The sequence below is a fragment of the Micropterus salmoides genome, unplaced genomic scaffold, assembly GCF_014851395.1.
Source record: "Micropterus salmoides isolate LMB-PRFRI ecotype aquatic unplaced genomic scaffold, ASM1485139v1 Ms_hic_scaffold_11, whole genome shotgun sequence".
Taxonomy (NCBI): domain Eukaryota; kingdom Metazoa; phylum Chordata; class Actinopteri; order Centrarchiformes; family Centrarchidae; genus Micropterus; species Micropterus salmoides.
The window spans coordinates 1425917-1485090 of NW_024040152.1; the positions used below are offsets into that span (position 1 = coordinate 1425917).

The 59174-nt window shown below is 40.4% G+C and overlaps 2 protein-coding genes across 4 annotated transcripts; one reads left to right on the plus strand and one right to left on the minus strand.

Moving 5' to 3' along the window:
• Positions 1-404: 404 nt before the first annotated feature.
• Positions 405-23212, plus strand: aldh5a1 (aldehyde dehydrogenase 5 family, member A1 (succinate-semialdehyde dehydrogenase)). Of its 2 annotated transcripts, XM_038710348.1 has the most exons (11): positions 405-534; positions 613-855; positions 6483-6566; positions 7250-7420; positions 8832-8948; positions 9052-9195; positions 13508-13651; positions 14344-14502; positions 16539-16702; positions 17868-17926; positions 18791-23212. In XM_038710348.1, the coding sequence occupies exons 2-11, from the start codon at positions 637-639 to the stop codon at positions 19000-19002; spliced, it is 1473 nt and encodes a 490-aa protein (XP_038566276.1). In that variant the 5' UTR covers positions 405-534; positions 613-636; the 3' UTR covers positions 19003-23212. The 2 variants fall into 2 exon arrangements, with proteins under 2 accessions (XP_038566276.1, XP_038566275.1); XM_038710347.1 differs by having other exon boundaries at positions 456-855.
• kiaa0319 (KIAA0319 ortholog) lies at positions 21596-53831 on the minus strand. Of its 2 annotated transcripts, XM_038710344.1 has the most exons (16): positions 53665-53831; positions 52285-52361; positions 48499-49169; positions 44099-44246; positions 43787-43879; positions 43315-43470; positions 32214-32361; positions 31952-32100; positions 31610-31761; positions 30853-30991; positions 30607-30766; positions 28485-28621; positions 27159-27281; positions 26163-26253; positions 25966-26057; positions 21596-24385 (listed from the first exon to the last, which is right to left on the minus strand). In XM_038710344.1, the coding sequence occupies exons 2-16, from the start codon at positions 52331-52333 to the stop codon at positions 24228-24230; spliced, it is 2466 nt and encodes an 821-aa protein (XP_038566272.1). In that variant the 5' UTR covers positions 52334-52361; positions 53665-53831; the 3' UTR covers positions 21596-24227. The 2 variants fall into 2 exon arrangements, with proteins under 2 accessions (XP_038566272.1, XP_038566273.1); XM_038710345.1 differs by lacking the exons at positions 48499-49169; positions 52285-52361; positions 53665-53831 and adding an exon at positions 44412-44470.
• Positions 53832-59174: the final 5343 nt, after the last annotated feature.

A 59174-nucleotide genomic window follows, 5' to 3' on the forward strand; every position in this document is an offset into this window, starting at 1 on the left:
AATTATATTGTTATTGGGAAAACAGAGCAAATAAAATGTATTTGTTGGGCCCTTTAGGGCTTCCATACATATCATATATAAACTGTGCGTCTGTTCTTTAAATATCTGGCATCATGTTATGTAGAAAAAATATGAACTTGGTTTGTGGTGAGAGTTTTTTAAAAGACCAATAAATCACAATTATGAGATTACAAATATTTTCTGAGTATCAAAAAATATTTGTAATCAAAATAAAAAAGGTCAAATTTCACAATTACCAGATAAATTATAAATTGCGAAATTATGATTTTACATCTCACAATTGTGACTTTAAGCAATAAATAATAATAGCATTGTTACACAAATTCTGACTATCTGATGTATTTTTGTTTTCCTGGTGGCTTCTCTATTCCACACATTAAACGCCTCAGCGTTTGTGTTTGTGCGGTGTCACGTGGTAAACGCGTCTCTCCTCCGGACCGGTTGAAACCGACAGAAAGCTGCAGCAGGTCAAAGATCTGCAGGGCGACGTAAAAACCCTTCACCCAGCAAACAGTGAGCGTCTTTACACACACATTCACGCCCGGTATGTCCTCTTTTTGTGTGCTGAGGACTCGCTGCTTCCTCATGCAGGTCTTCCCCAGCCTGCCCGCCGTCATGCACAGACGCTACAGCCTGGATGTCGCCGCTCCGCTGCTCCGGACGCAGGGCTACGTTGACGGCCGCTGGGTCTCTGCAGCATCGGTGTTCCCCGTCCTGGACCCGGCCACCGGGGAGGAGATAGCCAAGGTGTCAGACTGTGGCCCGGCTGAGGCCAAGCAGGCTGTGGACGCTGCCTACAAGGCGTTTCATTCCTGGAAGCAGTACACTGCTAAGGTAGGCTAAACCGCCACAGTCGGACTCCATTTGAAAAAAACTCAATTTAATGGAAATGTTGCATATCCGTCAGAAAAGGACACACAACACTGCAACACAGGGTATTTAGGAAAGGATAGGAACTAGAATTTAATTCGGTTTAAGTATAATCCACCAGAAAACCCAATATTTAGATAAAATCCAAAGTTTCATTTAGTTTCGTTTTGCCTCCCGCCCCACGCTTTGGGCATAAGATGCATGAACATGGAGTGCTTAAAGCCTTACCAACAACCACGCACGACTTGCCAAGTGTTAGCCATCCTGGTCCTATAAGTTGAAGTGAAGATAGTCTCTCAACTATTCAAGAAATGTGTTGGGTTCTTTCGTAAAACATGAATATTTGCCATTAAACGCGACAGTGTTAAACTGAAATATTTCAATGGAGGGTCATGTGACGGCATTTGCTCTCTGAACGGTGGTGTATTTTGTATCTGAGGCAATCTGATGTTGGGCCTGTTAATAAAGTGGTTTATGAGAGTATTTGAACCTTTTTATTTGATTTTCTGTAATTCAGCATATTATCAGACATGTATTACTCAACACAGTTGATTTTTTTTTTTTATTGATTTCCAAAGTCTAACAGCAACAGTGGTGGAATAGAAAAAGTCCTGCACCCAGAACCAGTACTGAAGTATTAGTATCAAAACATAAAGTACCCAAAGTACTCCTTGTGCAGAAGGGTCCATTTTAAGATAATATATAATTATATTACTTGATTGTGAAAAGTGATGCATTATATGTAATCTAACAGTAATCTAAAATAATACATCATAATTAATTAGTCAGTTATATTTTCTAGTAATGATCTGACTCTAAGTAACTAAAGTTATCAAATATAGTGCAGTAAGAAGTACAATATACAAAAAGTATAAAGTAGCAGAAAATGTAAGAACACAAACTTTACATGAATACATGAAGTCATACTGCTGCTCTAGCTTGTCAGGTTGACCTGTGAGTTTATGGTCAGTGATTACAGTCAGTTATCACACACAGTTATTAAACCTCTTACAGGGTACCTGAAAGAGACGTCATCTATTTCCATATGTTGCTCTAAAACCTGTATGTATGTATGTATGTATGTATGTGTGTATATATATATATATATATATATATATATATATATATATATATATATATATATATATATATATATATATATATATATATATATATATATATATATATATATATATATATATATATACACTGCTCAAAAAAGGGAACACTAAAATAACACATCCTAGATCTGAATGAATGAAATAATCTCATTAAATACTCCTTTCTTTACATAGTTGAATGTGCTGACAACAAAATCACACAAAAATTATCAATGGAAATCAAATGTATCAACCCATGGAGGTCTGGATTTGGAGTCATACTCAAAATCAAAGTGGAAAACCACACTACAGGCCGATCCAACTGTGATGTAATGTCCTCAAAACAAGTCAAAATGAGGCTCAGTAGTGTGTGTGGCCTCCACGTGCCTGTATGACCTCCCTACAACGCCTGGGCATGCTCCTGATGAGGTGGCGGATGGTCTCCTGAGGGATCTCCTCCCAGACCTGGACTAAAGCATCCGCCAACTGCTGGACAGTCTGTGGTGCAACGTGGCGTTGGTGGATGGAGCGAGACATGATGTCCCAGATGTGCTCAATTGGATTCAGGTCTGGGGAACGGGCGGGCCAGTCCATAGCATCAATGCCTTCCTCTTGCAGGAACTGCTGACACACTCCAGCCACATGAGGTCTAGCATTGTCTCGCATTAGGAGGAACCCAGGGCCAACCGCACCAGCATATGGTCTCACAAGGGGTCTGAGGATCTCATCTCGGTACCTAATGGCAGTCAGGCTACCTCTGGCGAGCACATGGAGGGCTGTGCCCCCCCAAAGAAATGCCACCCCACACCATTACTGACCCACCGCCAAACCGGTCATGCTGGAGGATGTTGCAGGCAGCAGAACGTTCTCCACGGCGTCTCCAGACTCTGTCACGTCTGTCACGTGCTCAGTGTGAACCTGCTTTCATCTGTGAAGAGCACAGGGCGCCAGTGGCGAATTTGCCAATCTTGGTGTTCTCTGGCAAATGCCAAACATCCTGCACGGTGTTGGGCTGTAAGCTCAACCCCCACCTGTGGACGTCGGGCCCTCATACCACCCTCATGGAGTCTGTTTCTGACCGTTTGAGCAGACACATGCACATTTGTGGCCTGCTGGAGGTCATTTTGCAGGGCTCTGGCAGCGCTCCTCCTGCTCCTCCTTGCACAAAGGCGGAGGTAGCGGTCCTGCTGCTGGGTTGTTGCCCTCCTACGGCCTCCTCCACGTCTCCTGATGTACTGGCCTGTCTCCTGATAGCGCCTCCATGCTCTGGACGCTACGCTGACAGACACAGCAAACCTTCTTGCCACAGCTCGCATTGATGTGCCATCCTGGATGAGCTGCACTACCTGAGCCACTTGTGTGGGTTGTAGACTCCGTCTCATGCTACCACTAGAGTGAAAGCACCGCCAGCATTCAAAAGTGACCAAAACATCAGCCAGGAAGCATAGGAACTGAGAAGTGGTCTGTGGTCACCACCTGCAGAACCACTCCTTTATTGGGGGTGTCTTGCTAATTGCCTATAATTTCCACCTGTTGTGTATTCCATTTGCACAACAGCATGTGAAACTGATTGTCAATCAGTGTTGCTTCCTAAGTGGACAGTTTGATTTCACAGGAGTGTGATTGACTTGGAGTTACATTGTGTTTAAGTTTTCCCTTTTATTTTTTTGAGCAGTGTATCTATCACCAAAGAGCTGGACAATATGGCCAAAAATGTTATCACTGTAAAAAAAAAATGTAATATCTGTAATTATCAAGATAAATGTAAAATCATTATTTCTTTCAGGTTTAAAGGCTGATTTGTGCTCCTGAGTGAAAGTTGAAGAAACCAGATGGTTAATTGTGTTTTTTGAGGCAGAACATTAAGAACAGTTATGATAATATATTTTTTAACATATGCACGAGTAAAATTAAGTAAAATCTTCGGCCATTCAGTGTTGCCTTGCGTACAGAGATTTCTTCTGATTCTCTGAATCATTTAATGATGTGATGTTCAGTAGGAAATAGGCAGACATTTTGTGGTCGATAACGATATCAGTAAAATTCCACGATTCTCAATACCAGTTTGATACCACGGTAAAAAACAAAAATAAATCTCATGTTGGGGGGTGCTCGAGAGCAATGACATTAAAACGCACTTTTCCATGAGCTCTGCATGAAAATAACAATTTTGTTACATTTTAGCCCCTAAAACAACCCAACAGCTGAATAAAGTGCATCCCTAACATCTTATGTCACAGTAGCTGCTGTCCCTTTTTCTTTTTTCTCTATTTTTTGAGTAACGCCTGCGCCTATGTCAAGCAAACAAAGGCCTAAAACCTCGGGACTCTCCGGTGGTGTTGTCACCCGCAGACACGCTGGCCGTCGCTACCATAATGGAGGCCATCAAAGAACAAACTGTCATGGCAGAAGACACGGTGATACTGTCGACAGACCTGCAGGCGAAGATAGAGAACCTCTCCAAGGAGCTGCGTGGAGAAATAGCCATGGTTGGCTCCGAAACACAGGAAGCTTTGGAGACTGCTAACCAGGAGCTTAAGCTACAGACTACATCATTACGTAGCCTGGAGGACGGCGTTAACCACTACTCCGACCGCCTCGTTGAACTAGAGTCACAACTCTCTGTGCTGTCTTCTCAAGTCAACCAGCTAACATTCAAGACGGAAGATCTAGAGTCAAGGCAACACAAAGATAATTGCTGTATTATCGGTGTGGACGAAAGCCTCCGGGATATTTGCATGGAAAGATCAGTGGCAAAGCTACTGCAAGATTCACTGGGGCTGGAATACACTCCAACACTTGATCATGCTCACAGAAGCCTGCTGCCTAAACCCAAACAGGGGGACCCCCCACAAGCGATCATTGTGAAGTTTCAAGATCATGTTACCTAAGTGCTCCCTCTAGTCAACTGTCTGACTAGCCCATTGCTATACCGCTGCAGAATTGGATCTGTTTTTGTTTGTTTTTCTTTTGAGAGGGAGAAGATTTTTTTTTTTCTGCATAGTAACCTCAATTTTGTGGGGCTAAACATACTCGAAAACTCACCAAACTCTGCAACATAATTCAGGCGCGGTGAAAAATTTGTTTTTTTATGGGTCTCTCACATGGGCGTGGCAAAATCACTCACAAAAAAGCCTTTTGGAGCGATGCCAGTCACCCAACAGGAAGTCAGCCATTTTGGATTTAATGGTCCTTTTTGGCAATTTACACACTTTGTACTTGAACAAACTTCTCCTAGGGAATTAGTCCATTTGACTTCAAATTATCGCTGTGCAGTCTGAACCTATTGACAATTAAAAGTTGCACAAACGGTAAGTTTTCGTTCACGAGCGTGCCTGTGGCATGGCACCGAAAATTGACGATTCACCAAGAAACAGGAAGTTATAACTTCAATATACATGCTCACATCTGTACCAAATTTGATATGGATAATAAGAGTCCTGCTCTGAACACATCCATATGCCAACATTCACTGACAGTCATAGCGCCACCTGCTGGCAACAGGAAATGTCATGTTTTATGCTACAATGGACTACTCCTAGCAGGTTGGCCATATCAACTTCAAAACTGGCAATAGGAAGTGATCTTCCACGAAGCAGCCCCCGTTACCTCAATGTACAAAATGTCTGGGGCACATGTACCATGTCCAGATATACAAAAAAGCCTCTTGGAGCGATGCCCTAAACCCAATAGGAAGTCGGCCGTTTTTAATTTTATGGTCATTTTTGGATTTTTTTTTATACACTGCGTACTTTAACAAACTCTTCCTAGAGAATTGGTCTGACCGACTTCATATTTTCCCTTCCTAATCTAATTCCATTGACGATTAAAAGTTGTAAAAACGGTGAGTTTTTGTGATATCCAAAATCGATGATTCGCCATGAAAGAGGAAGTTGCTGTAACTTCAGTCTACATGCTCACATGTGCAAAAAACTTGACGTGCTTGATAACTGTCCCGCCCCAAACACATCTGCATGCCAATATTCACTTACAGTCGTAGCACCAAGTGCTATGTAGCAACAAAGTGGACACAGGAAGTGATGATTAACACGTTTGTGCAGCGTCCGAAGCGAGTGGCACAGCCGCCCAACACTGCTTGCAGCTTTAATTCTTAAATTGTGACTTCAGTAAAGATGTCAGTCAGTACTATAGTTACTAACCTGTTCACTTAATAAATTGTGAGATGTTCCACCAGGTGTTTTCTTTTAGCATTTCACAACTTTTTGTTGTTGTCTTTTGTTGCCACTAGTCCCTACTTTTTAAAAACATGTTGCTCACATCAAATTCAACATGAGCACATCATTTTCCGTAAAATATAACATTTTTCAGTTTCAATATTTCAAAATTGTCTTAATCACTGTTCATGTGAAGCCAAGTTCAACTTCAAAACATGAACTGTTTGCAAAGAAAAAAGCAATTAAACCAGCTCCAGTGATGGAAAATGTTTTCAGTGTCCGGACTCCTTATGTGATCTGATTGGTTGTCCTGCAGGAGAGGAGTGTCCTGTTAAGGAAATGGTTTGAGCTGATGACGCTGCACAAAGAAGACCTGGCCAAGCTGATCACGTTTGAGAGCGTGAGTATCAAGCAGAGACAAAACGCAAACTCTTGGTGCAAAGTTGGAGGTTTCATAGATTTTAAAAGCTTAATGTATCACATCTTTATAAACGTGTACGCTTGAGGCTGTGCAACGTTTCCAGATACATTTGTTTTGCTGCATAATATTTATATTAATTTCTTCCAGATTGTTCAATAAGTATCCATATGAATCTATTCAAGAGGTTTAGAGGAGAAAATGCTTAATAATAACAACTATAATAAATCTCATGTGGGATGGGCCAGATGTTTGGCATGAAACATAAAAAGTAAACTTTGTGTTCTTTTTTTTTTTTTACAAATGTATGACCCGTAACCAGCGATGCTACCTATCCATTTCCTATCCTAATATCTTGTGAGAGGCGAGTTGTTGCAGGAAGACACCGGTGGAAACGAGGGATGAGAGGAGATGCTAGCGGGACTTTATTTCCTAATGTTACTCCAACACAACAAACTCCTCTATCTATCTCTGACTCACAACAACAACTCACCTCACAAGATTTCAGAGCAAGAACTGTCGGTAGTTAGACGGTAGTTTCCGTTTAAAAACAAAGGCAGTCAGCAGGAGTCCCTGTCTGAAACTGTTGTCTCTTGAGTCTGAACAGATGCTGCTGTTAGTGTGTGAGTGGCTGTAGTTTCATTGTTTGATGCTGTGTGTTGCAGGGGAAACCCATGCGGGAGTCTCTCGGGGAGATTGCGTACTCTGCCTCTTTCTTGGAGTGGTTTTCGGAGGAGGCTCGGCGGGTCTACGGCGACATCGTCCCGTCACCTGCCAAAGACCGTAAGATTTTCCTCCTCAAACAGCCTGTGGGGGTTGCCTCCATCATCACACCGGTGAGCAGCCAATTAGGAGGTTATTTTTAGCCATGCTGTCAACCTGTCCAAAACATTGTTCAGACTGAAATATCTCAACAACTATTGAATGGATTTCCATGAAATTCTGTTTATTCATGTTCTGCAGAGGACAAATCTGTCTGACTTTGGTGATCTTATTTTTTTAATCTAGCGCCATCATCAGGTCAAAGTGTAAATTTGTACTTTAGTTTATTCTCATTAGCCTCAGCAGCACTTTGTGTTTAATGCAAAGCAGAAAATGTTAGCATGCTAGCAAACTAAGCAACAAGCAAACTAGGATGGACAACAATGACTTTCTTGTTGTTGCAAGCATTTAGCTCAAAGCACCACTGTGATGGCCTCACAGAGCTGCTAGCATGGCTGTACACCAAAATGTCCTTTTTCAACGGCGCTGGTTAAACTTTATTTTGGTTTCTATTGGTTATGTGTGGCTCATCCTGCAACACTTGTCTTTGTAAAGAGACAAACTGACAGAATAAAGTTGCTAACCTGCCTGTCAGCTTGCACTGGGCTGTTTCAGTGGATTTACCATAAAGGCTTGAATACGTGTGCACTCCAAATGTAGGTGCGGCTAGCTTAATTGCCTTCTCACAGAAACACTCAAAGCTGTTCTTTTCTAAGACGTCAGTCACAGATGGAGTGGATGTGCTGGGAGACAATTCAGCAGAACAGTATGCAAACGGCCATTTTTACGTCTTTCTCGGAAACTTTAAAATGCTTCCACACTGCCGACATTTCAACGTAATTGTTCAGTAAAATTTATTCGGCCTTTTGACATATTAGGCCGAACACCGAAAGCATTTTTTTACTATTTTCGGCTGATTAATTTCGGTGGCCCAACATTCTGTGCATCCCTAAAGTGAACATCATGCTGTGTTGAAACCAGTGACTGAGACCATAAACTCATTAGGAAAGTGTTCACTGAGGTACAATCCCACTTCTTTCTGCAGCTAGTGGAGTCGCCCTCTGCTGGCTGCTACAGAGAATGCAGGTTTAAGGTGTCAATGAAATAATTAACCGCAGTTGATTAAACGGAGTAAGCAGAATTTGGGCAATGACTTCTTTTATTTTTCTAATTTGCTTCTTAAGCTTGAGAGACAACGAGGAGTGCTGCTTCGTCACGCAGCAGCAGCAGATGCCATGTGTTTGATGAGTGAGATGACAGTAATCTGTTACCACAGTGTAACAAGAATTGATTCCTCACCTTACATTACCGTTATTGATCAGTAGAGTAATGCACTGTCACTTCGACATAAGAACAACATTACACAGAGTTAATTAGATTAGTTGTTAATATAAAACATATTGATAAGCGGAGATTTTAAGTCTGCAACTTGTCATTTGAAAGCGGGAAATGCATTAATCTGGTAACTGCTGTTTTGTCCCACAGTGGAACTTCCCCAGCGCTATGATCACCAGAAAGGTTGGAGCTGCTCTGGCCGCCGGCTGCACGGTGGTGGTCAAACCGGCAGAGGACACGCCGCTGTCGGCGCTCGCTCTGGCTGAGGTCAGGTTTTAATACTCTCTATTTGAACCTCTGTGCTGTTTAGTTTCCAGGTTTTTCTGTAACTTCACCAAGAGTTTGAACATTGTGATGTGGTGTTGTGCAGCTGGCGGAGCAGGCGGGGATCCCGGCAGGGGTCATAAATGTGGTTCCCTGCTCCAGAGAGAAGACGCCGGCAGTCGGGGAGGTTCTCTGCACTGACCCACTGGTGGCCAAAATCTCCTTCACTGGCTCCACTGCCACTGGCAAGGTAAGCTCCTGAGTCCTACCTGCAGCGCCCTCTGCTAGTTGTCTGCGAGAGAGGGTGACTTCATGTTTGATAAACACTGTTTGGTGAACCATTAACGTCCAGTCGCGGACTGTAGCACCTCTCACTAACGCTATATAATATTAAGATTGCAAATTTGTCACACTGTCATAAATGTCTGGAAACATTACTATCGCCACGCCACCTGAGCTGCAGTCTGCAGCCGGACCCTTCTCGACTGGTCTGCGTCAGTGAATGTGCAATAAAATAAATACATGTCAGTGTCAACGTTTTATTGTTAATGAAAACTATGAAAAAACATTATTGTTAACTGAAACAAAAATGAGGCTTTACAAAAAAAAATTACTAACTGTAAAAGTAAAATTACAGAGTAAATGTCTGTTTTTGTCTTTGTCATTTTATTTCACAGGGCCTATATAAGCCTAGTATTTTTGGTGGATATGTAATCCAGTTTCTTAGCTGCCAGTTTATAGTCCATGTCCTTCGCCAGGCATCATGGCGGTGAAAGTTGTGAGAAAGCCACAGAGTCCCAAAGACTAAAACTAATAAACACTAAACTAAAATGAAGAATTATCCACAAAAAAACCTAAACTAGCAAATATCATTCTGAAATGGTCCATTCTGCACAACGAGTACTTTTACTTGTATTTACTTTCAATGTATTTTATTTCTAATACTTTTACTGAAGTAAACTAGAGCGGATAAAGCGATTTTTGAAAACAATCTAATTGCGATTTAATATACAATAACTTTTTAAGCTCTTCTGTATTATTCAAAACAGACAAGCAATAAATCAGTGTACAGTATGACCAACACAATATTAGATAGTTTAAACATACACGGTTCTTTCTTGTAGGCGAGGCCTGTGTTATGATGAAATTAGGTGATGCATGAATTGCATGAATTATTATTCTGAGCAAAGGTGGAGAAGAAATATCAAATTACAGTGGGTACGGAAAGTATTCAGACCCCTTTAAATTTTTCACTCTTTGTTTCATTGCAGCCATTTTCCAAAAATCAAAAAACTTCATTTTATTTCTCAGTAATGTACACTCAGCACCCCATCTTGACAGAAAAAAACAGAAATGTAGAAATTTTTGCAAATTTATTAAAAAAGAAAAACTGAAATATCACATGGTCATAAGTATTAAGACCCTTTGCTCAGTATTTAGTAGAAGCACCCTTTTGATCTAATACAGCCATGAGTCGTTTTGGGAAAGATGCAACAAGTTTTTCACATCTGGATTTGGGTATCCTCTGCCATTCCTCCTTGCAGATCCTCTCCAGTTCTGTCAGGTTGGATGGTAAACGTTGGTGGACAGCCATTTTCAGTTCTCTCCAGAGATGCTCAATTGGGTTTAAGTCAGGGCTCTGGCTGGGCCATTCAAGAACAGCCACGCAGTTGTTGTGAAGCCACTCCTTCGTTATTTTAGCGGTGTGCTTAGGGTCATTGTCTTGTTGGAAGGTAAACCTTCGGCCCAGTCTGAGGTCCAGAGCACTCTGGAAAAGGTTTTCGGCCAGGATATCCCTGTACTTGGCCGCATTCATCTTTCCCTCGATTGCAACCAGTCGTCCTGTCCCTGCAGCTGAAAAACACCCCCACAGCATGATGCTGCCACCACCATGCTTCACTGTTGAGACTGTATTGGACAGGTGATGAGCAGTGCCTGGTGTTCTCCACACATACCGCTTAGAATTAAGGCCAAAAAGTTCTATCTTGGTCTCATCAGACCAGAGGATCTTATTTATCACCATTTTGGAGTCCTTCAGGTGTTTTTTAGCAAACTCCATGCGGGCTTTCATGTGTCTTGCACTGAGGAGAGGCTTCCGTCGGGCCACTCTGCCATAAAGCCCCGACTGGTGGATTGCTGCAGTGATGGTTGACTTACTACAACTTTCTCCCATCTCCCGACTGCATCTCTGGAGCTCAGCCACAGTGACCTTTGGGTTCTTCTTTACCTCTCTCACCAAGGCTCTTCTCCCCCGATAGCTCAGTTTGGCCGGACGGCCAGCTCTAGGAAGGGTTCTGGTCGTCCCAAACGTCTTCCATTTGAGGATTATGGAGGCCACTGTGCTCTTAGGAACCTTAAGTGCAGCAGAAATCTTTTTGTAACCTTGGCCAGATCTGTGCCTTGCCACAATTCTGTCTCTGAGCTCTTCAGGCAGTTCCTTTGACCTCATGATTCTCATTTGCTCTGACATGCACTGTGAGCTGTAAGGTCTTATATAGACAGGTGTGTGGCTTTCCTAATCAAGTCCAATCAGTATAATCAAACACAGCTGGACTCAAATGAAGGTGTAGAACCATCTCAAGGATGATCAGAAGAAATAGACAGCACCTGAGTTAAATATGAGTGTCACGGCAAAGGGTCTGAATACTTATGACCATGTGATATTTCAGTTTTTCCTTTTTAATAAATTTGCAAAAATTTCTACATTTCTGTTTTTTTCTGTCAAGATGGGGTGCTGAGTGTACATTACTGAGAAATAAAATGAAGTTTTTTGATTTTTGGAAAATGGCTGCAATGAAACAAAGAGTGAAAAATTTAAAGGGGTCTGAATACTTTCCGTACCCACTGTATAATATGAGAAAGATAATTTGAGTCAAGTCATAGCATTAAATAATATATGATATAATATCAGGTCGGCCTACAGAGCACAAGAAAAATTAAGTTCACCAGAGTGTGTAAACGCTCAATACAAAACCCACAGTTCAACCACCGATTAATGAGTCTCTCAGTTCAAATCTCCTAGGAGTCCATCTTTCTGTATCACAGTAAGCAAACACAAAATACTCAGTTTTAGGTTCTATTCAAAAGTAAGCAGCACTGGCTGTAACCAGGCAGTAACTCGGGACAGACTACGCCTCTTTTGGACTTGTGAGTTTGGTTTGAAACGCCGTTTCACAGATATTTCCTGAGCTGACTGGTGCCTGTGTGTGATGCAGGCGGCGATCGCCACAATAAGCGTACCTTACCACACATTTTCCTGCCCGTCAAAGCGGCGGATGGCCCGACGATTTCACCCACCACCAAGTTACTCGCGGGTGGTGGCTGCTACTTTCATTCCCTGTGTGACACTAAAGTTTCTGTAGTGTCAGCTTCTGTCAAGCTTAAGGCCGTTGGACAACAAGAAGTCAAGGTACAGCGTAACGTGGAAAGTTGATGCTTCTTCTGCAGAGTGCTTTACTTTTTCGTGACATGTGACCAGAGTATAATCGCAGCTTTTGTGATTAGAAAATCTTGTTTTATCATATTGCGATAATATTGCAAATGCAATTAATCGTTCAGCCCTAAAGTAAACTTTTAAATGCAGGAGTAAGAAGTATTATTACTTTTACATAAGTAAAAGTACTTCTTTCACCACTAACTTCTGCCAGACTGTGAAACTAAAATGCTTTTTGAATGACTTGACTTAAGTCAGGACTGACACTTACTTAAAGAGGTGGTATTCTGCTTTTTAGCTTTTTCCCTCTTCTTTATTGAGTTATACATCTTTTTTGTGCATATACTAGGTTTGCGAAGCGAATGCCCACAGAAAACTCTGCTCTGAACTGCCTGAAAACAGCTTGTTTGTAGTCCAGCCATTTCCCTTAGCTAAACGCGGATCATAACGCTCGCCAAACGACTACTCCGACACGCCCTCAAAAACGCCGGTGGAAAAACAGTGAGCTGCAGCACACAGCTCTCCTCTCCCTTCCAAACACTAGCTACCCTCCAGGCAGTCAGTGGACATAAAGTTGTTCCTGTGATGTAGAGACAGAGTTCAGTTAAAACTTTATGGATGAAAGATACTTTTGTTACAGATTAATAACTCACCACTCTGAAACTCCAGTCTATGTTGCTAAGCTAGTCGGCAACATGTAGCCTACAGCTGAACTGAAGCTGTTTACCAGCTTCTCACGACCCGCCCTTCTCTGCTTCTGATTGGCTAGTAGTCCTTAACTAGGAACTGAGCATGTGCAACTCCCAACAAAGATCATTTAGAGACAAGATGCATCACTCCATAGCTAAAACGAAGCCTTCAACACAGGGTGACAAAAATATGATGTTTTTTGAAAATTAAACCATGTAAACCTGTTCTGGTACAACCCCTAAATAAGATTATGAACCTGAAAATGAGCAGAATAACACCTCCTTTAATATTTACTCTGAAGATGTTTTGCGACTTGTTTTCATTCCCAGAGTTTCTCACCAGCAGGAATACTTTTGTTCATTTTCATAATAATAGGTGACTGTGTAAATGTTGTTGTTATTATTATTCCATCCGTTCAGCAGTTAAATCTCCTCCTCAGGTGCTGCTGAAACTCGCGGCAGACACTGTCAAGAAGGCGTCCATGGAGCTGGGTGGCCATGCCCCCTTCATTGTGTTCGACAGCGCTGATGTTGACAAGGCGGTGGCCGGAGCCATGGCCTCCAAGTTCAGGAACTCTGGACAGGTAATACGAGAGCACAGCGTCGGAGGTGGGACTCTATTCTGTCCTATGGAAACAGCTCAATGGTGCGTGATGAAGCCATATCTTCCGTGTCATGTAAACGGGCACTGTTTGATTGGGTTTAGGCACCAAAAGTACTTCAGGAATACATGTTTTGGGTTAAAAGAAGTACGTTAATCCAGGACATTATCTCAGGGGGCGTGTCACGTAGCCTGCCAGACAGCATAGACAGATAGGACAGCCCATAGAGCAGGTGCACCGAGCCAGTTTAGCACTCCGCTAATTTGAATTGGAGTAAAAAGATTTGCTCATGCTCATTGATAATGCAGCTCTTCTTTAAAAATGTTATGGGACCGAATGGATTAATTCTGATTCAGTGTCATTTCATTTAAGGAAAAAAATAAATAAATAAAGATAGATAGATATCTAGATAGATAGATAGATAGATATATCCACTGTTTTACAGCTGCTTCTCGCCGTTTTATGTTACCGTAAGTGACTTTTTTTTGGACAAATCTACATTTTTTTCCTTTGAATTTGTTATTGTGCAAATGAACCTTTCTCAAAGCATTTTGTTATTTAACATTTCTTGCCTAAAGAACAGACATGGGGAGCAGAAGAAAATTGAATGTTTTGGTCTGCTGTTTTGACACCGAGGTCATGTGGTTATGTTTTCTGTCGTCTTCTTCTTGTAGACGTGCGTGTGTTCGAACCGGTTTCTGGTGCAGAGCGGCATCCACGACCGTTTCGTGGAGAAGCTGAGCCAAGCGATGGACGCCGAGCTCCATCTGGGACATGGCTCAGAGCCCAACACCACCCAGGGGCCGCTCATCAACAGCAGAGCTGCAGAGAAGGTAAACAACAGTACAGATTGGAAAAATGAAGGGTATTTATTATCATTCATATAATGAGGTCACTTATTTTTGTTATTGTTTTGTTTCTATAACGTATGATGGTGTTATTATGTACTGTATTGGTCTGAATATAAGAGAACCCTGATTATAAGATGACCCCCCTTTTTCAAGACTCATTTTTGGAAACCAAAAAGAAGACCAAAACTAGTTTTTATAAAGAAAATAATTTTATTTGAAAATATTTCTAATAAATTCAATTTTATTTGTATAGCGCCAAATCACAAGTTACCTCATAGCGTTTTTCATAAAAGAGCAGGTTTAGACCGTACTCTGTGATGATAAAAACACATTGAATAAAACAACAAGATGGTTGTTTAACATCTGTTAAATAAAATAACATTTTCAATATGTTTTTAAATGAAATGGTCACATTTAAATGACCGCTAAATAATATGTACAGTGTAATTTATTTGTGCCCATTTTATTTAAAAAGAAATCAAAAACGTTATTTTACTCAAAAGATGTTAAAAACAACAGCCTACCATGGCATCATAACTGCTCCTCAGCTGTGGCTGTATATTATCATTTAAAGAGCTAGTTCCTGAAAATAAGAGGTAATTTTTAAGACGCATTTCCAGGGGGAAAAACTGTCTTATACTCGGACCAATACAGTATTTCTGAATTTATTTTCTTGCTTTAAAAGGATTTTATTTACCTGATGTTTGTATATTGTTTGCTTCTGTCTGCTGTGAAACAAATCACCTACCCCCTATTTAAAAAAAAACCCAACTAATTATAGATAGAGATATAGAGAGAGAGAGATATAGAGAGAGAGATATAGAGAGATATATAGATATATCTCTCTATATCTATATCGAGAGAGAGAGAGAGATAGATATATAGATATATCTAGAGAGAGAGATATAGATATATCTATATCTATATCGAGAGAGAGAGAGAGAGATGGATATATAGATATATCTAGAGAGAGAGAGATATAGATATATCTATCTATATCTAGAGAGAGAGAGAGAGATGGATATATAGATATATCTAGAGAGAGAGAGATATAGATATATCTATCTATATCTAGAGAGAGAGAGAGAGGTAGATATATCTAGAGAGAGAGAGAGAGAGATATATATCTAGAGAGAGAGAGAGAGAGATAGATATATCTATATCTAGAGAGAGAGAGAGATAGATATATCTATATCTAGAGAGAGAGAGAGAGGTAGATATATCTAGAGAGAGAGAGAGAGATATATATCTATATCTAGAGAGAGAGAGAGATAGATATATCTATATCTAGAGAGAGAGAGAGAGGTAGATATATCTAGAGAGAGAGAGAGATAGATATATCTATATCTAGAGAGAGAGAGAGAGGTAGATATATCTAGAGAGAGAGAGAGAGATATATATCTAGAGAGAGAGAGAGATAGATATATCTAGAGAGAGAGAGAGAGAGAGATAGATATATCTATATCTAGAGAGAGAGAGAGATAGATATATCTATATCTAGAGAGAGAGAGAGAGAGAGATAGATAGATATATCTCTCTCTCTCTAGAGATCTAGAGATATAGCTAGAGAGAGAGAGAGATATAGATATATCTCTCTAGCGAGATAGATATAGATATATCTAGATCTAGAGATATAGATAGATATATCTATCTATATCGAGAGAGAGAGAGAGATGGATATATAGATATATCTAGAGAGAGAGAGATATAGATATATCTATCTATATCGAGAGAGAGAGAGAGAGAGAGATATCTATCTAGAGAGAGAGAGAGAGAGAGAGAGAGAGAGATAGATAGATATATCTCTCTAGCTATATCGAGAGAGAGAGAGATAGATAGATATATCTCTCTCTCTCTCTAGATATCTCTATATCTCTCTCTCTCTAGCTATATCTCTAGATCTCTAGAGAGAGAGAGAGAGAGAGAGAGAGAGATATCTATCGAGAGAGAGAGAGAGATATCTATCGAGAGAGAGAGAGAGAGAGAGAGTTCAACACCTGACACCTTCTGTCTCCCAGGTGGCCCAGCAGATAGCAGATGCAGTGTCCCGGGGAGCGAAGGTGTTGAAGGGAGGGAAGCGTCTGGACGGCTCCTTCATGGAGCCCACTCTGCTGGCCAACGTCACCACAGAGATGCTCTGCACGAAGGAGGAAACCTTCGGCCCGCTGCTTCCCGTCATCAGGTCGGCACGCCAACAGGAATCAGCTTTACTCGAGTCTCTACAGTGTATTCATGTCACGTGGATTTAACATTCAAACTGAAGTATTACACATGTACATACACTAGGGATATGCCACATATTGTCTATGATGATATCTTAATAGTTGTCGTTAAAGACGACAAACTACCCACTGCACAAAATATCAAAAATATGAAAGGCTCCAGGAAAAACTTAAGAACTCCTAGTACATAGGAACAGATAAAATTGTTTACTCAGACCTATAATGTTTGATGTCAGTAATACTGTGCTGGTGATTTCAGTGTTTTCACTGAAATGTTTTGGTTTTAAATCCAAAAAAAGACCTGTTTCCATTTATGTCATTAGTAAACAACAGTTAATATCCTATTAACAAGTAGGGGTGGGAATCACCAGAGGCCCCACGATACGATATTATCATGATATTTATATTGAGATATATTGCAATTTATTACCTTTTTCCAACTTCCTATTAGGTCCCTAAAGTCAAACTTTGTCAACATCAGTTTATCTAAAAAGATACATTCCTCTGTTTGTTAATATCACTTTTTCAGTCCTCCTATATGGTCCTGTTAAGTTTTCTAGTGGACTAAAAAAGCAATAGATTTTATTATTCTAGGTACAAAAAGTTAAAACTCCCATCTGCAATTTATATAATAAAATATCGATACTTAATATCACAAAACTATGCTGTATTTTTTTTCCCCACCCCTGTTAACAAGCGTTTTGACAAAAATTCCAGAAAATATCTAGATATCATTTTTATATACCCCTAATATACCACATACAGTTACTGCTGACAGCTGAGGAAGGTCATTATAAATAAATGTTGTTTGTCTCTTAGTTAAAGTAGCTTCAAACTCAGATTTTGGCTAAAACAAGAGGGCAACTGCATTAAAATAACACCAGATATTTCTTTGTTTATCACCATTTTTAATTATAAATGAATTACAATTTTCATTTCACATAAAGAAACTCTGACCATTTTGAGTTTTGCTTGAGTTTGTCATTTCATTTCATACTGTATATGAACAAGCTTATAGTGGAAGGAAATAAAATGATACCTGTGAAAGCTGCTGTCAGCTGCTTGTATTCATGTGCTGAAGAGGTTTTGTTGACCAACCAGAAACTTTTTGTTTCTGATTTACAGGTTCAACACAGAGGAAGAGGCTCTGGCGATTGCTAATGCATCTAATGTTGGACTGGCAGGTGAGTGCATCTTTCTGAGCTGAACTGTTTGTTAAATGATAGACTATAAAAACAAGTCTGGGCAGTGATGTGAAAGTCAGCTTCTGTACACTGACGATCCAGTGCATCTTCAAAGACAAACAAGTGATTGGCGGAGGTGGTGATGCATCCACTAAAGTGCTTGTTTTTGCCACTGAAAGGTTTAGATTGTCATCATTAAGTGTCTGACAACGTTATGGAATGGATCCTAACAGAGATTTACCCTTTTTTAAAAAGAGTTTCATCCTTTTTTGTATAACCAGAAACTGCTATATCGCTCACCTAAACTCCACCAGACTCCATTGGTCTACCTGATCTACCACTGCCTCCATCGCTGTTTTGTTATTGTGCGATATTGTTGCTTGCGTTTGTTTGTTTGTTTGTGACCAAAGTCACAGATTAACACCAAAGAAACCAGAGGTAGACCAGTAAGGTAAAATTACTGTTTTTATCAATGGAGTCTGGTGGCTTAAAGGAGAGCAATTTAGTGACCGTTTCTGTTTAAACAAAAAGTATTTCACTCTTTAAAACAAAGGTCTCTCTCTGGAGGGGTCTGAGTCTGTCAGTCCAGGTTGAAAAATCCCAATGTTGCCCTTTAACCACCTATTTTACTTCTCAAGATTGGTGGGTTTTGAAAGCCACTGATTAAGTCAAATGTAATGAAAATAATAAGGGAACTGCTCTTTGCCTGCCCTCCTAACTTAACATTTGGAGGAGCCCTTGGAACAACATTGTTGACCCATTAAGACCTGTTCTGTTGGTCTGATCTCAGGACAGTCTTTGGTTTTGAAGATCTCCTTCTCTTGGTTTGTAAACCCTGACGTGCACGTGTTTTTCTGATCTCAGGTTACTGCTACTCGCAGGATGTGAGTCAGATCTGGCGGGTGGCAGAGGCGTTGGAGGTGGGGATAGTTGGAGTCAACGAGGGTCTTATGTCCACCCCAGAGGCCACATTCGGCGGGGTCAAACAGTCCGGTTTGGGCCGTGAAGGCTCCAAGTACGGCATCGAGGAGTATCTGGAAATTAAGTACATGTGCCTCGGTAGCCTCAAACCATGATACAGGACGCAGCGACGTCAGACGTCCAGTGGTACTGCACTCTCAGATGAAATAAAATTAAATGCAGTAATGCAAGTTTTAATTGGTTTAAACAATAACACAAAAGAACCCTTAAAATTAGAGTCTGTGTTGAAAACAGTAACGGTAATTCACAAATCATAAAAACGGGTCCGAAAAGTGAAACAAGGTCCTTTTTTAATTTCTCATCTGTTGCCTTCTCATATGAAACTGTTGTTACGTAGAATAAGACAAAAATCTTTTAGGCAATAATTATCTCACAAGTTCAGTTATTAAGACTTTTAGGTAAATGTTTCTTTTTATTTAATTAATCTAGATACTGAAACATGTTTAACATTTACATCACAAAAATATTTTATAATCAGTATGCTGATGGTATGTTATGCATTAATAGTGCTAAATACAAAGATCTAAAGGAAACTCACTTCTGATTGGCCAGAGGGATTATGTTAAAACCAGAGCAGAACACACAAAAAGACTTACTCAGACAAGCAACACAAAAGGTTAGATTTAAGCTTTATTGTTCATATTTACAACAATAAAAACTTTTACAAGAGGAAAAAGATTTAAACTTGATGAGTTAGGCAAAGCCATCTTGGATAAACTTCCCTTGAATAAAAAGAAAGATGAGGACAGACATGCTAATGTTAGCTTTATAGACTGTATATAAAAAGGTTAGCCTACACTGATATAGCAGCATCCGGGACAGTCTCCCACACAGTGGACGTTCCAGTCCTGAGCGGGGCTTTTGCTAGTGTAACCTGCAATGGCACAGAATTATGTAGTTTGCCTTGTAAATAAAACTAGGTTACTGCTGAAAGTAATAGGCTAGTTGGCCAGGCCTGGTAGCAGCTCACATCAGAGAAGATAAAGTTTTGCAACTGTCGTTGCACAGAGGACATATTAAACACCAAACCGTCCAAACTCTTCTTCATCCCTATATTAGAGCCTGAAATCCTAAGACCAACAGACGAGCTGTGCCTAGTTTCTGCTGTCCAAAAATCTTATGTACAATACATGCTGACATTACATGAGATATGAAAAATAAATAATGAACCTCTGGCCTATCACAATCCAGGATTCTCTGTGATCATGGTATAAAATCCTTGGTGGTTACTTTTCTACTGGTTGCAGGCTCTATTGGGGGACTTAATACTGACAATTGTGGCAATTGACAATACAACACAATCTTATTTGGGCATGAGCACCCAATAGAGAGCCTAAGTCTGTTCTTTCCGCTCTGACCTTTTTTTGGACAAAATATGTATGGTAGCCAACGGCGAGAGACAACTAATGTTTAAATTCTGTTTGAATTGTGTCCTGAATTACACACATGCTGTTTGTCAGTTTAAAAGATAATTTAAGTCAAGAAAGTCGCAACTCGTCATAAAACTATAAAGAAACATTTAGTTTTGTGTGAAATCTCTCATCTCGCACGATATACGTCACCAACATGTTAGCGCTGTAATGCTAAGCTAATGTTCATTGCTTGCTTGCTACTACCTCGGTAGCTTAGCTATATTCCATCCTGGTCCTGTCATCACATCACCTACCACATGGAAGCTCTTTGACGTTAGCTTCAGTAAATTTTAGTTTACAGTTTTACGACATATTGACTTTCCTGACTAAAATGATCTTTTAAATTGACAAGCATGTGTAATTTAAAAGCTTCAGTAACATTAGCTTCAGTCATTGAGAGAAGCTATTATGACATCACACATGGGACTTTTGGATTTCTGGTTACGTATATTCAGTCTTATACTTCAACAGTATTACAACAGACTGAATTTCTTGCCTAAAATGATCTTTTAGACTGACAAACATCATGTGTAATTCAGGGAACATTTCAAACGGGATCAAAAATTATATTATATTGCAAATATTTTTTCTGAAATAAAGGTCCTATGGTGGTCCACCAGAACGGGAGCAGCTTACGGGAGGTGTTTCTCTATTGAAATGCAAGGAATTACTAATTATTTCTATTTTCTTCCAAATCAATTGCAAAACAAACTTTGCATGTTGGAGATGGCAAAAATGTACATTTCATACAGGTCTGCCCCCTACAAAATAAGTTGTTTTTAGGCCACTTACAGGCTTTGTACTTCAATGATCTCCTGCTACAGAATAAATCGGATCAACTTAAAATTTCTGCAGTGCAGTCTGAAGACACCGCTTTAGAAAAGTTCCGCTGTGAATTTTTGTTTATGGGCGCAACCGTGGCGCGGCGGCGATCATCTGTTTAGCCATGAAACAGTAAGTTGTTGTAACTTCACTGTACATGCTTGATAAATGCCTCGCTCTCAAGACATCTACATGTCAGAATCCTCTCATAGTCGTTGCGCTACCTACTGGCAACAGGAAGAAGCTGGTACTTTCGTATTAGTAATTTCCAAGTCTAATATATCAGAGCTTTCCCAGTTGTAATTACACGTTGGAAGTTGACCCGAAAGCCATTTTACAAGGGGAAATTGCGATAACTCAGATGACGTGAAGGCAGCTTTTTATTTCCCCCTCCTGAACCTTCTCCAGCAGCACATAGATATTTGTTCAAAACAGAAAGTGGCACACTTAGCCATGGAGGAGAAGGTAGATTGTAGATTTACTGATTTAAAATAAATTTAAAAAGCACAAAACCTTTAGCTAGTTTTTCATAAAAATCATTGTTGTACTGACCATCCTGATGTCCTGTAGTAGGCCTGTTAATATAATAACAGTATTTTTTTTATGATATGCTGGCATATTTGAACACATAGGGTTCAAAAGTAAGTCACAATTTCATTTGTAATAATTCATGGGCCATTTATACAAAACAAACATTTTTCTTCTGTATGGAACATTAGCCCAACACCTTGTTTTTAGGAGTCAGACATTTCATTAATAACTGTTGAGTATTTCTAAAATATAAATGTTGAATACATGGCCTGATGTCAATATTGTTTGAATATGCACCACATTTTTGGGAAGAAATAGATATGAAATATCTATTTAGCATATTTCAGTGTGTAGATAAAAAATAATTAGTTTTTGAAGTTAAATAAATTCCTTGTTACTGTGTTGGTTTTAATCCTGGCCAAGCTTTTTCTGAGCCTCTGTTAAAGTAAAATTATGGTTGCCAATGTCAAGTGCCATTTAATTGATTTTTATTTCTTACACTGTTGAACAGTACTTTGATTAATTTAGATTTTATTTAAGAGTACCGTAACCCTCTCTGTCCTCCAATGGGTTAACTTGTCACCTTGCTGTACTTAGGACACATCACTGTTGGGTGTGGTTACAGGTGTAGCATCAAAAGAAAAGGGCAGCAAACTCTTCCAGCCTTGAGCATGTGAGCAGCACAAACCAGTGTAATGAGTGGAGCTTTGTTCTTCGTAGGTCCGTTAGCTTGATCGGATTCCTTTGACATGAAGCAGGATTTTCAAGGTTTTAAAGCTGGCTTAAAATGAATCGTTCTCATAAAGATTAGAGTAATTAGGAGTATGGTTCTCGTCATTTTGAGATAAATTAAAAGATGCATATGAGATTAAAAAAACCTGTAATTACAAACTACAGATCTTGTTCATCAACATTTTAAACCAGCTTTATAAAACACTCCAGAGCCACTTTATTAGGTACAATCTGTTGCAAATCAATACAACAGCTCTGCCGTAACATCTTTACAAAGTTTATAGTGTTCAGATGATGTTGACATTGTCAGAAACGTGTAAATTCACTTACATGTTAATCACTGGGGTCATAGAAGCATAATATTAGAAACACTTCTTAATATAATGCAGTCGAGTACGACACTATGACCTCAATGCTAAAACACATAATTGATATAATTGGTAATAAAAAACCTCTGAAAGTTTTAGCAAGTGTACTTAATAAAGTGGACACTAGTTGTATGTGCTTATGTCAAATCAGCAATACAAAATAACCAGGGTCCATGTGTGCAAATGCAGAAGAGTAAAGAAGTAAAATGTTTTAAATTTTTTCTTGACAGTAACTTATCTTCCTCTGTCCACTGTTTGTTTGTACTGCCAGTTTTGTTCTCTGGGTTTGTACAGCAGATTGTGTCTCTAATATGATGTGAAACTGGTTCTAATTGTAATATACTGTTGTAGTCAAAGTTAATGTGGGGGGAAAAAGAATTAGTTTTTGTATTTCTGACTATAAATATTAATGGAAAATTAAAGAGGAAATTGTCATATTACATCTTGTGATGATTTTTTTCTTTTTTTGGTAAGTAAATTAAATTCTTGCCCAATTTCCATGGTTGAAAGTTACTGTTGTGTTCACACTTCTTTTGAGCTAACAATATTAAAAATATAATATGTATGAATGAATTAAGGACCTTCATAGGGTTCAGTTGATTTGTTAATTCACACTAAACAAGCACAGAAGATTGACTGACTTTAACGGTAGTCCACAAACCAACGGGTGACATCGCAGCGGCTACTACCACTCCTTTTTTTTTTTTTTAACACTCGGCGCTTAGAAGAGCTGCTCACTTTCACCAGACTGTTTGTCAGTCACTTTCATTTTTGGCAGCTCTTCCAAGCACCAAGTGTAAAAGAGCAACCTAACAGCTAGCTAATAAGGCTAATGTCGTTAAACGCTTATCTCTACTGAGATGACTTATCTTTCAGCGATGTTAGCCTTATTTTCACAACTTAGCTAGCTATCGTTACATATATGTATCGCGATGTAAATAAACAAACTTGGGAGTTGTTGGAAGGTGGATTTTTTTTCTTCTTTTGTTGGAGCTAGGCCAGCAGTTTCACCCAGCTTCCAGTCTTTGTGCTAAGCTAGGCCAGCCTCCATCGTGGACCTCTCTTTTCATGCAGAGATGAATCTATAAGTCTTCTCAGCTGGCTTTGGGGAGGAGGATATGCCAAATTCTTCTTTAAAGCCTTCCATAGAAGTCTGTATTTAAAGAATATGCCGAAACATTGAGGTCGTCCTATCAAAGTATCTCGCAGTTTTGCCCAAATTTGGACGTCAAGCTTAAATTTTTGTGTAAGGATTTGCAGGTGTGTCCTCCAGGTCGTAAATTCTCACATCCTTCGAAGGAGTTTGACTCTGAAATGATACACTGGTTCATTATACCGACCTGACAGGACTCTGGGTAATAAAGTCCTTTAAACTTTAAAAAGTTAAATCATCTCGCAGCCAGAGTGCAAACATCCCAGACGAGTCCTTTCCATCACCAGGAGTCAGCCGTCCCGTCAGCCGAAGGCATTTCCATTTCGGGTGGCCTGAGCGCTGAGCCGGTTCCTGCTGCGGACGGGTCGATCCCGGCTGAAGATGGTGTCCTGGTCGCTGTCCAACTCTGACTCAGACATCATCAGGCTGGAGTTGTGCTCTGTACTGCGGTGTTTGATACCTGCAAAGAGGAAAGGTGTCACTTGCTTCCAGTTACGCCCCATGTGAACTTATTTCGGGAAAAATATGTACGGTAGTCAATGGCGAGAGACAACTTATTTTTTGATCCAGTTTGAACTGTGCTCTGAATTACACAAACGATGATTGTTAATGTAAAAGGTCATTTTGTCCGTAAAGAAAGTCGCAGTTTGTTGTAAAACAGAAAAGTTACATTTAGTTTTGTGTGAAACCCGTTGAATGAACTACAGTGGGGAGAACAAGTATTTGATACACTGCTGATTTTGAAGGTTTTCCTACTTACAAAGCATGTAGAGGTCTAATTTTTATCATAGGTACACTTCAACTGAGAGAGAGACGTAATCTAAAACAACAATCCAGAAAATCACATTGTATGACTTTTAAATAATTAATTTGCATTTTATTGCATGACAACTATTAAGTAAGGGGCAACTTATTTCAGATAAAATATGTACAGTAGTCAATGGCGAGAGACAGCAAATGTTTACACACACCTTTGTCAGTTTAAAAGATAATGTTAAGTCAAGAAAGTTGCAATTTTTCTTAACTGTTGAAGTATCAGACTGTGAAAATACGTAATTACAAAAGACCACAAACCCAAAAGTCGCGTATGTGACATCATAACTGTTTCTCTCAGAATGAAACTAACATGAGTGAAAGTAAAGTTACTGAAGCTAATTTGACTGAAGCTAACATCAAAGAGCTTCCATGTGTAGATGATGGCATTACAGCACTAACATGTTGGTGATGTATATCGTGCGGGGGCAAGATATGTCGTTGATTGAGTGGTTTTACACAAAACTTAATGTTACTTTACTGTCTCTATGGACTTATATTATCTTTGAAATTGACAAACAAGTGTGTGTAATTCAGGGCACAATTCCTACTGGATGAAAACATTAGTTGTCTCGCCATTGTACTACCAAACATATTTTTCCGATATAAGGTGGGACTTAGTCTCTTTATTTTAGTGCTTTCTTCTAACGTGTAACTTATGCGCTGTAGTCCTTCCTCTTTCTGGACTAAAGCTTTCCGTTTGTGACACCAGGTGCCAGTAAAAGCAAAGGAACAAGATGATAGTACGACTATTAGAAAATCATTACCCATCCTAAATAAACACATTCCATGTCGTTTCTTTCTTTTTTGGTTAACTATCAGACTCAAAGACATTGCATGGACAGTGTCTCCTTAAGAGAACAAAACTAAGAATATTAGAATTGCAAACCAACCAACAATAACAGCCAACTAAAACCATGATCAATGCAAAATAAGTAAAATGAGTAAAAATGTGATTTGTTTGGTGTTTTTGTTTCCTGGATGAATGTTTGATAGTTCATGGGCCAAGCCAGAATTTGGTACCACCTAAAGTGGCAAAATCTCTTTGGCACCAGTTTGTAGGGCCCCTACAAGTACAAAAAGACACATTTATATTAACTCATATTGATATCTCATACGGGCATTAAATCTGGTAATTTTTAACAAAGGTGACAGTCAACAATTTCACAGTGTCTTATTGTAAATACAGACCCTGGTACCAAAGCGTTTCTCACTGAAGTGACTCACTGAATTTGGGTCTGAGCTCCACCCTCTCCTGCTCGTCCATGTTATCCAAGATGGTGTATTTAGTTTTCCTCCTCACTTTGGTCTGTCTCCTCCTGAAAACAGTCGACAGACAGACAGGGTGTTCAGATAACACAGAATAATAATAAGTCTGGAGTTAAAAGGTCTGGCGTAAGTGTATCGTCTGTAGACATGTTCACCTCCTGCAGCAGCAAATGACGGTCCAGCTGATGGAAAGGATGAAGATCATGAGAATGAAGCTGGTCAGGATCACGTACAGCACCCTCCACTCTGATGGCAAGAACAGAGTGAGCCCAAAATATAATCACATTAATGCAATGAGAGCAAATGCGAGCTAGTGCAAAAACAAGAACTGTGTCTCACTTAGTGCCCCTCTGTACTCACGCTTGCTATTTTGAGTTCAAATCGAGAACTATGGCAAAAAGCGGTGCACTTCTAATGTTGAATAAGTTGAACATTCTGCTGAGTAGTAGATGGCTACACAGCAGAAGGGTAGGGGCAAACAACGTATTTACAAACTTGGGAAAATGGCAGCTGAGGAATATTTAATAAAATTGAAATAAAGTGAGCAAACAAGCCAGCAGGTATTTTGGCAGTGACAATCATGAAAGAAGGAGGCGAAGGAGGCGGCGGCACACACAAAGAAGGCCGTGAAGAAGAAGAATACAGTGAAGATGAAGAAGGCAGCAGCAGTGAAGAAGATGATGGCGACGCTGGCAAATGTGGGCAAAAATGCTGAAGAAGAAGAGACGGCTGAGGCGTTTAACAAGAAGAAGACCGTAGCGAAAAAGATGGTGGCGGCGAAAAAGAATGCTGCGAAGAAGACCGCATTCGTCATTTCTGGTAAGTGCACAACGGGTCGAAATTCACGCACTATGCAAGTAAGTACATAGTGTACACAGTGTGCTAACAGAAGTATCTGAATTGAGACACCGCTACCAGTTTTAAAACATACTGAAATAATTGACATATATCTGAATACTACAAACGTTTTATTTTTTAGTGCAGTCAAATTATTGATAATTATATTATGTGCATTAGACAGTGTGCAGGTAATACTAAATTCTATTAATTCAAACATTTGTGTTTTTATCAAAAACACATGTTGAGTTATCAGCTTTACCTTTGTAAGAAAACATTTAAGTAGTAATAAATCAGTGCTGTATAATAATTACCACAGTTGCTCTCTCCGTCGCCAAAGTAACGGCGAACCAGGTTCTCCGTCCAGAAGGGGTCGCACGTGCACTCCTTGGTGATTGGATCACACTGGCCACGCCCCGAACAGCGAAGCAAGCACACTAAAAGAAAAGGATTGAGTCATCAATTAATTTAAATATGTTTGCTAGTCACCAAGACACTGAATGAAGCATTGTTAGCATGACTGTTAGCTTAGTTGATTTCTACCTTCAGAGTCAGAAGTCAACAGTGTTTTTTGTTTTTTTTTAATTCAGGATGCTTAAAGGGTTAACTTTGGTATTTTTAAACCTGGACCTTATTGTTCCATGTTTTTGTGTCTGTGTGACTAATTGGGACACATTTTTTGAAATTGGCCCAGTATTAAGCGAGTGCTCTGCAATTTACATCTTGTGGGCTATCGCGCCTCGCCCAAATGTGTCCAATAAAGTGCTTGTTTTGTTATTACAAGTGTGTCACAACATAATGGAAAATACCCCTACAAAGAGAGACCTTTGTTTAAAAGAGTAAGTAACTTTTTGTTTAACCAGAAGCAGTCGCTCAATAGCTCTCATCAAAGCCACCAGACTCCATTGATAAAAACAGTGATTTTACCTCGCAGAAGACGGGAGTTGCTTGTTGCTACAGTTGCCTCTGTCAGTTAGTTGGTCTGTGCTATTGTTTGACTTTGTTTTGTTTTATTGTGTGCTTTAAAAGGGTTAAAAACACCAAAGTCACACAACACCACAAACTAACTGACAAAGGCAGTAGTAGACCAGAGAAGTAAAATTACTGTTTTTGTCAATGGATAATTGTTTTTATAATCATTAAAGGAACCTCTTAAAGGAAGTTTTTCCTTGCCTCTGTCTCCTAGTGCTGCTCTTGGTGGGAACTGTTGGGCTTCTGTAAATAGCATCATAGAGTACGGTCTAGACCTGCTCTTTTATGAAAAGCACTGTGAGATAACTGTTGTTGTGATTTGGCGCTATATAAATAAAATTTAACTGAATTGAATAAATGAATATCTGTGTTAAATATTGTAAAATACGGCAATTTTTGGGAGCTTCTGGAACTCGTGAGTGAACCATGAGATGAGAACAGCGTGACTGTTCCCGATATCAATATTAAACAGATGAATTGATTATTATATAAACACAGAGACTGAATGAGGACTTTGCTTTATCACAATTCAACTTGTAAATGCAAAAAAAGTGAAAAAGAGTGAAAAAGGAAGAGAGGAACCAGCTCTGGATTTGCTGTCTGTGTTGACTGTCCCGGTCTGTAATGGATATGGTCTCTGAACGGTGATCTTAGCTGTGTGAACTCACAGACAGTGTCGACTCTCATGACTCTGAACAGCAGGTAGTCGCTCTTCTCTCTGAGCAGCTGGTTTCTCAGCAGACCCACAAGCCTGGAGCCAGAGATTGGCCCCGAAGGGCCCTGCACCGAGAACCGCATCACCGTGCTACACCAACAGACAGTGAAACACAGCGAAAAACAAACTGTTTACAGCACGTGACTTTATACCTTTAAGGATGTTAAAACATTTAAGCACTTCTTGTTGGAAGAATGTATTTCCTGTATTTAAAACAATTCTTTAGTCTTCGAAGAACGAACCGGATCTTTTGGTTAATAGATTTATTATTTAGTTTTAATAATGTATATTTAAAGACACATTATATAGTTATTTTATCTTCAAATAAACAGCCCATTTTCATGGGCTGACTTGTAATTGGGAGAATGGCCATTGCCACTCTGAGCCCAGAGTGCCTTCTATACCACTATGCATTTGTAAATGTAAATGCTCCGTATTTGTATAGCGCCTTTCTAGTCTTTCCGACCACTCAAAGTGCTTTTACACTACATCTGCATTCACACACATTCATACACTGGCAGAACAGCCGCCAGGAGCAATTCGGGGTTCAGTATCTTGACCACGGACACTTCGACATGCAGCCTGGAGGAGCCGGGGATTGAACCGCTGACCTTCTGATAAATGTGTGGCTCTACCTCCTGAGCCATAGCCAAAGTTTGAATTCAAATCACAGAATGGGCGTAATGCTTTATGGCAAGCTAGCTCGGTATTCTTAGTATGGATATCATGGCAGAGGCTGCGATGAGACTGAAAAAGACGTCAGAGGAAGCGAGGAAGAGAAAAAAAGACTGAGCAAGAGACCAGACAAGAATAAATATCTGACTGGCTTTTACTTGTTGAGCTAAAAGAGCTGAAAGGATGCGGGACAGATGGCGAGATGGACTTCTTCCTGTTGGACTAGTCAGTAATAACTTATTAGCTGCTCACTGTGTCTTGATGTTTGTCTGTTGTCGACTCAAAATCAGCAAGAGGTTTCACAGACAGCGCAGTGTTTCGTATACGAGAATCACATACAACATTATTGATCAAACTGGGTCGATGAATTTAGCGCGAGGACACACATGTGACAACGTCTGATTTTGAAAATAAGGCGTCTATACGGGATGGAAATAAGATTAATTGTATTATTTTCACAGAAAGTATAAAACATATTACATGTGTCGATTAAAAATAAAAAACAACAACAACACAAATGTTAGGGAAATTACTTATTCTATTTTCTAATGTTTGATTTAGGGTTGCTGGAAAAATATTAAATATATTTTGTTGATATTTGTTGCCGTTTCATCACCATTTATTGCCATACAATGGGTTTATGATCAAACATTTTATTAGAGCGTAACATTGTTTACAAGAGTGCAAAGTTCTTCATAGATAGCCTCTTAATTTTGCCAAATGGGATCCAAGGTCAACCCACCATAGTCTCATAGAAACACGGCAGTGTTTAGCTGCTAGCTATAAATCTGGAGTTGATGTTAGCAAAGTTACTAGCTAACACTGTCAGACATCTGTAACGTTACTGTAAGCTCTCCTGCGTCGGTTGCTGTTGCTAGCTTGCCAACCAAGGTTCAAGCATCATGATGCTGCTGCTGGAGGAGCATCCACTATGGACGGAACTTTTAGCTAACGGCAGGGGGGAAGAGAACGAACAGGACGTTGGCTGAGGAAGGTAAGAAGAGAAAAAGAGAGAGACCGAGCAAGAGGCTGCCTGCCAGAGGTTAGCGGGAGCTTCGTGAAATAAAAGTCTGCAGGATAGACAGCGAGCTGGCCTTCTTGCTGTTGGGCTAGTCTGTAATATTTCTGTGTCTTGTGTTGTTGCTTGACATTTGTCTGTTACAAAAGTTGCTAGTTTTAATAATAAATTAATCATAAGAAATCAAATGCACGTATACAGCTGTCCTTGTTTACAACAGCGGTGAATTACACTCTGAAACAATAGGGGCGCCAAATCACACAAAAAAAGAATGATACATAATGTTGCTTTAACATGTCACAGTTCACACAAACTGTATTGTCACCTCGTTACAGAGGAATCAGGAGGTCAGTAGACCAGGTTAACCAGTAAACCAGGTTACCTGAGGTGGGAGTGTCCCTGCAGCGCTCGGACCTGGATGTCGCTATCGAGGACGTGGAGCAGAGCAGCAAGTTGTCGGATCACTGTGTCCCTCTGAGCCACACTGACCTGAGACACCGGCACCAGCATCTCCAGCTCCACCTCCTCCCCACCACCTGGCTCTACAGAGACACTTCACGTTAGTTCTGTAATGGTCACATTTTCATTATAAGAATCCTTCAGCACACAGTTTCTCTTCTGGTCCTACCTGGTCGGACCTCCACGGTGGCCGTGGCGGTGCAGGAGCGCCCCTGAGCGTCGGTCACCCTCAGCTGGAAAAGGTAGGTGCCCTCAACCAGGTTGGTCAGGTACAGGGAGGCCTGAGTCTCTGAGCCGTACAGCACGTCCTGCAAACAGTTTATTTAATCCACATTTACTCAGACAGGACTTTGTGTTTGCATTCGAAGGATTCAATTAAATCTAATTTGTTTTGAAGAACTTTAATTAGAAATATTTAATACAGTGGAATTAAATGAAACTGCGCAGCTCTGTGAGGCTATTGATTTTTTAGGGCCCATCATGCCAAGACAAAGACTGAGGTATTTTCTTGTGATGGTAAATTACTGTGTGTTAATTCCAGAAAACGATAATAAAATCATTATTTCATGAAAACTGTCCTAAATAAATATCAATAAAACTGTTTAAAAATTAAATAGGTAAAATAAGTCCTGATGTCAAGACTACAAGGGTCTAGAATCACAAATTTATCTGACTCTTATCTACTTTAATCTACTCTATTTTAACATAATCTACTCTGCTCTAGTATAACTTAATTCTTATTCTAACACACTCTAATCTTCTCTAATATAACTTTAATCTAATCCTATTGTAACACACTGTAATCTGCTCTAATATATCTTTAATCTAATATAATCTAATTCCAACATACTTTAATCTGCTCTCTCTGATCAAATTCTTGTTCTGACCTTCAGACCAGACTTCCTGTATCAGTGGTCTGTACTGACCCCGGTTGCAGGACTCTGGCTGTCTCTGACCCACAGGTAGTGAACCTCTGTCTGGTCCCCGTCGGTCACGGAGCCCCGGAGGACTAGAGAGTTGTTGGGTAGAGTGAGAGTGTGGCTGCCGCTGGCGTGAGCAACGGGTGGAAGACTTGTGGCTGCAGGAGGAAGGACGACAGGAAAAAACATCTGGATTGACTAAAGTTTGGTTTTGGACTGGATTCAGTAAACATGCAATATTTTCATTATCATGAATTATACATTTACACATTTACCTCGAGCTCACGGGAACGTCTTCAAATGTTTTAAGGGGAAACGGAGCATGAACTATAAAGTAAACCGTCTCACCTTCCAGGACCCTGACAGTCAGCGAGGCGCTGCCTGTCGCCCCCTCCTGGTCAGAGACCGTCAGTCTGAGGGTGTAGCGTCCCACCCGGAGGCCTGACGCAGTGGCTACTGCCTGGTCCGCTCCCTCCAACTTTAATCCTGGGGGACCACTGGGAAGAACAAGACGGAGAAGGCGTGCAGGTGAGTCGGTGATGTGGAGATCTGAAAAAAACTTAATCTTCATTAAAACGTTCACACAGACAGACACTGTTTGTGTTCTTACCTGACGGCGTCCCAGTGGTAGCTGACAATGCCACGGTCACCGGTGCTATCGCTGCCGTCCAGCGACAAGCTGCTCACCGGAAGAAACACCTTCCTGTCAGGACCCACAATGGCCACAGGGCCACGGTTTGACCCCCTGACCTCTGATACTGAACAAAGGGAGAGGAGAGAGAAGGGGGCAGTAAAATTTATTATAGTAATATACATTTAAACAATTTTTTAATACACTGAACAAAATTATAAACGCAAAACTTTTGTTTTTGCCCCCATTCAATAAAAGGCCACTCCAAAATGTGCGCTGTATGAAAGGTATGGAGCGCGTCCCGACATAATGGTGCAATACTCCCAGAAAATAAGGCAGTGTGAAACCACCAGTGTTGGGCATATTACTTCCAAAATGTACTACATTATAGATTACTAGTTACTGTCATTTGAGAGTAATTAGTTATATTACAATATTACTGTCTCTAAATTGTAATGCTTTAACTACTTTTATGTTACTATTTAAAAGGACACATTATTCTGATGTCTTGGTCATTAAAATTAACCTCTGATTAATAGCGAAGAAAGACGCTGTGCGCATTTACGCACGAAGTACAGCAGCATAACGTCACTGATTATTAGAATTTCCCGACACTCGGTCAGGACGAGCTCACAGTAGCCTTCCAGCAGGAGGTGGGCCAATGGCAGTTTTCGCGTATTTAGACGATCCCCATCGAGGGAGGACCCAGTTTTTTGCTAATAATGCTTCTACAATTTGTTGCCACTCGTGCTTCTGGCATTTTGATTCTGATAAGGAAAGTAATTCGTTAACAAAGCACAAACACACAGCCTATAGAAATCTATTTACACATGATCCATCAGGGAGCTACCGTCTTGTTAAGAGAAGCCGAGCTTCCCCATAGTTTGCACCCTGCCTACAGTCTCAAACATCGGATTCCAGCAACAGGAATTAATATTTCTCTTTTACTCATGGATTTGGTTTCAGCTGCCGAAATGTTTCTTGGTGATGGTGAATTATTAAAAAAACAAAATACCACTAATTCAGGTTAAAATCCGTTGTAACACGCGTTACTGAGATTGTAATGGGTATAATATTACCGTTTTTTTTTTTTAAACTAATGCGTTATATTACTGCGTTACAGCAAAAAGCAATACATTACTGTAATTACTCCAACACTGGAAAGCACTTAGTGTTTCTAAGTAGAGCCTGACCAATTTATCGTTTTACAGATATTATCGGCCCAATATAAGCTACTACAGCCGATATATGACTATTAAAAAAACAAACAGAGAGTTGGATCCTTCCCTCAGGTCACGAGTGTTGCATAGTTTGCCCTCCAGATGGCGTGCTGCAGCTCCTCTGTTCAAAACACAGCAGCACCACAGAACATCAGCTGACCGCAGTCTGCCAGAGCTCAGTGCCACTGTTGTGTCTATTTATGCTACCTATCATGATGTGCTACTTAGCGGTTCTGCGCATGCGTATGACCCACAAGCGTGGTCTGTTTCCACGCCCATAAATCTGTGCAACCTTGAAATGCAGTCGAGACAGTGACTGACCGTCAGCAATATCTAAAAATATCATTGTCTCTCAGAATAGGCTACCCCTGATATCTTAAATAAAGGTTTAATATAGTATTTCAACATGCTCCCCATCTCCTTACAGTACACATGGAGTGAACAGTGGTGCAATATAAAATGATTCCGTAGTGGGAGCGAGGGGCGTTTTTAGAATCTTGAAACATTGGTTAAGTTAAGTCTGTAAAGCAGTAAAGCAACAGTAAACATCCTCTACTTATACGGCACAACAAAACTCACAACAACACTATTAACTGTCTCATTTTGATGTTGCTAAATTGTAATGTCATGTGTCTAATTACAATAATATAACAACAAAACTGCTACAGTATGAACAGGGGAGTCTGGGGGTAGTCCCTCCGAAAACTTTGAGTGGTAAACACTTAATTTCCTGCATTCTGGTGTTTTTCTGCACCAATTTATTGTGGAAATTATTTATGTCAAGGGACACACAAAATTCAGGTGTTGCTGAATTGTGGTGAATATTTAAGAACATTTTGATATTTTATGACCTTGTAACTGATTATTTATTAATTGTACTACTGCCTGCCTTGGCCAGGACACTCTTGGAAAAAGAGTTTTTTGGTTTAAATAAAAATGTAAAATGTAAAATTGTAACAGAATATAATGCAGAGCAGCTCTCAGGCATTCTGGGTTGCTTTCAGATGTTTCTCCTGTAGATCAACTTTTAATATCATCATTGCTGAATCAACACACGCAGGCCTGACTGATTGAGGTAACCTCTTTAAATGTGCATGTGGTACCTTTTTACCTCATCAATAATACATTAAATCTCTTCCTCAAACTCCTGGACTTTAATAGCTCCTGTGTTTCAGCAGGTTTTCTGCTCATGTTCAAAGTTCTGCACATTCAGAATCTAACTGGGTTCTCTGACATTTCCAGAATAAAGGATATTTTGAGAGGTCAAACAGGATAAATCATCATAAACTTTGCAATCAATCCGCGGTCCACCTGCGCGCCGCACCGTGTGGAAGGGATCCATACCGCGGATTCTGCAACCCGTTGCACCACTACTATCCATGGTAGTGTGGGGATGATTTTGTTGTGCAGGATCACAGCCCCTATGTGTCCACATGAGGAAAGGTCAAGATAGGCTGTCAGAGTAAAAATGGACTGTCTATTGCATTAGACTAGGCAACTTGATGAGTTTATTTTTTTAAGTAGCCCATTAAAATATTCTTGCAAATGCAGTGAAGAAGTTCAAGTTCTAAAATTTGTGATTTATTTTCATTCATAAAAACGTCTCAAAACATCTCACTAATTATTAGCCTCCTTAGACAGTAATTAGGCTGTCTGTCTTTCAGTCAAGGTTTAGTTAGTCTGTGCTAATGCAAGTTTCCCCTTCTGACAGAAACAGAACCTCATTTGGGACTGTACTAGATGAGACAAAGAGGTGGAACAGGAATCTAATTGAAAACACTTAGGGACGTAGGTGCGACTTTGAACCTGGGGGAGACGCTGAAAACTGATTTTTTTTTAAATAAAGCACTTAAATGCCAATTTCTAAAAACCTTTGAAAACAAAATGTACTTATTATTGTGGCTAAAAGTGGGTATTTGCAGTGACAGAAGATGGAGAATAATATAACTTGAACAAAACAAACTATATAAAACATGGAACAGCTGCTGGTTAATGTAGCTCGCCATAGTACAAATGTATTCAGTTCTCCTAATGTTCCACTTGTCTGTGATATTCCCTGAGTCTCACTTGGCCCTGACTCTCCCTGTTCTGTGGTGACTTCATCTCACATCTAGAGACAAATGTTTGTGAACACAGAACTGTCTTCAATGCAAACTCTGATGACATGCTATTAACCTAACAAAGTCATTTTACTCTGTGAATTTTAGAACAAACTATACAGTATGTCTACTAGCTATCCATACAACTTCCAAGCTCATCCTCCTCAGTTATTTCTGCTTCTCCTCCTGTGACCTCTGTCCTCTTCCCCTTAAAATACTGCAGGATGCTCGTCTCTGTGTGAGCATTTTGACCACTGTTACTTTTAAATTGTTTATGGACACGTATGTACACATACAGGACTTTTTAAAGGTCAAGGATGTTCAGAGACAGGGGCAAAAAAGTGGCCCCGGAGTTTGTCCCTGGTCAGTCCACTCTCCAGACAGTATTTGTTGGGGCCCTGTGTCTTTAGAGAACTTTATTCCTGCATTCTTAAGAATTTTATACAAGTAGAGTGCAGTGTAGATAACCTTATGAGCCAATATATTTTCAAAACTAGAAACCCCTCTCTAACTCTTCTAAAGTAATCACCTCAGCTGAGCCCTTCAGTATAATAAATAATCCATATCATCATGCTTTTTGCTGTGATGGTTCTGACTCATGTTCACCATGTCAACGCTAGTACTGGTGCCGCTGGCCAGTGGCGGGTAGAGTACTCAAAATGTATACCCAAGAAAAAGTGCAGTTACTCCCATAAAAAGTAAAAGAACTAAAATGACAAACCTATTTCAACTGCTGTTCATCAGGTAACATGGTTATTTCTAGGGAATGCAATTTGCTTTGCTTGTTGATTATCTGTAATTTAGCTATTTCTACAATTCTATTTCTACAATTATTTTCCTTTTTAAATCTCCATGAAGGTGTTGATAAGATCACTTTATAATATCCCTTTTGCTGCCCAGCCAACTATTGTTACCTGTGCCTTTTATTATGGAGATGTAGCCAACCAAACCTCTTGCTTTGCTGTAGCACAGGCTGCCAAAACAATCTGATTATTCCTGAAGCATCTAAATAATCTTCACAACGCAGATAATTATTGTGGCAGTAACACGGAGCTGCTCGTTGTTGAAGCAGGTAAACCTGCATACAGAGGAAGCTGTGCGTCATGCGTAAAACCCAACAGGACAATTTTCCATCTCTCTCTCTCTCTCTCTGTGCATCTCAAAAATAAATAACAGCTGGTAGCTGCTGAGTGAAAGATTAGTTTCACCGGCGACATTCTGTTTATGGACTCACATAATAGAAACAAATAGTAACAGATGTGTATTAAAGAGAAGAAAAAGGCTGATGTCCAAAGCGATGCTCTGATCAACAACAGGACACTTTTAATATACAGTATCTCAATCTATACCATTGATCATCTGAGGCGGCTGTGGCTCAGGAGGTAGAGCAGGTTGGCCGTTAATCGGAAGGCAGACTAATTACTGTCTAAGTAGGCTAATAAATAGTGAGATGTTTTGAGACGTTTTTATGAATGAAAATAAATCACAAATTTTAGAACTTGAACTTCTTCACTGCATTTGCAGGAATATTTTAATGGGCTACTTAAAAAAAATAAACTCATCAAGTTGCCTAGTCTAATGCAATAGACAGTCCATTTTTACTCTGACAGCCTATCTTGACCTTTCCTCATGTGGACACATAGGGGCTGTGATCCTGCACAACAAAATCATCCCCACACTACCATGGATAGTAGTGGTGCAACGGGTTGCAGAATCCGCGGTATGGATCCCTTCCACACGGTGCGGCGCGCAGGTGGACCGCGGATTGATTGCAAAGTTTATGATGATTTATCCTGTTTGACAAAATATCCTTTATTCTGGAAATGTCAGAGAACCCAGTTAGATTCTGAATGTGCAGAACTTTGAACATGAGCAGAAAACCTGCTGAAACACAGGAGCTATTAAAGTCCAGGAGTTTGAGGAGGAGATTTAATTTATTATTGATGAGGTAAAAAGGTACCACATGTACATTTAAAGAGGTTACCTCAATCAGTCAGGCCTGCGTGTGTTGATTCAGCAATGATGATATTAAAAGTTGATCTACAGGAGAAACATCTGAAAGCAACCCAGAATGCCTGAGAGCTGCTCTGCATTATATTCTGTTACAATTTTACATTTTACATTTTTATTTAAACCAAAAAACTCTTTTTCCAAGAGTGTCCTGGCCAAGGCAGGCAGTAGTACAATTAATAAATAATCAGTTACAAGGTCATAAAATATCAAAATGTTCTTAAATATTCACCACAATTCAGCAACACCTGAATTTTGTGTGTCCCTTGACATAAATAATTTCCACAATAAATTGGTGGCTATTCCGCCAGTGTATGAATGAGTGTGAATGTTAGTTTCCGTTTGAGCACTTAGGCTCAGTGTATGAATGTGTGTGACTGGTGAATGCAGATGTAGTGTAAAAGCGCTTTGAGTGGTCGAAAAGACTAGAAAGGCGCTATACAAGTACGGAGCATTTACATTTACATAGATCTTACAGTGTGTAGACTGAAGACGCTTTTAATGTTAATGGAGCCAGCCTTTTAAAGAGTGACGCAGGCTGCTTTCTAACACGGTCACCAGTGCCATGGTGTGGCTCACTGGATATCAGTTGCATTAGTAGATACATAAAGCAATATTTGCCTGATTTTCTAAATGTTTGCATCCGCCCAGCTCTGTGACTGTGACAAGCGCCCAACCAGAGCTTTACTGTGTGACTGCACACACAGCCTGGATGAGCTCATTTCAGTTAATGAAGCAAAATGCAGATTACAGACTGGTTAAGTTATAAAAGGTATGAATGGAAAATGTAGCAAAATTAAGAGTAGGCCTACATTATGCTACATGATGCAGACATCATCACTGCTGCCTTCAGCTAGAAGGAAAAGCAGCACAAAAGAAAAGTCTGTAGTCGTGTGTTCTCGAATCTTTAATGAACAAAGTATTTCAAAGTTTTGCACATTCTTTCAGAGCCAAAGCCAACACCTGTCTGATTCCAACACCAACAATCTGGTCGATCACTTCAATCATATCTGCTTGTCGTCACTAAATATTACTGCTCCTCTAAAGGTTAGGCCTACATCTAAAGCTAGTAAGCAACCCTGGATAAATGACAGCATTCGCAGCCTCAAAAGGGAATGCAGGAAAGCAGAGCGCAGATGGAAAAAATCCAGTCTCCAAGTCCATTACCTCAGTCTGAAGGATTTATTAATTAACTACAATAACATGGTTAAGGATGCGAGAACACACTATTTTTCTGAACTCATTACTACAAATAAACACAACCCCAGGTTTCTGTTTAAGACTGTGGATCAGCTGGTAAACCCAACCCCTCCTTGTGCCTCAGCTGGAAGTAATGATGACTAAATTGTTTTTATCTTATTTTACCAATAAGGTGGTGTCAATCAGAGCCTCTATTACCCCCGCAGCCTCTTACTCAGAGGTCCCTCACCAGCAACAAGAGAGTTTTAACCAGTTTTATCCCATCGACTTGTCTGAGCTTTTAAAAACAGTAATCACAAATGAGAGAGTCCTCCAGCCCACTTGATGTAATACCAATACAGTTTTTACTGAAAGTAATAGATTCTGTTGGGCCCCATTTGATCTCTGTTTTCAACAACTCCCTATCTACTGGTTGTGTCCCTGATTATTTTAAAACGGCTTGCGTGAACCCACTTTTAAAGAAACCTGGTTTAGATCCCTCCCTCCCACATAATTTTAGACCAATTTCAAAACTGCCTTTTATTGCAAAGATTCTAGAAAGAATTGTGTCCAAACAGCTACTCACTGTACTGGAAAATAACAAAATATTTGAAAAGTTTCAGTCTGGTTTTAGGAAGTACCACAGCACTGAGACTGCCCTGCTTAAAGTCACCAATGACCTTTTAATGTCTGCTGATGAAGGCATGTGCTCAGTCCTGGTACTCCTGGACCTTAGTGCTGCTTTTGACACCATTGATCACAACACCATGTTAGACAGACTGAGGCACTGGGTGGGGATCTCTGGTACTGCCCTAGAATGGTTTTCATCCTACCTGTCAAATAGGAAGTTTTGTGTGTCTGTAAACAACTATGTCTCCTCGTTCTGTCCAGTTAAATATGGTGTGCCTCAGGGGTCGGTCTTAGGACCCATTTTGTTTTCCTTGTATCTGCTTCCCCTTGGACATATTATCCATAAACATGGCATTTCTTTTCATATTTATGCTGATGACACACACATGTACTTGCCAGTCAGATCCACAGACCCTTGAATGCTGAGTTCACTTAACAACTGCCTTTGTGAAGTTAAAAAATGGATGTCAAATAATTTCCTCCAGCTGAACTCAGACAAAACAGAAATCCTGGTCATTGGGTCCCAGCACATGGCAACAAATACTGCCATCTGCTGGTTCCCTAGTAAATCACATTAAGCCTGTGGCAAAGAACCTTGGTGTTTGGTTTGATAGTAATTTAAATTTCGAGCAGCACACCACAAAACTTGTTCAATCATGTTTTTATCAACTTAGAAATATAGTAAAAATTCGATCTATGTTAACTTTTAAGGACACCGAGACCATTTTACACACCTTCATCTCATCACGCCTGGATTATTGCAACAGCCTTTTCACTTGTTTAACCAAAAAATCTACTGATCGACTCCAGACTGTCCAGAACTCAGCTGCCAGGCTTTTAACCAGAACAAAGAAATATGACCACATTACTCCTATTTTAGCTTCATTACACTGGCTCCCAGTATGTTTTAGAATTGACTTTAAAATTTTATTGATCACTTTTAAAGCTCTTCATGGCCTCTCGCTTTGTTATATTTCTGACCTTTTAGTCCCATACACACCAGCACGTACCTTGAGATCCTCGGGCAGAGGTCTGTTGTCTGTTCCAGAGTCTCGACTGAAAACTAAAGGGGACAGAGCATTTGCTGTCAGGGCCCCGAGGCTCTGGAACAAGCCTGCCCGAGGAAATCAGGTCAGCTGAGTCAGTGAACTCTTAAGTCCCTTCTTAAAACATACTTTTATAGGAGAGCCTTTCCCGATCTTATTTGACTTTATTTTATCCCTTTTATTTTATTCCATTTAACTTATTTTATATTTATCTTAAACGTGTATTTTAGTCCTTTCAATGTTTTCTTGCTTTTATCTTGTATTGTTTTTGTATCATTGTCTTTTGGGTATTATTGTCTTTACACTTGTTAAAGCACTTTGTAACTTGTTTTTGAAAAGTGCTCAACAAATAAAGATTATACACTCACCTAAAGGATTATTAGGAACACCTGTTCAATTTCTCATTAATGCAATTATCTAATCAACCAATCACATGGCAATTGCTTCAATGCATTTAGGGGTGTGGTCCTGGTCAAGACAATCTCCTGAACTTCAAACTGAATGTCAGAATGGGAAAGAAAGGTGATTTAAGCAATTTTGAGCGTGGCATGGTTGTTGGTGCCAGACGGGCCGGTCTGAGTATTTCACAATCTGCTCAGTTACTGGGATTTTCACGCACAACCATTTCTGGGGTTTACAAAGAATGGTGTGAAAAGGGAAAAACATCCAGTATGCGGCAGTCCTGTGGGCGAAAATGCCTTGTTGATGCTAGAGGTAAGAGGAGAATGGGCCGACCGATTCAAGCTGATAGAAGAGCAACTTTGACTGAAATAACCACTCGTTACAACCGAGGTATGCAGCAAAGCATTTGTGAAGCCACAACATGCACAACCTTGAGGCGGATGGGCTACAACAGCAGAAGACCCCACCGGGTACCACTCATCTCCACTACAAATAGGAAAAAGAGGCTACAATTTGCAAGAGCTCACCAAAATTGGACAGTTGAAGACTGGAAAAATGTTGCCTGGTCTGATGAGTCTCGATTTCTGTTGAGACATTCAGATGGTAGAGTCAGAATTTGGCATAAACAAAATGAGAACATGGATCCATCATGCCTTGTTACCACTGTGCAGGCTGGTGGTGGTGGTGTAATGGTGTGGGGGATGTTTTCTTGGCACACTTTAGGCCCCTTAGTGCCAATTGGGCATGGTTTAAATGCCACGGCCTACCTGAGCATTGTTTCTGACCATGTCCATCCCTTTATGGCCACCATGTACCCATCCTCTGATGGCTACTTCCAGCAGGATATTGCACCATGTCACAAAGCTCCAATCATTTCAAATTGGTTTCTTGAACATGACAATGAGTTCACTGTACTAAAATGGCCCCCACAGTCACCAGATCTCAACCCAATAGAGCATCTTTGGGATGTGGTGGAACGGGAGCTTTGTGCCCTGGATGTCCATCCCACAAATCTCCATCAACTGCAAGATGCTATCCTATCAATATAGGCCAACATTTCTAAAGAATGCTTTCAGCACCTTGTTGAATCAAGGCCACGTAGAATTAAGGCAGTTCTGAAGGCAAAAGGGGGTCAACAGGGGGTACACACACACACACACACACACCTCCTATGCCTATCAGGTGATCAACCTCACCACGAATCCACACACATGTTAATTTCAGCGCCTCTGATAAAGTGCAGCTCACAGCTTCAGGTGGAGCAGAGGGGACAGACACAGAGCTACAGCTGGATCATCTTATTCTCCCGCTAATTTGCAGGAGAATAAATAATAACAATAATCTCTCTCTCTCTCGTGTAACATTAGTTAAGCGAGTAAAGTTAAATTTTCAGCCTTTTGTTGTTTGTTTTTTAAAAATCCTTCTGAGATCCGGGGCTTTTCAAAAAACATGCCTAGGGCTAACGACGCCGCTGGTGGGAGCATTATTTGATGAGGGATATTAGTCTCTCAGAATATGCTACCCCTTAAATTATGTTGTAATCAAAACAGAAGACGTCATAATACTGTGAGAGGTATACCTTTATGGGATTGGAAAAGGGAACACATAAGGTAGCATTTTTCGATAGGGCACTGCGACTCGATAGACTCTGCTATCGATTTGCGCTACGGTAGCATTTTTTGACAAGGTTACACATCAGAACACCGGCTCTGGCGGAGCTACAGTGAGGAGCTCCTTAGCTCCTGGTAACGCTCACATTCATAGTTCACCGTGAGTTGTTCATTTGTTACATCAATTACACGACTTAAATAATAATAAAAACAGCCCTCATCACTTCTCCTCTCCTGAAAACATTCATACCAGACTTGCTAACCTTCCTGTCTGCACTCTCCCTGATCACAGCAGGACGTTTCATGTTAAAGTAGGTGAGTGGTGGAGGCTAACGTTACACTGACAGACGTGATTGTAGATTTATTCTGAAACAATTATCTGTATCCTCAGGTGCATTTATGAAGATTTTGGACCAGTTTATATGCTGCCTGTAAATTTGTTGTTTGATTATTTCGTTTGAAAGTGAATCTCACAGTGAAGAAACTAACCCACTGTCTAACTTGTAGATCTGAGGAGATGAAAACTACTGATGAAAAGTACTGACAGCTGCTGAGGACAGACAGGATGGTAATCTAATCAGGTCAATTATTTATAGAGCCTAACATCACAAAAACGCCGTCTGTCCTCAGAGCCTTGATTCAGATGAGGAAAACTCTCAGGAAGGGCAACAGACGCAACATTAGCGTTGAATTAAATACCAGAGTAAGCACAAATCATATTAAATTAAATATGTATTAAGTCTGAATGTTTAGCTTGTTGCAGACGGATCATATTGTTTATCCTGCTGTCATATTATTTACATGCAACTACAAGAAAATGTACTTCAGCTGTGTATTCTGAACATTAATGTGTCAACATTTCCTCTGTGGTGTCTATGATTTACCGGACACAGCAGCAGTCGTAGCGGAGGTCATGGTTGGAGGGTTGGTGCTGGGAGATGAGGAGCTGGTGGTGGTGGGGTCAAAGGTCATGGCTCTGGCTGGGGGTTGGGTGGGGGTCTGTTGTGTTCCGGCTGCTGACTGGAACACCTTCACCATGTCTGTGGAGTGTTAAGAGTACAGAAAAAATGTCCTTAGTACTGAGATAAACTGCAACACTTATTTAGAATGATTTAATATTTATTTTGAACCAAACAGCTTCACAAGAAAGAAAAAGGGATTGTGTGTATGCCAAAGGTCTGTACTGCTATTAATACACGTTCATGAGTTCACTAATCGGCTCAGACAACAGGTGAGTGTTTCTTCTGCCGGCTGCAGGATGTTTTAGGCACACGGGTGTGTTACAACAGGTTACAGGAGAACCAAACCAATGGACAAACAGATTAAACGTGTAACAGTTCAGTGTGTGTTCAGTACCAGATGTGGGTGCAGGAGAAACTGAAGCAGCAGGTTTAACTGTGGGCAACGTCCGCTCTACAGGGTGTCCACGGGACACCATCAGGGGTCGATCTGCAGGTTGAAGAAGGAAGGAAAAAGAAAAGTGTCACAGTGGGTCAAATGTTCCTAAAAGGAATTTCAGCATGAAATAAAAACTTTAGTTCATTTTGAAGCTGCTACTATTGTGTAGTCTAAATGTTTAATTCTCTAAGTGACCACCGGTGGGCGCCAAAATAAGTCATTTTCAAATCCTACACATGGTGGCTTTAAAAATCATACTTTCAGGGGTACCTGGCTGTACGGATGTGCTGATCAGCCAATGGGGTGTGGCATGGGTGGCAAGTGAAGTCCATATACGGTCCTGTTGGGTGGAGTCAGTTTGTTTCTCTAGCAGTAACGGCGTCAGCGATGTCGACTCGGTGCTGCTTTGTGTTTTGGTCTGTATGAAGAAAAAAAAAAACGACAATAAAAACATAAGTTCATTAGCAGAGGGAGACGTGTGTGTGGTTATTTATCTCTCAGCTTCCTGAAGTGTCTTCACAGTGAGGTTGTGAGGTGTGATACCACACAGACTGTATGAAAAAGTGGACATAGCTGCCGTGACCTTGGCCGTTGGTTTATGGACCACCGTTTTGGAATTTTGGCCGTCGCCATCTTGGGTTTTTGGAACCAGACGTGTGTGGATCACTGGAGATGAAACTGTACACCATGATGTAATAAGAATATACTTTGGATATGAACAACCTTAGTCAACAGGATTTTTTTAATTTCTAATAATGACAACTATCTAACAATGTAGCAACAAAAATGAGGCTAACCCTTCGGCTAACTCTACAGCTGTGCAAATAGTTACCTGGCTAGCTACTAGCGCTTTCCGGTCTAGACAGGTCGTCTGATAGAGACGCTGAAGGGTACCTTTTACATCAAATAACGCTTTGTCAGCCTTTCTAAAAGCGTCAGTATTTGACGCCCTGAAATGAGAACAGACAACTACACACGAATAATAATGAACAGGCACATTTGTGGTAACCACTTTTATGCATGTGCATATAGGGATCCGGCAGGCAGCATGGATTTGACCTAACGTTACAGTGATCATATTTGGACGAGAGGGTGGAGCTAGCTGGTTTGGTTAGTAAAGTGCATCTGTAATTCACGTTAACTGTGATATTAGCTGGGATGCTAATTTTGCCTAGTAACAAAACGTATTTACTGATAAATGAACAGCCGACATCTAATAAGCTTTTTCAGCGGCGCAGGTTAAACGTACACCGAGCAGCAGATACGAGTCGCCTTTATCCTCATTGACAGGTCGGCATGGGAGAGACTTGTCAACAGGGCTGGATTGGTAATCTGGCATACCGGGCAAATGCCCGGTGACCTTTGGGGCCGATGTAACAAATTATTCATATAACTGTTTTTTTTTTTTTTTTAATGGGCCAACAACCGGCCCATAAAGCATGGACAGCGGCCGATTGGGAGATTTTCGCTGCCAGGCAGAGGAGCAGGCTGTGTTAGCGAGTGGCAAAGCTGAGTGAGAGAGTGAGTAGGAGGAGAGAGGAGGTGAAGCGGCAAGCATGAGTAGCTCAACCTGTAGGGAGGGAGGGTCATTTACGCTGGGGACATTGGCCCACCAATGGCGTCGCCAGGTGGCTTTAGCCCCGAATGTAACTCAACAACATAAAAAATATTTTCCATATTAGGCTAACATGCAATAATCCTCATCACACAGCCTGTCTCGCAGCTCTTCACAGAGCGGAGGCTACCCGCAATGCTATTGCTACGTTTTGTTTGGAGTTAACGTAACGTGACCCCCCGCCGTTACTGCCTGCCTGCAGAGAGAGAGAGAGAGAGAGAGAGAGAAAGAGAGAGCGAGCGCATTGGGGCTCGTCAGCGACAACTAATTTGTCCCGAGAAAAATTTTAATCAAACCATGTAAATATAAATGTTGTCGGTCAGCGTCCAGTCAATGTATTTGCTACACAAACGGTTAACAGTCGCCAAAAAGTAGTGAGAGAATATCAGGACACACCTGACCGCGACACAGACACCTGTCGCTCTCTCTGCTGTCTCTGTCCCCCTCCCTCAGAGACACTTCGCTCTGTTTGACTGTCTCTCTGCTCCAGGTTGCTTCATTCCCTCTGAAGCGGCTGTGAGCTGCACTTTATCAGAGGCGCTGAAGTGAACGTGTGTGTGGATGTGTGCTGATATTTCGGTTTTCAGTTTCGGTTTTCTACCTCTGATGAAGAGCAGTGAGTTCGTCTCATCCAGTACATTCCCAGACGGCACTCTGTCTGTCAGATGGTCTAAAGGGGGTAGCAGCCTACGACCATATCAGCAGAGCACTAAGGCAGGGTAATGCACAGCAGTGGGGCGGGTAGATTTGGTTAAAATATGACTTCATTCTCATTATATCTCGTAATATTATATCTCAAATTGTTATTCTGCAAATGTCAGAGAACTCAGATATGTGGGAGAGACTTTTCATGTGCAGAAGGTTTTGAACATGAGCAGAAAAGCTGCTGAAACATAGGAGCTATTAAGGTGCACGGGATATTAACTGAATGAAATGAATGGAAAAAAAAACAAACAGGAGAAACATATTTGACAGTAATACAGAATGCCTGAGAGCCTTACAGCAATATATTACACTATATTTTTATTTTTTGAATTGTCAACTGAATTTTTTGTTTCCTTTTATATAATGAATTGGTGCAGAAAAATCCACCAGAATGCAGGAAATGAAGTGTTTAAAGCCCAAATCCTTTAGGGGGAGGACCCCCAGACCCCCCCTCTTAAATCTTTTAATTTATTTATTTATTATCAGTAGTAATTACAAAAATCATAACAAATGTATTTAATGGCCTATGATATTTAATAATTAAAATGTAGCTCAATGATTTATAGGGTTCAGTTTGACAAATGGCATAACAAGGTAGCAGTTTGAGTGTTGATACAAGTATGTCTACAGAATACAGGAAATTAAGTATTTAATGTTTAAAATCTTCTGGGGGAAGACCCCCAGACCCCCCTATCAACTATTTCATCAATACATTTTTCTTCCCCAAATACTAAGCCTATTAAAATATATTGCTGTCTTGTTGTCATGGCCCCACTGTTGTGCAGTGTCAAATCTCATGAGCTAAGAGTTTTGTCGATTTTGGTGGGCCGCCTGGGCCAAAAATGCCGATTTTTTGTCCCAGTCCAGCCCTGCTTGTCAATCACCTCGTAGCCCAACTCTAAAGCCTCCCCTGCTTTCTGGTCTATGTTCCTCTAAATGGGACCATAATTTACTAAATGAACATCATGCTGTGTTGAAGAAGACTTGAAACTAACGACTGAGACCATAAACTCATCAGGAAAGTGTTTACTGAGGGAATAAATCAGCTGAGAATTAGAAACATTTTCTCATAGACTTCTATACAATCGCACTTCTTTCTGCAGCCAGTGGAGTTGCCCCCTTCTGGCTGCTAGAGAGATCGCAGGTTTAAGGCTCTTCACCACTGGCTTCACTAAACCAAAACCTGACTGTATCTGAAAACCAGGGGCCAGTTGCACTAAAAACCTTAAGTTATTTTTTTTAAGTATGACACTTACCTGTAAGTCTTAATATCTCCTTAGCTAAAGAATGAACTTAAGGGTGTGGCACAGAATCCCTTAAATGTTCCCTTAGTTAAGCAAGCATTAAAATTCTACTGTTACCACCATGAAGACTGGAATTTCATGAAAGAAAGCACAAAAAGTAAATTTGATCCGCAAATAACAGCAAACAGGAAACAACAAATGTGGGAGGAAATCGCTTCAAAAATTACTTCAAGAAGTCTTGTGGAGAGGTCCATCCAGGAGATCCAAAATAAGTATGACAATGTTCTTGCCAAAAAATAGATCACTAATTATAAAAGGGAACCCAATAAAACTGTTAGAATAACTTTATTTAGGCTATACATAAATTAGACGGTATTGCTAGCTAGCAATAAATTTGACAACCTTCCTGTTTTGCTCATCATTTAGCTTATCCATTGGATTATCCCGGTCGCGGAACACTGTTCTCAGTATATGTAAAATTTCTTCATTTATCGCCATAAACTCAACCATTTTGCACTTCAGAAAAAGCCTGAGGTACCTTAAATTCTTTTCCTTAGTTTGGTTGCTAAGGTCCTTTGTGCAACGGTTTAACACACTTAAGGGATTCCTTAAGTATAAGACCAAGATAAGTAGAAAACCTCAAATACTTAAGTGAAAATTTTAAGGAGAGATATAAGGGTGTTTTGTGCAATCAAATGTATTTTAAGGAAACCTTTAACTCTGACTTTAAGGAAAATCTTAATTTAAGGTTTTTTGTGCAACCGGCCCCTGCACCTATAGCTGGAGAAACTACAGGAGCACTGGGCGGATGGATACATTGTTGTTCATGAAGAAATAGTTCCAGCACATAACTCCCCCTACAGGGCAAGCAGTTTCCCTTCCAGTCTTTATGCTAAGGTAGCCTAACCACATCCTGACTTCAGCACAGAACTGAACACAGTCATGTAATTGATGTCAGATATCTCACTCTTGGAAGTAAAGAAAAAAAAAAAGACATTTTGTCCAAAATATTACACTATTTCTTTAAAATAAAATATTTCCCTAATTTCTGTAGCTGCATTCTGAAGAGATGAAACCTCATTAACCTGATTAACTTAATCACTCACTGTTCTCTCTGCAACAGCAGGATCAGTTGGTCTCCTGGTTTTGTCCTCGTCTCCCTGACTGATGTTCCCCCCAGAGGAGGCTCTATTCTGGGCCACACTGCTCTCCGTCACCCCCCTCTCCGGACCGTCCTCTACCTCTGATTGGTTGATCCCGTCTTGTCTCTTCAAGGACAGCTGATCGGTCATCATCTCCGAGCCGGGCCCTCCCCTCTCCTCCTGGCTTCCCTCCGAATACTCCACATCCAGCACACCGGGGTCTGAGAAGTCCCGACGGGGCCCGTCGAACAGGGCGAGGTCCTTCAGGGCCTCCAGGTCCCCAGGGGCCTCAGAGGACCGCGAGAGTGGCTTCCAGCGTCCACCATATGGCTCTCCTCTCACCAAAGACTGCAGCACCAGTGTCTGTGGTGATGCTCTCCGCAGGAAGGCGAGGACGGAGTCGGCCCCGGGTCGCTCTCGGGGCAGGCAGTTCTCCCTCTGCTGGCAGCTCAGGATGTAGCAGCGGCCCTCGAACAGCCAGGCCAGGTCGTACCCCGGCAGGTCGCAGCATGCTGCCACGCACTGCGGCAAGGACGCCACTCCGGGTACCCGCAGGATGCCACCGCTCTCTACCGTTGGAGACACCACTGCCTCGGAGAAGGTCGCCCCCTGCCAGCACTGAGACGCCACTACAGCTGAAACACAACACTTTGTTTATTTTGGAGAAATAAGACCTTTTGTTTTTGTTGTAAAACCCTTGCGGAAATTATTTTTAAATAAAATCAACTGAGACATAGAATTTGAATTTATTTCGTCTGCATGTAAACAACAGGTCTAACATATCTAACATAACATCCATCATTGATTCATTCATTATTGTTGTCAGTAATTATAGATTATTTTGCTCTTCTGATTGCTTAAGCACACTTTTTGAAACTGTAAGCTATTTTTGCAAAACTCTACACACTAACCACAGAACCTTACACCACAAAAGGCAAAACATTACATCTCTCAGCAGTTTGCACAAGTTTTGTCATGCATGTAGTACAGTAAAATTCACATACACACAATGTGTAAAGTTCGGATATGTTTTACGTGAGTTTATTTTGAAAGGGACTCTTTACAGTGGCTACATCCAATGCAGAGAACCTCACTCTGTTGATGTTTTGGAACATTGTGTTATCCGTCAGTATGCGGTCTTGTAGTTTGTGAGAAATAAATATTTTAGATTGTAGATTATTAGGACCCGTTGTATTTACCTTTGGAAATAATCAAAGTGTGTTAATCGTCAAGATCAACATGTCCTTAAAGCGGGGCACTGACCTTCATTAGTACATTAACATGACTGTGAGCTCAGGACGCTGTCTAGGACTGTACACTAAAATGCCAGAATTAAATCAACACCTGCTTGAGGTCGCCTTGTATCGACTCTTTCACTTGAGTGTATTTAGGGCAGAGAGATGCTGCATGTCAAGAGGGGACGCCATTCTCGGCCTCCTACTGTACTGTACGTATAAAGGAATGATTCATCACACCACTGATTCTATTATTCTGTAAGTTACATTACAAGTGTGTGTCATGCAGTTATTTGAAGTGACCACATTTACAATGTGGGTGTCCTGCTCGGGGGCGAACAGTCAACCTGTGTCACCAGATATTTGTTTTCTTGCAAATCTGTAAATACATTTGATTGTTTGTACAGTAATGATAGATTTGTGTCATTACAGTACATATTACAGAACCAGAACTGCACAGCGATTACAGTTACTTACATTACTTACTTTTAAAAAAACAGATGATACCTGCAACAGTATAGCCAACAGCGTCTCTTTGTGTTGAAAAGTGGTGGGGACATAATGGCTCAGATTAGGGACGTGTCAAACTTGACTTGTGAGGTTGCACAATATCGGGGTCACAAGAACAACAATCACATAATTCTCTGCATTCTGAAGACTTTTTCTGCAGCAATTTACGGAAATTCCTTTATTTATATAAAGGGAAACACAATCCAGGTGGCAGGTGACAATTCAAAATATATGGTAGGTTTTTATTTTTTAGCTTAAGTTACTTTTTCAGAACATTTTAAGCAAATATCCATCCATCCATCCACCTTCATCCGCTCAGGTCGCGGGGGGAGCAGCTCCAGCAGGGGACCCCAAACTTCTCTTTCCTGAGCCACATTAACCAGCTCTGACTGGGAGGCGTTCCAGGAAAGGATATCGAGGCGTAGTCGTGGCAAGGAGCAGCGGCTCTACTCTGAGCTCCTCGTGGATGGCCGAGCTTTTCACCATATCTCTAAGGGAGACACCAGCCACCCGCCTGAGGAAACCCATTTCAGCCGCTTGTACCTGCAATCTCGTTCTTTCGGTCATGACCCAGCCTTCATGACCATAGGTGAGGGTAGGAGCGAAAATCGACCGGTAGATCACTTGGGGTAAGGACTCATTCCCTACCTGGAGTTGGCACTCCACCGGTTTCCTGCTGAGAACCATGGCCACAGATTTAGAGGTGCTAATCCTCATACCAACCGCTTTGCAATCTGCTGAGAACCAATCCAGTGAGAGCTGAAGGTCACGGACCGATGATGCCATCAGGACCACATCATCCGCAAAAGGCAGTGACGAGATCCCAAGCCCACTGAACCGCAGCCCCTCATCGCCATGACTACGCCCCGATATCCTGTCCATGAATATCACAAACAGGATTGGTGACAAAGCGCAGCCCTGGCGAAGGCCAACCCTCACCTAGAAAGAGTCCGACTTACTGCACAGTACTCGGACACAGCTCTCGCTTTGGATGTACAGGGATTGGATAGCCCTGAGAAGGGCCCCCCCTCACCCCATACTCCCACAGCACCTCCCACAGTATCTCCCAGGGGACCAGGTCACACGCCTTCTCCAGATCTACAAAGCACATGTAGACTGGATGGGCATATTCCCAAGCCCACTCCAGGATCCTTGTGAGAGTAAAGAGCTGGTCAGTTGTTCCATGACCGGGACGAAAACCGCATTGTTCCTCTTCGATCTGAGGTTCGACAATCGGCCGAACCCTCCTTTCCAGCACCTTGGAGTAGACTTTACCGGGGAGGCTGAGAAGTGTGATACCCTTGTAAATGGCACACACTCTTTTTAAGCAAATAATGCTTTTAAAAAGTGATGGGGACAAAATCTGTAGGTTGGGACATGTCCCCAGCGTCCCCGTTGTAAATGACACCTATGAGTATAGTGGCTCAGATTTGGTTGAACCCGTTGGCCAGCCTCCCTCTAAGCTCATCCCATAGCTGATAACACGGTCAACCACAGTCGCTCAGATTTCATCAGTTATTATGTTCCTGACTCCTCTTCCTCTCCTTTTCCTCATCCTCCTCTTCTTCACCCCCTCATCCTCATCAGGGCCACTGGTACACCAAATGTTCACCTGTGCACTATTTACATCTCTGATTGGTATGTGAACCACTAATCTAAAAGTGTTTTTCAGAGTCAATGTGGAATGCGAACTAGCAAAACAGAGTAATGTTTGTAGTTTTGACAGTAGTATGTTATTGACTTGCAAATTGAGTGTGAAGCATAGAATGTGCATTCAGTCTTGCACACTGGACAATTGCACTGGTTGCAAGTGTTAATGGTTTTAGAAATAGTGCTTCATGAAGCACTTTTAAGCATTCATAAAAAAAGATAATTTTGCTCTTAAATTGCACTTTGAACTTAATGAATCTGTCCGAGAGGTCGTCACCAGTAGTTTTGTCGTTAATAAACGTCCTTGAACATAAAGATGCAGACAAACGAACCAACAAGTCTGTAGATGTCTTACCTTCCACACTGTAAAGAAGCAGCAGCAGCAGGAATGTTGTGCGCCACATGGTCACTCAGAATCTGAGAATCTACAACCTGAAACACACAAAGATCACACTGACTGGAAACAGGACTGCCAGTCCTGTAATGTATACAGGGAAACATCAGAGAGCCAGGTGAGAAGACAACAAAACAAAAAGGTAAAATCCTCCTGCTTCTTCAGAATAATAAACTATTTAAACCCCCTTGGATCAGCTGGAAAATGCAAAGCTGGAAATAGAGACAGAAACATCAGCTATAATAGTGAAACACTGACAGGAACATTTATTGCACTATGACTACTTAACTTTCATACTGGAAGTTCATGCTACTGATAATACTTATTATGTAAGTAAGGTTTTGAAGGCATGATTTTACCCTGTAACTTATTTACAGTGTGGTATTAGTACTTCAGTAAAGGATTTAAATACTTCTTCCACCAGTGATTACACACTACATTGAGAGATTTTTATAGCACAGTGTGTCTGATCCTGAAGAGGTTCAGCACCATGCGGCCGGACAGCGCCACCGGAAGCCCCGCCCGAACAGCAAAAAACACCCTGCTCAGTGACAGAAAATAAACGCACCTTTATCCCGCAAACATTTGATGTATTACGATAATCTCATAATCGAGACACTAGCTTGATTTTTTTTTTCCTCTTTTACACGAAAACCACAGCCATCAACCGCCGTCAAAGCTCGCGATGGGCAGGTTGCGCTCCTTAAAATACCTTCGCAGTAGTGTGGTCTTGACTTGCAAAAATACCTTCGCTCCAAACTCCGTCGGAAATAGTATCGGATAAAAGTGTCCTTGCCTATGTATAAAAATATATAATTGTTAACATGTTAATTGAAACAGCTTCTATATATGTATATACCACTTTCAAATTCGGCATAAGTTAATTAAACAAAATAGCACGTCTTCTACTAAATTTTAAACTTTTAAAGTAGGTCTGTTGCTGTGCCAGCTGGACTACGCCTCCGATAAACGTTAGCAGTGTAAGCTGATTTTAAACTTGGGGTTTGGTTGTTGATACAAACACCAATATACGGCCCCAGAATGCGACCACTGGTGATGGAAACCTTTTTTAAAAATCACTTGTTTTCCCTTGTAAGGAAACGTAACATTACAGGATTTATTAACGGAGTCCGGTTGGCGTAAGTGACGTAGACTAACAGCGTACAGAGCTAACGTCTGCCAACAAACACCGAATTATTCTTGAATATTAAGGCACTGTGAGGAGAAAACACGATAACGTGAATCTGCATCTACAGTTGATTAAATCATCCCTCGTGTCATCGGTGTCCGTTTTAACGTTAAGACACCTGAACGTCTCTGCTAAATAAAACGTTAACCCACCTGGTTGCTGGTCCGCTCACCCCACCACCGAGTCCTCCCAGTACCTTTACTGGTCCTCCACAGAGAACCCAGTCTGTCCTGTAGGTTACATACTGGGAGTCTCACTGGGTGGGGTTTTAATTGGTTTCACGCTGGTGCTGAAATTTGTTCCGAGAAAACACGAGCAGCGTCGAGTGAGCGAAAACACACGACTTCCGGTCATTGCTTTCAAAATAAAACGTGTCACCTTATTTGAGGATTGATGTTTTCAGGATGTCAAAGATAAATTAGCACTTCAGTGGTAAATATTCCCCTTTAGATAAAGACAATTATATTTGAACAAATCCTTTTATTTTGCCACATTTTATAAACAATTCTATCTAGTAAGCTTTATTTTTTTTAATTTAAAATTAAGTACAATGTTATTTTAAATTAAATTTAAATTATTTAAAATTTGATATGTGTTTTAAGATATTTTAAACAGTTTAAACATTTAGATAGATTTCTCAGTATAATTTATAGTACATTAGCAATGTTCACGGAACATATTTGCCACATTTTATAAACATTTAATCCAGTTAAAGCTTTTATTATTATTTTTTTATTTAAATTGAAGACATTGTTACTTAAATTCAAATTTATTTAAAATTAGATGTGTTTAAAATTGCTTAAAATCTCTTAAAACATTTAAATTACTGAAACATTTAAAAGAGATTTCTCAATATAATTTATAGTAGATTTCCAGAGTTCATGGAACATATTTGCCACATTTTATAAACATTTTCATCCATTTAGCGCTTTTAATTTTTTTCTTTAAAATAAAATACATTTCAAATTTAAACTTAATTTATTTAAAATTAAATGTGTTTCAAGAAATTTTAAACAGTTTAAAATATTTAAATTACTGAAACATTTAAAGTGATTTCTCCATATAATTTATAGTAGATTAGCAATGTACTCAAAGCAGAAAGACACAGAATGTCCCCAGTGACGGTTATATCATCATGCATTAATTTGCTGATTATTTTCTCCATTAATCAATTGTAAAAAGTTTTAAGATGGTGAGGTTACCCAGAGCCCAAAGTGACACCTTCACAATGCTTGTTCTGTCAGTCCAAACCTCAAAATGATTAAAAATAAATTTAATTAAAAGGAAAAGCTGCAAATCTTCACATTTGTGAACCATAAAAGATAGTCAAAATAGTTGCCAATTAAATTTCTGTCAATCAACTATCTGTACGGTAGTTTAATTTATAACAAATCATCATAATTTTTAAACTCTTCAATTGTTTAGTGTGTAAACATCTTAAAAGTAAAGTAACTGAAGCTGTCAGATATGTGTAGTGAAGTAAAAGTACAATATGTCCTTCTCAGATGTAGAGTAGAAGCAGAAAGTGTCATGAAAAGAAAATACTCAGTACAAGTATAAATAGGCCTACCTCTAATGTACTTTATTGCAATACTTGAGTAAATATACTTACAGTAGTTACTGTCCACCACTGTAAATACATAACCTTAAATGTATTTTTTAAAATCATTCCTGCATAACATACAGTCCCCTCCAAAAGTATTGTAACAGTAAGGCAAATTCCTTTGTTTCTGTTGTTCACTGAAGACATTTGGGTTTAAGATCAAAAGAGGAGTATGAGACAAGAGTTCAGAATTTCAGCTTTCATTTCCTGGTATTCACATCTAGATGTGTTAAACAACTCAGGACATACCACCCTTTGTTTGAAGCCACCCATTTTTCTAGTGAGCAAAACTACTGGAACATGTGCCTGCCAGATGTTTCTTGTTGCCCAGGTGTTACCTTTTAGGTTGATTGTCCAAACATTAAATAGCTCTGCATGACTAGTCTAAGTTTTCATCCTTGGTTCAAACCTACATAGACTGCATTTCCTGTTAAAGAGGATAAACCAACATGAAGACCAGAGAGCTGTCTGTGGGAGAAAAGCAAGCCACTGTCATGCTGAGAAAAGAAGGAAAATCGAGCAGAGCCACTGGACAAACATTGGGCATAACAAGCACAACAATTTGGAATGTCCTGAAAAAGAAAGAAACTACTGGTGTACTGAGCAACAGACGTCCAACAGGTCGGCCAAGGAAAACAACAGGAGTTGATGACAGAAATATGGTGAGAGCTGTGAAGAAAACCCCCAAAACATCAGTAAGTGACATCAGCAACGACCTCCACAGTGCAGGGTGAAGGTATCACAATCCACTGTTGGAAGAAGTCTCAGAGCAGAAATACAGAGGCCACACCACAAGATGCAAACCACTCATCAGCAGGAAGAATCGGAAGGCCAGACTGAAATTTGCAAAGAAGTACATAGATGAGCCGCAAAATTTCTGGAACCCAATCTGATGGACTGATGAGACCAAGATTAATCTCTAGCAAAGTGATGGAAAGGCCCAAGTGTGGAGAAAGAAAGGAACTGCTTATGATCCGAAGCACAAGTTCATCTGTGAAGCATGGTGGAGTGTCACCATGGCTGTTTCTGGAACAGGCTCATTAATATTGATGGAACTGATGATGTTAGCAGCAGAATGAATTCAGAAGTGGACAGAAACATTTTGTCTGCCAATTACGGAGAAATGCATTGAAACTAATGGGGAGGAAGTTTATCATGCAGCAGGACAATGAGCCAAAGCACACTGCCAACAAAACAAAGGACTTCATCAGAGGAAAAAGTGGAAGGTTTTAAACTGGCCAAGTCAATCAGCTGACCTTAACCCAATAGAGCTGCATTTCACCTCCTTAAGAGGAGACAGAAGGGAGAAACACCCCGAAACAAACAAGAACTGAAAGAAGCTGCGGTAAAAGCCTGGAATAGCATCACAAATGAAGAATGCAACAGTTTGGTGATGTCGATGGGTCGCAGGCTTGAGGCAGTTATTGCAAGCAATTATTATGCTACCAAATATTAAATGTTATTTCCTTTAAGATTATTTGTTCCATTACTTTAACTTACACCTGTCCTGAGTTGTTTAACACATCTAGATGTGAATACCAGGAAATAAAAGCTGAAATTCTGAACTCTTGTCTCATAATCGGGGCGGCTGTTCCGCCAGTGTATGAATGAGTGTGACTGTTAATTTCCGTTTGAGCACTTAGGCTCAGTGTATGAATGTGTGTGACTGGTGAATGCAGATATAGTGTAAAAGCGCTTTGAGTGGTCGAAAAGACTAGAAAGGCGCTATACAAGTACGGAGCATTTACATAATCATCTTTTGATCTTCAACCCAAATGTCTTCAGTGAACAACAGAAACAAAGGAATTTGCCTTACTGTTGGAGGGGACTGCACCTTCTACTACTTCCCTTGTCACATACTACTTACCTGTACATAATTACCAATACTAGACAATGTACAATCAAGACTTCCATTACAAAGTACGTTCCTAATGTTTAGATTGATTTCACTTTCAAACTGAGATTTTAATTGTTTGAAGCTTTGTTATTTCTTAACGTGTTTGGTTTTGCCATGTATGTGACTTTGCAGCTGTAACACTTCAATTACCCACTAATATTACTCAACAGAATGCACTTAGAGCTTAATATACAGGTGCTGGTCATATAATTAGAATATCATCAAAAAGTTGATTTATTTCAGTAATTCCATTCAAAAAGTGAAACTTATTACTTACTTCATTCCACACAGACTGATATATTTCCAGTGTTTATTTCATTAATTTTATAACTGACAACTAATGAAAACCCCAAAATCAGTATCTCAGAAAATTAGAATATTGTGAAAAGGTTCAATATTGAAGACACCTGGTGCCACACTCTAATCAGCTAATTAACTCAAAACACCTGCAAAGGCCTTTAAATGGTCTCTCAGTCTAGTTCTGTAGGCTACACAATCATGGGGAAGACTGCTGACTTGACAGCTGTCCAAAAGACGACCATTGACACCTTGCACAAGGAGGACAAGACACAAAAGGTCGTTGCTAAAGAGGCTGGCTGTTCAGAGCTCTGTGTCCAAGCACATTAATAGAGAGGCGAAGGGAAGGAAAAGATGTGGTAGAAAAAAGTGTACAAGCAATAGTGATAACCGCACCCTGGAGAGGATTGTGAAACAAAACCCATTTAAAAATGTGGGGGAGATTCACAAAGAGTGGACTGCAGCTGGAGTCAGTGCTTCAAGAACCACCTCGCACAGACGTATGCAAGACATGGGTTTCAGCTGTCGCATTCCTTGTGTCAAGCCACTTTTGAACAAGACACAGCGTCAGAAGCGTCTCGCCTGGGCTAAAGACAAAATGGACTGCTCCTGAGTGGTCCAAAGTTATGTTTTCTGATGAAAGTAAATTTTGCATTTCCTTTGGAAATCAAGGTCCCAGAGTCTGGAGGAAGAGAGGAGAGGCACAGAATCCACGTTGCTTGAAGTCCAGTGTAAAGTTTCCACAGTCAGTGATGGTTTGGGGTGCCATGTCATCTGCTGGTGTTGGTCCACTGTGTTTTCTGAGGTCCAAGGTCAATGCAGCCGTCTACCAGGAAGTTTTAGAGCACTTCATGCTTCCTGCTGCTGACCAACTTTCTGGAGATGCAGATTTCATTTTCCAACAGGACTTGGCACCTGCACACAGTGCCAAAGCTACCAGTACCTGGTTTAAGGACCATGGTATCCCTGTTCTTAATTGGCCAGCAAACTCGCCTGACCTTAACCTTATAAAAAATCTATGGGTTATTGTGAAGGGGAAGATGCGATACGCCAGTATAACAATGCAGAAGAGCTGAAGGCCACTATCAGAGCAACCTGGGCTCTCATAACACCTGAGCAGTGCCACAGACTGATGGACTCCATGCCACGCCGCATTGCTGCAGTAATTCAGGCAAAAGGAGCCCCAACTAAGTATTGAGTGCTGTACATGCTCATACTTTTCATGTTCATACTTTTCAGTTGGCCAACATTTCTAAAAATCCTTTTTTTGTATTGGTCTTAAGTAATATTCTAATTGTCTAATTGTGTAATTTGGGATTTTCATTAGTTGTCAGTTTTAATCATCACAATTAAATGAAAAACATTTAAAATATATCAGTCTGTGTTTAATGAATTAATATAATATCATGAATGGAATTACTGAAATAGATTTTTTGATGATATTCTAATTATATGACTAGCACCTGTACATATTTTCTCATAATCTCTACTTGATATTTTTTACCTTGTAAAGTGCCTTTGCATACATCTTAAAGTGCTATATACATTTTTAAAATTATTTTGAAGGCAAGCTCGTCTGATTTCCAGTTTGGATTGCACTAACTCAGCGGAACTTCACAACTCAGAGTGAAGGTGCAGGATGAGGAGGTAAATGCAGGTTAATTTACTTGGGTCTGCTAATTATAATAATTATATATAAATGAACAAATAAAATAAAAATCCTTTATAAACAACAAAATCAGACATTTAGGGCTCATCCCTGTTTTTTATTTTTGTGTTTTCTTAAAAAAACAAACATTTACAGCCGAACACAGTCATATATAAATTACAACAGCAAACACAATTATCTATTTTTAATTACACTT

What these genes read in the sequence shown, in the direction of transcription:
- kiaa0319 (XM_038710344.1), bottom strand. Translation starts at nt 52,333, where the DNA reads ATGTGGCGCACAACATTCCTGCTGCTGCTGCTTCTTTACAGTGTGGAA. An exon ending in TTCTCCTGCACCCACATCTG is followed by an intron (nt 43,471 to 43,786) that starts GTACTGAACACA and finishes AACACTCCACAG; the next exon opens with ACATGGTGAAGGTGTTCCAG. An exon ending in TACGACTGCTGCTGTGTCCG is followed by an intron (nt 32,362 to 43,314) that starts GTAAATCATAGA and finishes CCCTTTGTTCAG; the next exon opens with TATCAGAGGTCAGGGGGTCA.
- aldh5a1 (XM_038710347.1), top strand. Translation starts at nt 568, where the DNA reads ATGTCCTCTTTTTGTGTGCTGAGGACTCGCTGCTTCCTCATGCAGGTC. An exon ending in TTGCCTCCATCATCACACCG is followed by an intron (nt 7,421 to 8,831) that starts GTGAGCAGCCAA and finishes TTTGTCCCACAG; the next exon opens with TGGAACTTCCCCAGCGCTAT. An exon ending in ATCTAATGTTGGACTGGCAG is followed by an intron (nt 17,927 to 18,790) that starts GTGAGTGCATCT and finishes TTCTGATCTCAG; the next exon opens with GTTACTGCTACTCGCAGGAT.